Source organism: Pyrus communis, chromosome 12 (assembly GCF_963583255.1).
Source record: "Pyrus communis chromosome 12, drPyrComm1.1, whole genome shotgun sequence".
Lineage (NCBI taxonomy): Eukaryota > Viridiplantae > Streptophyta > Magnoliopsida > Rosales > Rosaceae > Pyrus > Pyrus communis.
In genome coordinates, this window is record NC_084814.1 from 8,538,391 (window position 1) to 8,610,479 (window position 72,089).

General features: G+C 36.8%; 1 protein-coding gene and 2 pseudogenes across 1 annotated transcript; 2 read left to right on the forward strand and 1 right to left on the reverse strand.

Moving 5' to 3' along the window:
• Positions 1 to 28,399: 28,399 nt before the first annotated feature.
• LOC137710790 (flavonoid 3'-monooxygenase CYP75B137-like) lies at positions 28,400 to 32,331 on the forward strand. The gene is made up of 2 exons (XM_068449917.1): positions 28,400 to 29,521; positions 31,538 to 32,331. Exons 1-2 carry the CDS (start codon positions 28,568 to 28,570, stop codon positions 32,156 to 32,158), a joined length of 1,575 nt encoding a protein of 524 aa, XP_068306018.1. The 5' UTR covers positions 28,400 to 28,567; the 3' UTR covers positions 32,159 to 32,331.
• A 3,340-nt stretch (positions 32,332 to 35,671) lies between these two features.
• Positions 35,672 to 45,843, reverse strand: LOC137709993 (amine oxidase [copper-containing] gamma 1-like; annotated as a pseudogene).
• Positions 45,844 to 46,458: 615 nt separating this feature from the next.
• On the forward strand, positions 46,459 to 51,672 carry LOC137709994 (UDP-glucuronate 4-epimerase 4-like; annotated as a pseudogene).
• The last annotated feature ends 20,417 nt before the right edge of the window (positions 51,673 to 72,089 follow it).

A 72,089-nucleotide genomic window follows, 5' to 3' on the forward strand; every position in this document is an offset into this window, starting at 1 on the left:
CATCGGAGCGGAAGCCATCGGAGCTAGAGCATTCCAGGCCTCAATACTTGGCCAAGCGCTGGATGACCCAGGAAAAAGGTGCCTCTAGAGATAAGACGCAAGCCTTTGATGGTCATTGTGAATTCGACCCTCAGATTCTTGCAGCTCATCAAGCTTCCTCTTCATGCCCGCCGAATAGTTATTTGCAAGCACATGCAAACTTCTATTCTCGTACTTAAGCTGTTTGATTTCCTGCTTAAGACTTTCCACCTCTGCCATCAACGATTCCACTTGGCGGGACCGAGCAAGCAGGCGTAGGCCCATGTTGGACACAGAGCTCGCACACTGAACACTAAGTGCGAGGGACTCTTGAACGGCCAACTCATCGGACCGTCCTGACAGCAGCCTACTATCTTTTGGAGTGAGGAGGTTCCTAGCTACTATTGTAGCTGTTGTGGCGTCCTGCATCACAGAGTCTTCACCTGAAAGAGGACCGTTAGAAGATAAAAAAGAAGGACGCCATACATTACCTTGACGGGGCGCAACCGGATCGCTGCTGAGACTCAAATCTAAGCTAAGGTTCGATGAGTTTGCCATTTTTTTTTCAAAAGTGTTCAAAGAGAATGGGTGGATGGAGTTAAATTTCAAAGGGCCGGAGTCGGTTTTCAAGAATGGGAAATCTTCAGAGTGTGTTTGTTGTGGTGATCGATAGCTCAATAAAAAAGCCAAGGCAACGCGTCGACCAATTCAAAAAGCCGGAACTTCCGGTGTAATTTAGGCGACGCTTTCTCGGCTTTTCAGAAGGCGCGTTCAACTTTGTCAAAAGATTTCTTCTTTTCAGACAACACGTGGAGGCCATCATCACAACTACACATCTTTAGCCGACAAGCGCAAAGTTCGGCGACGCTTTCTCTGCTTTTCAGAAGACGCGTGCAGCTTTGTCAAAAGGAGCCGCATCTGCACTACCACGTGTCGCTCAGAACTCGAAGGGGCGCCTGCTCAGAAATCGAAGAGGCGTATTCAAAGATCGAAGAGGCGCCACTATTTCAAAAAGCCGGAGTTGCGGGATCAAAACGTTTGTCGACAAAGGTAAAAAGTACCACCACTTGCTATTATCTCTATATATGTCGACCTTCGTATTTTATGGAGGGCAAACCTGAAGAAAATGCCCAACTCTCCCTCACCTCTGAGGGCGCACTCCCAGCAAAGCCTTTCGAAATACTCAATTCTTTCTTCTTCCCCAAAGATGATACCAGATGTCTGGAGTACAGATGACCCAGGAGGAAACAGCACAACAAATACATGTGCTGATTCATTCACCGCTTCTTCAAAAGCAAAGGTATCTCATATCATTAAGGTCAAAAGCAAAAGTATCTCATATCATGCTCTTTCCCTGTCTTTTTCTTTGTCCTTGTTCTTACTTGCATGGCAAAGTAAACGAAGCAATCAGCCGGCATTTGGAGTCAGTCTTCCGTTCTGGAGCCAACTGCCTGGAATCTATTCCTGATTGCTTACCTAGCGTTGCTCTCAAGTAGTCATCTTCAACGGTTGATACACTTCCGGTGAAGGGACCACTTCTGCAAAGGGGAGCGAGTAAGGCAAGTGAAAATGATACATTGAAGCATGTGGAGACAAACATAGGCTGAGTTATCCTCCAACCCTTTTCAATACGAATTGGAAAGATTGAACAAAGAAACAGACCAAAGGAGTAAGCTCAGACCTTCGGGGAAGACCAAAAGAACCATCCTGCTGCCCAGTTTAAGAAGTAGCACAAAGGAAAATCAACGATGGGCAGAAACCAGTTCAAGAGTAAGCCTGTGGAATCACAAAGATCAAAAGCCTCAATGCAATTACCAAGGAGAAGATGGAATTTACACTCTATAACCAGATTTGCGTCTCTAAACTCTTCTCTTTGTTAATTACATTCTGCCATGTTTAGTATGTTTAAATGTTTTTTGTGTGTTTACTTATGTTTTGTGTGAACCATATGCTTAAAACATTGAGGACAATGTTTGATTTAAGTGTGGGGGGGGGGGGGGGGGGGGTAACTAAGTTTATTTAATGCAAATTCGTGGGATTTTATCACCCATAACTTCAAATGTTGTTCCTTGCTTTTTTAAGGTGTTTTTAAGTTGTTTTAGAGTGTTTTAGTGTGTTTTGTTTTATAACTCCGAAAATCACATAAAAATTTGAAAACCTTGTTTTAAAAACCCTAAAAAGAGTGTTTTGAGTCGTTTTTGTGTGTTTGTGTCTTAGGGTACCTTCCAACACAATGATAAGGATTTGGTTTATAATTGCATGACGGTTAGAAAGAGTTATAAACATAGAGAAAAGTATGATTTACTCTTGGTATATGCTTGGTTATGGTTATAATGTATGACTTCACATGCAATCATAAAAGAAAAAAAAATTCGTTTTTGTAACATGCTTGAAGGAAGGAACTCAAACAAACGCTACAACCCTGAGAGACTTGAGCCTATAACGTTCTTTGGAGAGTTTAATCTGTGATTTCTTGTTTTCTAAAGTCGTTGCATGATCTCATTATTCTTTGCTTGGTTACTACTTAGAAGGCGTTTCATCATATAGTTCCAAATGCTAGAACTCATGCCCATTTCATTCAAAGCATGTTATTGATTTGCATAACACATATTCAAGAAGAAGTTGTGTAGTGACCACCACCATAGCCAAATAGCCTTACTTCCCATACTTCGTATATGTTGTAAGTTTTAACCCCGTTGAGCCTTGTTTAGCCTTTATTCTTTGTTTACCCACATTTTCCTCACCTAGCCTAGTTTAGGACAATCCCCACCCTTGTTCTTAAAAGATAGTGAGCATGACTTAATTGAATTCCTTTTGAGTTACATTATGAAAGAAAATAAGTGTGGGGGAGAGAATGTTTAAGTGTTGATGTTTTGAGATTCAAAAAAAAAAAAAAAAAAAAAAAAAAAAAAAAAAAAAAAAAAAAAGAGAAAAGAAAAAAATGAAAGAATAAGCGATTGAAGAAAGGTTCCAAAACACCAATTCTGGGTGTAAATTGTCTAAACTCTCCCTTTTTGTTCAAAAGTTGAGTTTTCATTCAAAAGTGAATTCTAAGTTGATTCAAATGCTTTGCTCACTATTTCTTTAAAAACCTTTGTTTTCCATATCCCTTCTTTGTTATCCACATACCCCAAGCCCCGTTACAACCCTTGACTTCTATCTTGAGTGTTGTGTATTTCAATTTGTGGAGTTTGAACTTGGTATGGGCTTATGGTGTCACTGGTTCTCGCGTCTAAGTAGTAGCATTCCATTCATGAGATCATATCTAAACATGCTTATTAACTCCAGAAAATGCTTTCCTTATTATAACATATGTGAGTGTTCGTCTACATGTTTACATCAATCTTCTCACATATACCTAGTGTAGGGTGTGTAGTCAGAAAATCTGTGTGAAAAACGAGAGTACATCTAGTAAGAAATTGAGGGAATTCTCTAAGGCATGTTACTACATTCAAAACATGGTTTTAAATGCTTAATTGTGAACTAGTATGTGGTGACTATGAGTAAGAATGTACTTAAGTGTAAAGATGGCTCAAATCTGTGAGAATAATGATTTTTAATTTGTCATGTGCATTGGAAGTCCCTGATACGATTGTTGGAAGGTGTAGGTTGTGTTTTGTTCTTTTTGTTTTGTTTTTCTATTTTGCTCGAGGACTAGCAAAAGCTAAGTGTGGGGGTATTTGATAGGAGCATATTTATGCGACTTAAATGGCTTGTTCTCGTACATTTACGTTATGTTTCTTTAGTTAATTTAGTTCTTTATGCTTCTTTTGTGTGTTTTCAGGTTCTAAGGGCAAAGTATGCAAAAGGATGCCTTTTGGAGCCTTTTGGAGCAAATTAGAGATTGGAATGGATATCATATGCTTGGAGCCAAAAGGATGGACGAAATTGAAGACTTGAAGTAGGAAAGTTAAATCCTAAAAAGACCTCATGTTTGAGCATCATTGAAAACTCCTACGCATTTTAGAACACAAAAACAACATTCCTAGCAACCTTAGGACATTGTCGTGTGTTTCCTTGTGTCTCCCTTCCTTGCCATGCAAGAAAGGGCTTTGTTCCCTATTTTAAATACTTAAACACTACCACTTATCATTCACCACATGTCATTCATCACTTATCATAATCATTCACTTATCACTTAACATATCATACACTTATCACTTATCACTCATAATCACCTACAACATCCACCTACTTCACCTACTACATCCACCTACTTCACCTACAACATCCACGTACTTCACCTACAACATCCACCTACTTCACCTACAAATGACATAGCCATATGTTCCCTCCACTACTCCTATAAATACCCTTGCATTCATTCATTCACTCCGCACTCCATCTCATCTCATTCACAACACAACACCCCTCAAACACTTCCATTATTCCCTAACCGTGAGTCCCCCTTCCACCATTCCTCATCCATTTCCATAATTCCCCAAACCTCACCTTAGACCTTGTGCTACAACAACGAGGAAGATAAGAGGGCCTAAACGTTCATACAATTCAAGTTTGAGTTGTTGGAATGTTTAGGTGTTTCTTTGATTTCAAAGTTTAAATTCAATTCTCTTTGTTTTGTACGTATGAGGAACGAGGAAGAGAAGAGTGCCTAAACGTTCATACAATTCAAGTTTGAGTTGTTGGAATGTTTAGGTGTTTCTTTGATTTCAAAGTTATGAGGAACTAAACCCCCTTTAGCTAGGGGGTGATTCGAAACTATGTTTATATTTGCAATTTGAATTGATTAACTTTCGTTGGAATTTCATAAGTTGTGGATTCAATTTGTTTAACCGTTTGATTGATAACTTATTTATGAATGTTTATTAAGAATGCGCGCTTAATTTTCATGCATAAATATGACGCTAGAATATAAGTGAATTTCACCTAATCGTTATGAACTTATATTCACAAGTAGTGGAGGTTGCTTATAAACAATCGCGTTAAATGAATTCTTGGCACGAGTTTCATGCTCATCATAGTAACGAATGCCTCGTCAACACTTATAGTTTTCATAATGCTTAATGATCTTTGATTATATCTTTATTGTGCTGTTCACGTAAAGGACTTTTGGAGAATGTGGTGAATTGCGTTGCGCTAACCCATCCAATTCATTAACTTAAGGAAAACTTGACGGTTAATTTAAGCGGACCTAATTAACCCGGGGCGTTGAGTTTCATAATTTATCGAAAGACCAACTGAGAATCAATCTTGTATGCAAGTGTAACATGTGTGGAGAAGAACCCCTTGGCTATTCCATCATCCATATTTTATTCACATTCATATTTACATTCTGTTTTAATTGCAATTTGTTCATTTAGTTTAATTTTGTCAAAACCTAAATCCCCCTTTACTTTAATGTCAAATTAGTTAGAAATCCATTTAGTTTGTGTTTTTAAGAGTTTTGAGTCTTTTGAACTTGTTAGAATCTGTTTAGTTTATGTTTTAAAGTATTTTTGAATTCTTTGAGTCTAGTTTAGTGTTTTATATTGTTTTTACGTTTTTAAGTCAGTTTCCAAGAGATTAACAATCCCTCCTAATCCCCGGTCCAGAACGATCCCTACTTGCACCTATACTACAATTTGACAAAAAGAGGGTTTAATTTGTGCGCGTATAAAACTCGCATCACATCTCCACACATGTTATACTTGCATATAAAACGATTTCCAATTGCTTTTCGATAAACCATGAATTCTCAATGCCCCAGATTAACCGTGAATTGCACTAATTAACCCTCAGATTTTCCTAACGTTATTGAATTGGATGATTGCATACGACAACCCAAAACATTCCCCACAAGTTCCCTATATGAATTGCATAATAGAGATACAAGCAAGAATCATTAAGTTCTTTGAAAACCATAAGCATTGACGAAGCACTCGTTACTATGAATTGCATGAAACTTATGACAAGAATTTACTTAACGCAATTGAGATCATCAACTTTTACTACTTGTGAATATAATTCCATAACGATTAGGTGAAATTTCCTTATATCCTAGCATCCAATTTATGCATGATAATTAAGCGTGCACTCTCAACCAACACACACAAATCAATGTAATTCACATAGATAAGTAAATTGAATTCACAACTTATGAAACGCAATTAGAAGTAATCAAATCATATCGCAAGCATAAACATGTATTTCGAATCCCCCCTAGCCAAGGGGGGGTTTAGTTCCTCATACGTACAAGACAAAGATAAGTAAATTTAACCATTGAAATCAAGGAAAAGGAAACACCTAAAAATTCCAACAACTCAAACTTGAATTGTATGAACGTTTAGGCCCTCTTCTCCTCCTCTTTGTTGCAGCACAAGGTGTGACATCCCACATCGCCTAGGGGAGTGATCCTTATATGTATATTCCCATCCCTACCTAGCACGAGGCCTTTTGGGAGCTCACTGGCTTCGGATTCCATCGGAACTCCGAAGTTAAGCAAGAAGAGGGCTAGAGCAATCCCATGATGGGTGACCCACTGGGAAGTTGCTCGTGAGTTCCCAAAAACAAAACCGTGAGGGAATGGTAAGCCCAAAGCGGACAATATCGTGCTACGGTAGTGGAGTCGGGCCCGGGAAGTAGTCCCGCCCGGGCCAGGATGTGACAATTTGGTATCAGAGCCTAACCCTGGTCGCGAATGTGCCGACGAGGACGTCGGGCCCCTAAGGGGGATGGATTGTGACATCCCACATCGCCTAGGGGAGTGATCCTTATATGTATATTCCCATCCCTACCTAGCACGAGGCCTTTTGGGAGCTCACTGGCTTCGGATTCCATCAGAACTCCGAAGTTAAGCGAGAAGAGGACTAGAGCAATCCCATGATGGGTGACCCACTGGGAAGTTGCTCGTGAGTTCCCAAAAACAAAACCGTGAGGGAATGGTAAGCCCAAAGCGGACAATATCGTGCTACGGTAGTGGAGTCGGGCCCGGGAAATAGTCCCGCCCGGGCCGGGATGTGACAATTTGGTATCAGAGCCTAACCCTGGTCGCGTGTGTGCCGACGAGGACGTCGGGCCCCTAAGGGGGTGGATTGTGACATCCCACATCGCCCAGGGGAATGATCCTTATATGTATATTCCCATATCTACTTAGCACGAGGCCTTTTGGGAGCTCACTAGCTTCGGGTTCCGTTGGAACTCCGAAGTTAAGCGAGAAGGGGGCTAAAGCAATCCCATGATGGGTGACCCACTGGGAAGTTGCTCGTGAGTTCCCAAAAACAAAACCGTGAGGGAATGGTAAGCCCAAAGCAGACAATATCGTGCTACGGTGGTGGAGCGGGCCCGGGAAGTGATCCGCCCCGGGCCGGGAAGTAATCCGCCCCGGGCCGGGATGTTACACAAGGTCTAAGGACAGGTTTAGGGCCTTAGGTGTATGGATGCATGGTTATGGAGGGATGTAGTAGTGTTTAGGGGAAGGGGATGGTGCGGCAAAGCTTAAAACTAAGGAGAAAGGTGTTTGGTGGCTGTGGCAAGGGTGTGGAGAGGTTTGGACGAATTTCTGGAATGAATGAATGTGTATGAGAGGTGGTGATCTGATCTAGGGGTTAATATGAGTATATATAGGCACTTAAAACCCTAGGGTAATCAGATATGGACTTGAATTAATTAATGGGAGAACATGGGAGTGACAGCTAGGGTGAATGATTAAAGGGTGCTGCTAGGTTGGAGAGGTGTGTGGATTGGCTGAAATGAAGGGAGTAATGCACGGCAAAGGGTGAATGGGTGATGGGATGCACGGTTTTGGGAGAGAATGGGAAATAAGTGTGAATGGCTTAAGGGCTGATATATGAATGTGGCTGAATTAAAGAATAGGAGTGCATGTGGCTGCAATAGATTAAAGGATGGGAGTGCATGTGGCTGCAATGGATTAAAGGATGGGAGTGCATGTGGCTGCAATGGATTAAAGGATGGGAGTGCATGTGGCTGTAATGGATTAAAGGATGGGAGTGCATGTGGCTGTAATGGATTAAAGGATGTGAGTGCATGTGGCTACAATGGATTAAAGAATGGGAGTGCATGTATGTAGGGTGCGGCTATGGTGGGAAATTTTGGGCAGAAAATATCCTAAGGTTTATTACATAATTTAGGAAAGGATTGGACCCCCAAATCCTTAAGGAAAAGGAGATATGAAATCAGAAATCAAAGGAAAAAGGGAAAGTAACTTGCGGCATTGAATTGTAAGAAAGGGAATGTGTTTTAAGGCTGAAATTAGGGAAGGATTTAGGATAGAAAAAGTATGTAAAGTGTGGCTGAGATTAAGGAATGTAGTTTAATGACATAGAATAGGCAACAAAGACCTCTCTTGCACGGCAAGGAAGGGAACCATTTATGGAAGGCCACGGCAAGGCAATTAGGTTGCAAGGAAAACTTGATTTGTGTTCTAAAATGCATAGGAGTCTTCAATGTTGCTCAAACATAAGATCTTTAGGTCTTCAATTTCGTCCATTCCTTTTGCTCCAAACATAAGCTATCCATTCCAAGTCCAATTTTGCTCCAAAATGCTCCAAAATGCATCTTTTTGCTTCCTTAGCCATATGAACCTAAAAACACACGAAAATGGCTTAAACGACTAAAACAACGATGAATTAACAATATAAATGCACAAAAACAAGCTAAGTAAGTCGCCTAAATATGCTCCTATCAGTCACGTTAGGTGACTCCGGTTGACAGATTATATGGCATGGATTGGCATTACCTGAGTACTTGCATCTTATTTAGAGGCATTTGACATGGCATATTTCTTAGCATGATTTATGTATATGTATATATTATATTTTTCTGGGAAGTATACAAGTTTTACGGCGTGGGGTTAGAACTTTGTTTATGAAATGATTTTTTGAAAAGCTTTGTTTTTGCCCACTCATGCTTTCTGTTTTGCGCCCCTCTAGGTTCTAGTTGGCTAGCACTTTTGGTGGCTCCCCAGAGGATTTTCTCGGCTTATCTGACAGATTATCACCAGTGTAGGACCACCTTTGGGTGTGTTTATTGAGTGTTGTTTCTCCCGGACTGCACTAGGTCTTCCGTGCTCTAAACTTGGTTTTTTTCACACTTACGCTTGCACATGTATGTTATTTACTTTGTGTATAGCTAGGTTTGTTTTTATTTGTACTTTTATTATTATTTCTTAGCTTCCGCACTGTGCACATGGTTACGTCACTTCCACGTGACGGCCAGCATGCCTTGATCTCGGTCGAGGTGTGTCAGTATCGACTAGTGTAAATATTTTAAATTGAAGATCGAATTCGTTCATTGTATTCTAATAGGGTCGAGGAGTGTAGCTATAAAAAATTATCAAAGTTGGAGTTAAATTAACCGTTGAATCAACCGTAAAAAATTAAAAAAATAAAAAAATTGCCATATTAACCAATCTTTGAATATTAAATTTTTGCGATTTTTTACGTATGCAACCTCAGAGTATATACAAACAAGTTTAACAGTTGAATCGTTGAAATTTATTTCGTAGAATGCATATCCCGTTAAAATGATAGATTCAAATAGAATCATACATTTTGACAAAACAAAAATTAGAATCATTCATAATTAAAAAAATTTGGAGGAGTCGAGAGACAAAATTTTTGGAGGATTGCTAATGTCACATCCCCGCCTGGGCCCCCACCACATCCTAGGCTCGACTCCATCGTAGCACGATATTGTTTGCTTTGGGCCCCGACCACGCCCTCACGATTTTGTTTTTGGGAACTCATGTGAGCAGAACTTCCCAGTAAGTCACCCATCCTAGGAATGCTCTCACCCCTTTCTTGCTTAACTTCGAAGTTCCGATGGAACCCGAAACCAATGAGCTCCCAAAAGGCCTCGTGCCAGGTAGAGATGGGAATATACATATAAGGCTTATAGGATCCACTCCCCTGGGCGATGTGGGATGTTACAATCCACCCCCTTCTCGTCAGCACACTTCCGGCCAAGGATTGGCTCTGATACCAAATTGTCACATCCCGGCCCAGGCCTTCACCACATCCCGAGCTCGACTCCACCGTAGCATGATATTGTCCGCTTTGGGCCCCAACCACGCCCTCACTGTTTTGTTTATGGGAACTCATGCGAGTAGAACTTCCCAATTGGTCACCCATCCTGGGAATGCCCTGGCCCCTTTCTCGCTTACGTTCGGAGTTTCGATGGAACCCGAAGCCAGTGAGCACCCAAAAGGTCTTGTGCTAGGTAAAGATGGGAATATACATATAAGGCTTACAGGATCCATTCCCCTGGGCAATGGCTCGACTCCACCGTAGCACGATACTGTCCGCTTTGGGCCTTTACCACACCCTCACAGTTTTGTTTCTGGGAACTCATGTGAGCAGAACTTCCCAGTAGGTCACCCATCCTGGGAATGCTTTGGCCCATTTCTCGCTTAACTTCGGAGTTCTGATGGAACCCTAAGCCAGTGAGCTCCCAAAAGGCCACGTGCTATGTAGAGATGGGAATATACATATAAGGCCTACATGATTCACTCTCCTAGGCGATGTGGGATGTTACAGCTAAAATTTTGGCATAGAGCCCAAAAACTTAAAGGAAAACTAATGAAAGAATGCTTCAAATCTTTGCATTTTAATAAAACATCATCCACTTACTATATTTTATGATAAGGGACAAAATTATTATTATTTTCCACTCTGGTTTCTCCCCATTGTCAAATATCATTAAGAAAATTTTGGCATGGAGCCCAAAAACTTAAAGGAAAACTAATGAAAAAATGCTTTAAATCTTTGCATTTTAATAAAAAAAAATCATCCAGTAACTATATTTTATGATAAGGGACAAAATTATTATTATTTTCCACTCTGGTTTCTCCCCATTGTCAGCTATCATTAAGAAAATTTTGGCATGGAGCCGAAAAACTTAAAGGAAAACTAATGAAAAAATGCTTCAAATCTTTGCATTTTAATAAAAATTCATCCAGTAACTATATTTTATGATAAGGGACAAAATTATTATTATTTTCCACTCTGGTTTCTCCCCATTGTCAGCTATCATTAAGAAAATTTTGGCATGGAGCCAAAAAACTTAAAGGAAAACTAATGAAAAAATGCTTCAAATCTTTGCATTTTAATAAAAAATCATCCAGTAACTATATTTTATGATAAGGGACAAAATTATTATTATTTTCCACTCTGGTTTCTCCCCATTGTCAGCTATCATTAAGACATTATTACTACTACTACTACTACTTCTCACACTTATAATTATTATTATTATTACTACTACTACTACTAGCATTTGCCTACACACTTTGTGTATATGAACATATTTTTTTAGAAAATGATATAGATTATTATTATTAGCATTATTACTACTACTACTACTACTACTACTACTAGCATTTGTCTCCACACTTCGTGTGTATGAACACATTTTTTTAGAAAATGATATAGAGAGAGGGAGAGAGAGAGAACGTGAGGGGAGTGGAATGTTTTTGTTTTTGGGTTTTTTTTTTTTTAAATATTGAAGGTATTATTATTATTATTATTATTATTATTATTATTATTATTATTATTACTACTACTAGCATTTGCCTACATACTTTTTGTGTATGAACACATTTTTTTAGAAAATGATAAGGAGACAGGGAGAGAGAGAACGTGGGGGGGGGGGAGTGGGAGGTTTTGTTTTTGGTCTTTTTTTTTAATATTGAAAGTATTTTAACATCACTTGTAGGTGATGACACACCCCAACCCAGAATGTCCACTAGGACCCTGAATCGAGTTATGCTGGCCGACACCAGGAAGGTGATGAAACCATAAGTGTGATTGTGTATTAAATGTGAATAAATTAAAACCTAAAAGTGCTTAAGTACACGAGTGCGCGAAGAGCGGGTCTAGACCCATTTCACGTGTGATACAGAGCATAGGTAAAGTACAGTAAGGTAAGATAATGTTTATACCAACATAAGAAGACATATGTACTGAAAAGTGCCACGAATCCTCATCGATACGGAACTTCTCAAATCAATTTCAATTACCAAAGGCGGTAACCCTCGCCGTAATACCTGTATAATTTACTAGAAAAATAACAGACGTGACTATAACTCAAAACCATAACCAAAATAATCGTCTCACTATTACGCCATGTCAAATATCTCAACAAGAATAAGTAAACCAAGTGATATAAATCAATATGAAAAGGTATATTAGTCGGATCCACCTATTGTGGTCTGTATGGCTAAACCAATAGCTCATCAACATGCTAGCCAGAGTCACCTCGCGTGACCTGTATGGCTTATCCATATCTCATCAATCAACGCTAGCATATAAGTCGGGAGTCACCTATAGTAACCTGTACGACTTAATCAATATCTTATCACATATTTCATCAATTAATGCTAGCATATCAGTTGGAGTCACCAATAGTGACTTGTATGACTTAATCAATATCTTATCACATATCTCATCAATCAATGCTAGCATATAAGTCGGAGCCACCTATAGTGACATGTACGACTTAATCAATATCTTATCACATATCTCATCAATTAATGCGAGCATATAAGTCAGAGTCACCTATAGTGACATGTACGACTTATCCATAGCTCATCAAACATGCCTGCACACAAGTCAGAACCACCTCTAGTGGTCTGTACGACAAGACTGGGTGTAAATAAATACGCTTAAGTGCTACGATCACGTGAAGACTGTACGAATAATCGCGAGTCACCTACGAGTTGGAACCACCTACAGTGGTCTATATGACAGGACTGTACACCTACCTTGGATCCAAGGTAAGCGTAAGGTGCGGGAAGTGAACATCATGTGAAGGACTATGCCCTGGCCACGGGCGGGAACACTAACACCATGGTGCAGGTTTATGAGCTCTCAATGCATCTCAATACAACATGTACAACTCGTGGGCAACCAATATGACAGTGTCAAAGTTGCCTAACACATAAATGTAGTCAAGCCATAACTCCATCGATCCGACTAATACTATAAACTCACCTAAAATTACCTGGGTGTCCTGCGTTCACCTTCGCACTTCAAAGCATTCACAATAATTATGTCCAGGTAACACACATGGACATACCAGAATGTAAATCTAAAATTCAACCGTATCATAATATTTCCAAATATAAAAACATATATACAAATGGCATAATATGCGTAAGCTGTAGCACCCCATTCCCGAACTATTTATTTTGGGTATAATTATCGGTAACAAGTCCAATTAAATATTAGTTTAATTAACCATCATTATTTACGATTCTTTACTTCACTCTCTCAATGCCTCACACATTGATTTATGACCAACATTTAACCACCAAAAACATAAGGTTAAATCTTACCTTTCCACCAACTTCCTTCACATTGCTCAAATTCCTAAATAAGGCATTTGTCTCAAATATATTATGGTTGCATCTAACGTCTTGTTAGACTGCCTACGTACCCTAAACAGGGATCAAGCCATTCGTAGTTCATATTAGTACTTCAAGCATTCACATTAATTATATGACGGTAATATATCTAAACCAATTTATAAGTGTCGATAGAACTCTCAATAATATGTACAATAAAAAGGAAAAGATCCACTCACCCGGAGTCCATGCTATGATTCTCTATCGCATGCATCGAGGCGTCCTGAATGATTGGCGCCTGTGACCAATTATCGAATCACATTTCAGAACTCTTATCAATAGAATACGTAATTCACATAAAACACAACCTCAAGGGCATTCTAAAATAGTTCGAGACCCATTGACCACAAGTCAACAGTCAATCAAAGATCGATGGTATGGTCTACAACCCTGTATAACTCGACCCGGAAAATTCGCATATCAAATTTCCAATCCGCAACTCCCAAAGATCCACAATATGTTTCTAGAATAACATATTAAAATTTCATTACGATCCAACGGTCGAATCTTCACCAATTGCCCAAAACCAAGTAGCAGTAACATTTATTTTACTAACTTACAAATCTAATTTGGGAAGATCCCTATATCGGATTCCTGATCCATAAATTCCTATGATCTTTAAATATTACGTATTACAATCTATCCAAGTTTGGTGACAATCCAACGGTCGGATCGTCGATTCACATTTTTATCAAGTAACGCATCGTAACGAATTTAGGTTCCAACGATCAACCTACGTCATTCAACTAAGAAAACTGAACTCAAGACATTCGACATAGCCTAAAAATAGCATTGGCAGCCCACTGGCCAAGCGCCGCTGCACGCACCGCCGTGGGTGCGGGTCGGCTGCCCTGACTCGTCGGAAAATCCAACTATTTCCAAAAATTCTCAAACTTCACAGAAATGAAGATCTCAGTGAGTGGAGAAACTTTCATACCTGCCACGAAGTCCAAAAGGGGACGCAAGATGGTCAATTTTGCCCATAAAGCCGGCGGGTGCCTAAAACTTCCCGACGTCGATTCGTCATCTACGGTGGTCCAACGGGATCAAGGTTGGTTGGGTTTTGCTCCTAGGATGATGGGCTACAAAGCCAAAGTGGTGGCATCGGCCATCGCTTTGCCGATTTTCCGGAAAATCAAAAAGGGTGCCCGGAGCACCGTGAGAACCGTCAACTTTCGTGGCCTCAAACCGCCACATACCGTGGTTAATCAAGGTGGTTCTTGGTTTTGTAGAGGGGAATGAGAGCTTCAAGATGATGGTGGTGGCATCGAAAAAATCCATCGGAGTTGGCCGAAATCGACCTTGGAAAATGGGTGGTCGCAAGGGAAAAAATGCACGAGAAAGCTGGGAGCTTTCTTTTTTTTTTTTTTTTTTTTTTCCTTCTTTCTTTCTGATTGGCTGAAGGCTTTCCTCCTCTCTTCTAATTGGTTCCTTGTCCCTTTAATTTAATTGGTCCACTATTCCCACATGGTGGGAGTTCAAAATTATTTAATTAACAAGTAACCAATTTCAATGTCTGTAACTAAATCTTTATAATCCGAACTCGCAAAAGGTTTCGCCTATGCGTTCGTACCAACGAGTACTACAAGGACATACTAAAAGAATAAGTTCCACATGTTTATAACCGATGGTCAACTAAGGTCAACACCCTCGCCTTTAAGGGCATTTTCGTAAAATCATGTTTTTAAAATTTATAAAATTGTAAAATTAGGGATGGGTGGTCACAATCTACCCCCCCTTAAGAAAATTTCGTCCCCGAAATTTAAAATGATCAGTAAAATTTGGACGTGTGAAATTACATTATTGGCCATCATTTTTTTTTTTTTTGTGATAGAAGATTAATTTATCTTTTCACCCCCCTTAAGAAAATTTCGTCCCCGAAATTTAAAATGATAAGTAAAATTTGGACTTGTGAAATTACATTATTGGCCATCATTTTTTTTTTTTTTTTGTGATAGAAGATTAATTTATCTTTTCACCCTCTTTTGGTTGACAAAGAGAGTTTCATTAATTAGTAGAGATTATTATTATTATTATTATTATTATTATTATTATTATTATTTTGCATAGAATAAGAGAAAGAATTACATTTTCCCAGTTTTATTTTTATGGTGTTGTTTCCCAATAGTAGTCAAAATGACGAGATATTAGAAGATTAATTTATCTTTTCACCCTCTTTTGGTTGACAAAGAGAGTTTCATTAATTAGTGGAGATTATTATTATTATTATTGTTATTATTATTATTATTATTATTATTATTATTATTATTTTGCATAGAATAAGAGAAAGAATTACATTTTCCCAGTTTTATTTTTATGGTGTTGTTTCCCAATAGTAGTCAAAATGACGAGATATTTTTCAATGTGCCTGGAACATGGAGTGATACACCACGTCTCTATACAAGTGGTGAGATTCTTGTGTTAAAAAAATAAAATTTCCCACCACTTACATAATAACATGTGGTGTAGAAAGTTAAGATTGTTGGTGGAGGAGAAGAGGAAGCCGTAGATGGGCGGACAATAGAAGAAAATTAAGTAATTGGTGTAAAAGGTTAAAAATTGAAGAGATACAAAGAAAATTTGATGAGTATCGAAGAAAATTAGAAGAAGAAAATGTGTTTGGAAGGTGAGAATGTGCCAAGAAAATTCAAGAAAAGGAGAGAGAAGAATGTAGTGTCGTTAAGTTTCATAAACAATGCAGTACTGTTAAGTTTTATAAACAGTGTAGCACCGTTAAATTTCATAAATAGTGTAGTATCGTTCAGTTTCATAAACAGTGCAGTAAGTTTCATAAACAGTGTCATAGGTTTTCATAAACAATGTAATAAGTTTCATAAATAGTGTCGTAAATTTTATTAACAATGTAGTACCGTTAAGTTTCATAAACTGTGTAGAAAGTTTCATAAACAGTTTATGTGAGGATGTGTGGAGCCGCTCGTCAGATTTTTTTAAAATTTTTTTAATATTAAAATTATATCTTTTTGATTAAAACTTAAGTTCTTTTGTCATTTTTATTAAAATTTAAGAATTTTTCATTAAAATTTAAGTTTTTTTAATTAAATAAAATTATAATATATATAATTTTTTTATTAAAATAAACTTAGCTTAAATCCTTTCCATGAAAGTTTCCCAAAACTTAACTCTCTATTTCCAAAGAGAGCCGTTTAGCGCTCTCTCCTCCTTTTCATCTCTTGCAACTTTGCCTTTCCTCTTCAGAAACAAAACCCTAACCTCCATCCTTCATTTCGTTCTCAAAATCTCAGAGTCGCATTCATCAAAATCTTCTCTATTTCTCTCTATCTATGCCTTCATCCAAAAATTTCCACACGCCTCCACCTCTGCAAACCCGAGCACAATTACACCTTTTCGAAATCAGAAGCAAACCCGGCGAGTTGTGAACACGTCCTCCCCTCCTTCTCTGCAACAACATGGGTTCCTCTGCTACACACCACAGCGGCGCCAAATTGTGCACCCAAGTCCGCGGCTTCTTCTGTAAGGTAAAAATCTGAAGACTACGTTCCAATATGCTCATGTATGTGTTTCGTCTTATATTGCATGTAACTTGTGCTGCGATTTCTCTTTTTCCTTTGATAGAAATTTGAATAGAATCGGTCTGACTTGGTGCTTCTCCTCTGGCAGCCGACGTCAAAACTTGAAGTCCTTCCCCACTTACAAGTGTTTCTCGTCTCCAGCTTCTCGTCCAAATCTAAGATCACAGAATCGGACGGCCAGAAACAAGTGTTGCCGGTGGTGAAGATGTATATTGTCTAATTTCAGAATCTGAGACTTACTTAAAATTTAAACATCTGAAGCTTAATTTTGAAATTGCTTAATTTTCAGGGTGAGATTGATCGATCGACGGAGGGGAAACTCCTGCCACATCTGGACCCATCAGTGAAGGTAATTGAAATGTGAGTTGTCATTTATTGATTTATTTATTTATTGTATCATTACTTTTGGGTTTTTGATATTTGCATAGGTTGTGGTGAGAACTAGACCTACTAAAGATGGTGCAAATTGGGGAGATGACTGTTAAGAAGGTCTTGTGGCGCAGTTTATCTGTTGGACCTTACATTTTCATTTGATTCAGTTTTTGGTTTGAAATCATGACATGTATGATTCTTTGATTGATCTACAGTTGTTTGTAGACTAAATTTTGAAAACTAAAAAACATGGAAGTTGATGATTGATTTATTAGTTAAGCGTTGATGGACTTGCTCATTTCTATTAGTGACACATCATTTAGTTTGCAATTTTAGTCTCCAAATTGAGTTTTCCTAACATTACTCTTTTTTCAACTCTGAGTTGGTGAAACCTGAACAATATGAGGAGTGAGGAATTGAATTTTTGTTAATCTTCTTAGCTTCGAAAACTAAATTCAGGCGGAATTAATAATGCATTGAAATTATATCATTAATGCGGTGTTTTTGCCACACAGTATATACCATGACACTAAAGCATGCATTAAATTTTATAACGTTAATTTTCATATATATATATATATATATATATATATATCACGTAATTAGGGGAATTTTAGGCATTCAGAACTTTTACAAAATGTGAAGTCAAACTTAATTAATTATTTTGCTTAGTGGAGTCTAGTCAGTGAGTTTTATTTAGAGAAAAATACTACGTTAGGTTTTAGGTAAACAAAATTCATTTTTAAGGGGTAAAGTTATACTTCCGTTAATTTATTAACTGAACTTTTGAATACTTATTTACAAGTTCGGTTGCTGTTTGGATTAACATAATGATCACTTGGAACCAATGATTTTATGTGGAGTCTGGTCGAGGAAGAGATGCGTGTTGGGGAACACTTTGTCCTGGTTGATGCAACAAAACAGAAGGTTTGGTGTAATTATTGTCAATGGGAGTTCAGTGGAGGCGTATACCGGATGAACTTTCACAATTAGCTCAAATTAAAAACAAGGATATAGCTCCCTGCACAGAAGTTCCGACTGATGTGCGAGATCAAATTTTAAGCATAATAAGCACTCCCAAGAAACAGAAAACTCCCATGAACCTAATGGTGGATAAGGCACTTGCGCAAGTGGCTCTTTACCACAATGGTGAAAAGGAGTTGAGCCCTTGCATGACGGTGTGAGTTTGAACCTCGTCGGTGGCTAATTTAACATCTAATCTAATAAAATATCGTTTGACAATAAAAGATAAGGCACTTGCAGTCAACATTTATATATCTAAAGGGAACTCTCTTTCTGAAGTCAATTGATGTATAAGGTCATGAAGACGATGCTTCTTAGGCCATCTCCAACCAAAGGGTCCAGAGGGCCGAAAATAACCCGAAAACCGTCTCCAACTGATGGCTAGGCCAGAGGGCTGTGGAATCTGAGATGGCCCCACGGAATCGAAGAGGGCTGGAGGGCTGGCTACATGCAGCAAGCCAGCCAGCCCGAGGCTAGCCAGAATTCAAATCAATCCTGTCGGTTATAACCGACAGTAATACATTTATACTAAATAATATGCATGTATTACTGTCGGTTTTAACCGACAAGATTGATTTGAATTTTTTTTTTTACAGTTTTTGACACACCCCGACCGAGATCAGGGAGTGCTGGCCGTCACACGAAGGTGACGTAACCATGTGCACGTGCGGAAGCTAATAGAATAATAATAAGAAAGTACGAATAATTAAAAACTAGCATACAAAGTACTAAAACAAGTGCTAGCGTAAGTGAAACACAAATTCAGAGCAAGTCTACAGCAGTCCAAAAGAAAGGAAGTGACAATAGTACACCCGAAGGTGACCCTACGCTGGTGAGTATCTGTTAGAAATGTCGGAAAAGCCCTCTGGGAAACCACCGAAACGGCTAATCAACTAGAACCTGGAGGGGCGCAAAACAAAAGCGTGAGTGGGCAAAAACAAAGCTTTTCGAAAACCATTAGTAAACATACATTCTAACCCCTCGCCGTAAAACCTGTATACTTCCCAGAAAATAACATATATACGTATGTATAGATATGCCAAACATGCTCAAGGGTATGCCAATCATGCTCAAGAATATGCCAAACATGTTCAAGAATATGCCATGTCGAAACCTCATAATGAAATGCAAGTGCTCAGGTGTATCTCATAACGATAACATATAATCTGGCAGCCGGAGTCACCTAACGTGACCTGTACGGCTGCATATAGAACTCAAATCTCAAACTCAATAACTGAACCTGCCCACGAGTCGGAACCACCTAAAGTGGTCTGTACGACAGGCCTAGGTGTAATACATATATACGCTCTAGTGCTACGATCACGTGAAGACTGTGCGAATAATCGCGGGTCACCTACGAGTCGGAACCACCTAATGTGGTCTGTACGACAGGACTGTGCACCTAACTTGGATCCAAGCTGAGCGTGTGGTGCGGGAGGTGAACATCACGTGAAGGACTGTGCCCTACTCTGGGCGGGAGCACTAACACTAGGGGTGCAGGTTATGAGTTCTCTAAGCATCTCAAACCACTACTGAATTATAAACATAAATAACACTTACCTGGCACTTACCTGTGCGTCCACAGCACCCAATATGCATATGTATGTGTATGCAACTAATAATGCGGCTAAGGGTGCATAATCAATAATAATAATATGCATGGCATAAGAAAAATAACCCTTTTTACTCAATTTCTGGGAAAATAATTGTATATAGGTATATACGGAAAACAAAAGCCCACTCACTGCTATGTGGAAGGGTCGTAGCCCCCCTGCCTCGAGTGACCACGCTCGTCCTCGGGATACGTATCACTTATATGCGAAACAACTATAAAAACGTTAATTTTAAAGCACATAACCAACTTCTCGTAATAACTTCTCATACATTGCTCAAATTGGACAAATGAATATACCAACGTGCTCTACACAACCTCAGGATCACACCAGAATTTTTAGAAAAAAATTTCTCCGCCGCACGCGCCGGCCACGCGCAAGCACGTGCCTGGCACGCTGACGGCGTCAACTGACGCCGTGAGGAATATTCCATTAGTTCTAATGGATTCCGTCAACGGCGTCAGGAATATTCTGTCAGATTTGACGGAATATTCCGTCACCTTCTCCGGCGACGTCGCCGGCGCCGGAAACTGGAAAAACCTGCAATTCGTGTTTTCTCACTCGATTTTCAACCAATTTTCACGATTCTTGAACCAAAATGAAGCCCTAGACTAGTAGAACACGTCCATACAACTTTTAAGGGCTAAAACCTACGAAAACTCACCTGTCACCAACCTCCAAAACCGGCCAAGTTCGAACAGGACGATCCCGACGTCCAAACTCCTCCAACGAAGCACTCCGAGGCTCCTTGGGACACCACCAAGCTATCTATGAACTTCAAAATCCCAAAAACGTGGTGAAATAAGTTTGCATGAATAGTACTCAAAACTGCCATTGTCGAAATGACGTGAAAACGTTAGAGTTCTTACCTGAAAATGGTACGATCGTGCTCCTCTCAACCTCACGAGCTCAAAGGTGTACTTGGTTTCCTCGATCTGTGATGATTTGAGTGAGTTGTGTGTATGTCCGTACGTTTATGGTGAATGGGAAGGGAGAGAGAGACACGGGACAGAGACAGAGAAAGGGATAGAGAGACAGAGAAAGTGACAGTGTATGTGTGTGTGGCCCAACACATGCCACACCACACAAAACCACCAAACAACAAAACAAAAACAAACTAGGGGTAGAAAGGTCATTTCACGTGTGCGTTTTCGATATTTCCGGGACGGGATGTCACAGTTTTATTATTATTTTTTATTTACGAAATTTTTCATATAACTTCTATTTTTCATTTTTTTTTTAAATTCTATTTTTTTCCTATAACTTTTATTTTACAAAATTTGTAGTTTTTAACAACATTTAACAAATTATTAAAAACATTTCTAGTTTTTCATATTTGTTAAAAAAACATTTAACAACATTTAAGTTGTACTTTTTAAATAATAAATTATGTTTGGCCCTATACCCCTCGGTTGGAGATGGTTTTTTGTGATAGGCCTAAAACGTGCCCTCTGGCCCTTTGGCCCTCGGTTGGAAATGGAAGCAAATATGGCCCTATATTGTTCATTAAAATATTAATATCTTGAAGAATCTTGGAGGGCCAGAGGGCTAAAACAAGCCCTCTGCCAGCCATCGGTTGGAGATGGCCTAAGGCCTTCTCCAACTGGGCTGGCCAAAAGGTCATAGACCGAAAAATAGCCCGTTTTGAAAATAATAATAATAATAATTTTTCGGATATAAGTTTAAAGCATGTGAAGAATTGAAATAAAACGAAGAATGTGAAGAATAATAACAATAATTTTTCGGATATGAGTTTAAATAATGTAAAGAATATGAAGAATGTGCCAAACGGGCTATGTTTTAGCCTACGGCCCTTTAGCCGACCCGGTTGGAGATGGCCTTTCTTGTTTGAGTTGAACTGATTGAGTCTTTTGTCTTGGAGGTTCGTGTTGAGAATATTGGGCAAGTTATAACGAATACTTCTGCAAGTTATGTTTATGCAGGAAGGCTTCTTATGACCAAGTATAACAAATTGTTTTGGTCTTCTTGTGCATCTTATTGTACTAATAAAATGCTGGAGGACACCGAAGAGAAGTGGGTGGCTACAGTTCTAGTAGAGGCAAAGACCATCGCAAGGTTCACATACAGTCACGCATGGACTTTGAGTATGATAAGAAAATTCACTGGCGGAACGGAATTGCTATTGCCGAAACTTGGTAGATTCGTGACTAATTTCCTCACCTTGAGGTCCATTGTGATTCAGGAGGATAATTTAAGGAACATGTTTTCTGTGAGAATGTGAGGATAACCTCCCATATCAATGAGGGACTAAACTATGTAAAGGCTTATACGAAGTTGGCCAACTTCTCATATTGTCAATTGATTTTATGGTGGAACCTAACTTTCTTCATTGTATCATAGCAGGTTGGCCCACGTGTGAAGCTCAATAGCCACATGTGTTTCACGTCACCCCATTTATATTGTCCACATATTAGGTTTGAAAATTCATCATACATAAAGAGTCATGAGAGTGAAGATAAAATCGAAATTCACCACACATAAGGAGTCATGAGAGTGAGAATTAAGTCCCACCTCTTGACGAGGAACCAAAGCTACCACACTGAATGTCAATGCATGTAAAAGGCGCTTTTGGGGCGGATTTTGCAATCATGGGAAGGACACTGAATGCCCCAGGTACGTAAACTTGCAATTACAATCAAACATGTTGAACAACAGTAATAATAAAACAAAACATTTTTGGAGCATGTCCTGGTTATATAATTATGGTTGCCAACTAATGCAATCTGACTACTTACAGCCTGCTCGACTACTATTTCATTTTTCGTTATTAGCTTTCATTTTGGTGTGAAGTGAAACAGGTCTGACATACTGATTTTGAGTATGGAAGACATGTACCTTCTCAGTTCCCCTTCATGGGCTTGTTTGTGATGCTTCTAGAATGGCGTTAAGCGTACAAAAAGTGTATTTTAATGCGTTTGGCATGAACACTTAAAAATTCTTTTGTTTTACAGAAGCGTTTATAAGTAGAAGTGTTCTTTATTGCATTTGACATGAACACTTCAACTAGTTCATAAGAAAATGACTTCTTATAAAAGCATTTATGAGTAAAAGTGTTGTCTATAACACTCCCGAACGAGGCCTAAGACTGGTTCATAGTGCAGTGGGAAGAGTGATATATGTTCTTTTTCTTCTCCAAACATCTAGGACAGCAGCTCTTGTTTGTTATTTTGGATTATATTTGTTTCAAAAATGGGTATTTATCTGACATTTCACCATACATTTACAGAGATTTGTGGCACCGGCACGTTATGGTTACGAAATCGTTTTATTTTTTAATAATCAGAAATAAACTATTATGTATAATGACAAAGCTTGCTAAGTGCCAAGTTCATCTTCTAAGAGTATGAGTATGATTCTTACAAATCTTGAGATAACTGACATTATAAAGAAGTCTAAATCATGTTGACAAGAGTTAATCCAATCATGTTGGTATATTGAGGACTCTTGTGTTTGCTCGTTTATAGGACTCATACTGATATAAGGAATGCAATCTTGTATTCCTTGTAGGATTGTAATAAGGCAACCTATGTTTAGTATAAAAACATAAGCCACTGCTCTCACAAAATATACGCTCAATATTGGACTAAGACCTATTTTTAGTTTGAGTACTTTTGGTTTTGCAAGAGAGGAGAAGGTGCACTGTTTGAAGTCTCATTTGGCTTCTTCTTTTACTGCTTTTTACTGGTTATTTTATCATTATGTTTATCGAATTGTGATTTTAATACTTGTACAAATTTGTGGTTCATGAGCTTAATCTCTTAACTTGTATTTTTGATAAGTTTAGTCTTACATGTGGTATCAGAGCAAATTGAACATTGTGCTTTTGTGGGCCGAATTATTCAATTGGTCAATATTGTCTCTTTGAAATCTTGATCATCCAATTTTAATTGAGATAAAGAAATAATAGAGAGGACGACTTTAAGCAAAAGATTAGGTAGTGTTGTTTTCAAAATTATTTTGACGATTGCAATTTTGAAAAGTGGGAAAATCGTGTTCTATCTAAACCATCATTCTGCAAAAGATCAAGGGGTTGTTGAGGTTTGTGAATATATGAACGCATACATGCACTTGTGATATTTATTTTGAGCTAGAATTATTATTGTACATATGTCAATATATATTGAATTGCATATGTCGATATTGGAGGCCATGGTTTTGTGTCTTGATGCATCTAATGGTTAGTCTAATAATTAACCTTTTTATTTGTTGTTGTCATTAAATTAATGGTTTGATATTAGACTAATGAAGCATTAATGGATGTGACACAATCAGTTTTTGAGGCAAGAAACTATTATTTGTAATTTTTATAAGGATTATCTTGAATGCAACTTGTGTATTTGTAATTATGAAATATTGGTTTTGAGGTTTCTTGGTTTGAAGACATTTATATGTTGTCTAACATATTCTAAGAGATACTAACGTTCATAATTTTTTACGGGAATTTGTGTTGACGAGATACCGGCCGATAACTTTTGACGATGATTTTGGTTCGGTGAACTTGTAACACTGGAGATTTACTTCGGTAATCTGCAATATTACGGGATTGATATGAATCTGGAGTGAAGGCAATCCTCATGGATGGTTCTCAAGCATTGATGGATAGTTTGTTTCGTTGATGTGGAGTCGAGGAATCTCAGTCGGGTTGATAAATATGAGTCCAGTGATGCAATCGGGTAACTCAATTCACTGTTTCATGCATGATTAATTGTTCTCTTATATGCATGATTATAGTGTGATGAGTTAGAGCATGATGAATTAGGGCTTTTGTTATTTCGAGTATGCTTGTTTTTTTATATATATTGTGAAAGCATGATTAAACTCGAAATCCCTATATAGATGCCAACTTGTGATTAATGTGAGATGTTTGAAATCATCTTTTGCTGCATTAAAAAAAAAAAAAAATAGTGTAGCATTTGGTCTATATATACTCTTCTATTTTTAATAAAGAGTCTAAGGTAGATGTTTATTGACTGCCTACAATGAGTATTGCGACAATAGCCATTTACAAAATGTATATTCTATTATGAATCGGAAAGCAAATAATAATTTTGTCATCTTATTGGAAAGTCATAAGATTAATGATATGTGGCTGTCATTATTTTCTCCAATGACTTGCTTACAAATCTGTATATAATTGATGATGGTGTTGACGATGAATTAAAGGTATGAAGATTTTTTATTTTGGATTATTGTCAACTTATGTTATCATGTATAAATCTTAGGATTAATAGACTTGTTATTGTCCATGGTCTGTTTATTCTATTGTGAAAATTATGGAGTTTAAGATGCATGCTTATTGTATATGGATATTTTTCATTTCATTTATGATGCATGCTTCCGCTATTATGTTTTGGTTGAAATCACAAATAGGGAGGAAGATGAACTTTGAGTTCTCCAGAAGAAATAGTGGTCTTGATTATCTCGTTTTAATCAAGACATGTTGTTGTGATATATATCCGAACATTATCAAAATTTGGTTGATCTTGCTTGATGGATATTGAACTAGATATTGAACTAGTTAGGATCAAATTGAATGCAAAAATATTGTGCTATTCTGATTGTGATCGTTGTTGAAACTGGTGATTTTGGGTTTATGTAAGATAAGTTTGTCCGAATGGATTGTGATTGTCTTTTGATACATAGACAGTTTGCATAATGGTTTAGGTGTTTATGACTAAACTAAGATTATGCGATTGGTGAGGAATCCGGAACCAATTGATTCATATCTCTAGTTTCTTTATTGGCTGTGCAGTATATTCTGCTTATGCTTAAGTGGGAGAATCATATGTTCAAATGTAAGCATAAGGCTAAAAGTTAGGCCGGCCATTATAATTCATTTCGTTAAATTATTTGTGTTACTTAATTTGTTTAAGTAACGAGAAGGATCCTATTATGTTGGTTAGCATTCAAAAGGAAACGAATTTGGTTTTCATATGGATTCTAATTAGTCATTCATTGTATTGGAATTATTTTTTAGTTAATATAGTTGCTATAGCACAAATTTTACTTAACTTTGTTGTGTTAAGTATGGTCTAGATAAGTGGGAGCAAATTGGTTTGGTTTTGCTAAATTGGTTCACATAATTACAAAGTGCCAATTAAGTATGTTGTGACTTTTGAGTTAATTATGCAATGTAGCAGAAAAGATTCTTAAGTTCAATACTTTAAAATGCATAGGTAAGTTGTATGTGAGGTTAAGCTTTTGTTATCCAAAAGATTTGATGATCACTTCTATGAACATGATAAAGCTGTTGACTGGATCATACGAGTGGGAGTAGACATCTTGGGCTATATGAGTGGGAGTAGACATCTTGGGCTATATGAGTGGGAGTAGACATCTTGGTTTACTTTTCAGCTTAGATACATTGCTATGAACATGAACTGGACATTGTGATTTGTAAGTTAAATCTGTATTTTGTGTTGCAGAGGCAATTATAAATTCATTGTTTTGGTTTATGTAAGTTGGTTGTGTCTATGTACTAGTCTGTTGATGAATGACTTATGCGATCACCTTTATAATAATTTGAAATGATTATCGGTTGTGATGAATCATACTCAAGTGGGAGAATATAAGAGTATGAGTATGATTCTTACAAGTTTTGGGATAATTGACATTATAAACAAGTGTAAATCATGTTGACAAGAGTTAATCCAATCATATTGGTATATTAAGGACTCTTGTGTTTGCTCGTTTATAAGACTCATACTGATATAAGGAATGCAATCTTGTATTCCTTGTAGGATTGTAATAAGGCAATCTATGTTTAGTATAAAAACATAAGTCACTGCTCTCACAAAATATACACTCAATATTGAACTAAGACCTATTTTTAGTTTGAGTACTTTTGGTTTTGCAAGAGAGGAGAAGGTGCACTGTTTGAAGTCTGACTTGGCTTCTTCTTTTACTGCTTTTTACCGGTTTGTTTATCATTATATTCATCGAATTCTGATTTTAATACTTGTATAAATTTGTGGTTCATGAGCTTAATCTCTTAACTTGTATTTTTTAGTGAAAATATGACTTTAGCCCTTCAAACTCAATTTTCTTCATATAAAACCCTACATAACTTTTTTACTCAAAGAAAACCCAATGACTAGGATCCACATAAGCAAATTCATTAACTTCATATTAATTCACACAATTTACATTTTTCACATGCCTAAAATACCCCTATTACATACTTGATGTAGACAATTAATTGTAAGGAAATAGTAAATGATTTTGCAACAAGAAAAAAAAAAGACATTAATGTTAAAAATTTATTGCATATTAATTTTTTAGAAAGGTTTTGAATTTTCATAAAACTATTCGATTTAGTTTTTTCACCCTACTCTTGAATACTTTTGAATTTATCCCTTTTTATTAATATATTAGAACATTGTATTTCATTATCTACATGCACATTAATTTACCTACAACAATTATACCATGGGTGTAATATAATATCTCTTTTTTACAATGATGCAAAATAATATAGCAACAACAAAACGTGCCTAACATATGTACTAATTACATGGAAAATAATTTACCTATATTAAGAAGGAATGTAGTTCGATGCACAGTATTAAAAATACTATGTTACACCCATGTTTATAAAACAATAAAATGTGCCTAACATATCTAACAATACATGGAAAATAATTTACCTACAAGTTAGAGAAATGTTATTTGGTTGGGTGTAGCATAATTTTTTTTAATAATTGGAAAAATTAAATATAACTAGGTGTCGTGTAATTTTTTTTATATAATTAGAACAAATTAATTTACCTACCTACTCTTTGAAATGTTCATTTCCAATGATGCAAAATGTTCATTACCTAACTACAAATTAATTTCCAATAATTTACCTACACCAATTATACCATGGGTGTAGGTACCAACAACTAAACTTGCCTAACATAAGTACTTGTACATGGAAAATAATTTACCTATAACAAAAGAAATGCAGTTTGATGTATAAAATCAACAATATTATGTTCAACTCATGTTTATACAACAACAAAACGTGTCTAACATATATAACAATACATAGAAAATAATTTACCTACAAGTTAGAGGAATGTTATTTGATTCAAAATATATAATATAGGTGTTGTATTTTTTTTTTAAATAATTGGAACAAACTAATTTACCTACCAATTAATATGGATAAAATTGCTACAAAATATATCACGAAAAAAAAAACAAAAAAAACTACTTTTCTAGTTTAACATAGATACGGTTAATGCAAACACTTTTTTCATTTTATTTCACTTTTTCTACTACTTTTAATTTGGCATAAATTTAAGAATTTGAAAAAGGGACCATAAAGTATGAGTGGCATGAGTGTAAATAAATTGCATTAATAGGTCAATAGTGTTCTTATATGTTTGCAAATTTTAAATTAGGGCTTAAATTGGATCTTTAAAGAATTTTTATTTAGAAATAATGAATTGTAAGGGTTAAAATCTAAAGCAAATATAAGTTTAGTCTTACGCATCTAATTAGAAAGATACCATGTAGAGCCGGCAAGCCAACAAAATATTCCTTCACTTGATTATTATATTAATCCAGTCCTCCTGCATTCCCAATCAATTGCCGTTCCCAAACACTGCACCCAGTGTACAACAATGGCTTCCGGTTCCCATTCTAGCTACCTGTACTCCCTCTGGTCTCAATCCCGCCCATCAAGTACTGACCAAACTTTGCTGACCTTCATCTCCGCCATTTTCCTCGTCTTTCTGTACCACTGGCTGGTCAAAAAATCTAACAACCCGAACCCGCCGCTGCCACCCGGCCCACGGGCCCTGCCCTTGCTCGGGAACCTCCTCTCCCTCGACCCAGAACTCCACTCCTACTTCGCGGGCCTGGCCCAATCATACGGCCCCATCTTCAAGCTCCGCCTCGGCAACACCATCGGCGTTGTAGTCACCACCCCTTCCTTAGCTCGCGAGATTCTCAAGGACCATGATATCACCTTCGCCAACCGCGACGTCCCCTCCGCGGGTCGGGCCGCGTCGTACGGGGGATCCGACATCGTGTGGACCCCATACGGACCGGAGTGGCGGATGCTGAGGAAAGTTTGCGTGCAAAAAATGCTCAGCAACACCACTCTTGACTCTGTGTACGCGCTCCGGCGGAAACAGCTCCGACGGACCGTCGGGTACTTCTACGATCGGATCGGATCGCCGGTCAACGTGGGGGAGCAGATGTTCCTGAACGTGATGAATGTTATTACAAACATGCTGTGGGGCGGGACCGTGCAGGGAGACGAGAAGGCGGGGCTCGCGGCGGAGTATCGGGAAGTGGTGTCGGAGATGACGGTGCTTTTGGGGAAGCCGAATGTTTCGGACTTTTATCCGGGTTTGGCCAGGTTTGATTTGCAAGGGGTGGTGAAGAAGATGGGCTGGTTGGCCCGGAGGTTTGATGGGATATTTGAGAAGATAATAGATCAACGGCTGAGGATTGACAAGGAAGGGGAGGAGGGGAATAAGGATTTTTTGACGTTTTTGTTGAAGTTGAAGGAGGAAGGAGGAGATTCCAAGACGCCCTTCACCATGACTCATCTCAAAGCCTTGCTCATGGTAAGTAAATGTTTGACTTACTTTGAATTTGTGGCAAGCTTTTAGTTTTACTTTTCACATTTTTTTTTTTTTTTCACTAAAACTTGTTTAGTAACGCATTATCGAATTATTGTTGGAAAAATTACAAAAAAAATGTGATATTTTTCTAAGAAGCGGGTATACATTAGATTGAAGCACGAGTATCTCACTCTCTATAAGAAGATTTAAGCTCACTGCAGTTTGACAATAATTCACGAATCGGTTCAGCAAAACGCTACATGATAAATGCACTGACACCATAGAAAAATGCTAGTGGGATGATAAATAAAAATATGATGTAGAAAATGCTACTAATTATAAGTTTATTATCGCACCTTAGTGAATAGGGTAATAAACCTATAATTAACAATAAATAGAGTTACAAGAGTTACAATAGGTGAAGGGTTAAACGATTCCACTTAATTCCCTACTAATAACAAATAATGGAAAAGGATCCGGCGAGGATCCTTTTCCTAGGGATCCCATAATCATGTTCATTTATCGTACATCGTGCGGTCAGTTTTCATTAAATACTATTTATATTTGAATTAAGAGGAAACATTAAAAAAAAGGGAGAATTTAAATTTACAGGGAAAAAAAAAAAAAAAAAAAAAAAAGGGGAGGAAATGGAAAGATGATGAAGAGGATGAGGTAAAGGAAAGAATAAAAAAGACTAGAAGTTTCCTATTTTCAAGGCGTCAAAATGGTTGGAGTGTCTGACTGTCTTGGCTGGTGTGAGGCATGGGGACTAGAGTTGGAGGGAAGGGATCACATCACAATGGGCTAACAATAGTGTCGTTCAAATTCGCCTTTGGCGATAATCGAACTCAAGACCTCTCACTTATAAGTGAAGAAGAATATCATTAAACCGTAATATTAAGTAGCTTTTTAATTTTTTTAGACAAACTATATCATCTATACTCAATGGGAGGGGATGAGCTTACTCCCATTGGGTTAGCAATAATATGGTTCAAATTCGCATTTGACGAGAATCAAACCTAAAACAATGGAAAAGCCATAATTTTTGTTAAGGAGGGTCAATTTTCTTCTTTAGTTCAGGAAAATTTTAGGAGATGGAGAATGTGATCACAAGAATTCGTCTGTAGGATCAAAAGTTCATCATGATTATATTACTTGATACCTACACCATTAATTTGTTTGATATATTCAGATGACTAAACAATCGCTAATTCAAATGATTTTTTCATAGAATGAAATTAAGAGGTTGAATGGTTTCGATTGTGAAATTTCTGTTTTGAAGATACATTATTTGCAAGTGCATAGATGAATTCATCTCTAAAAGGGAATGCAAGTATTATCCTTTGAATTATATTTTACATTTTAATTTATGGTTCTGAGTTTGGAATGATATAAACATACCATATGATGTCCATGATCCATATATCTTGACAAATCAGGTTTGATTTAGTTAGAGGAATATGGATAATGTACTGAAGAAATTTATTTGTGAGAAGGGTCAGGTTTTATATGAAACCAAATAAGTCTAAAGACAATAAATGATTACAAACTTGGCAAACGGTGAGGAGGGTCAGCTGACCATGCTAGGCATTAATTGGCTCTGCCTATGACCTATGATCCCTGACTTACAAGTATAGAGGAATACCCTTATAGCGTAGTAATAAGTGGCAAAACCGTCCAATAGTTTGATCACCAAATTCGTGAGTTTTCATTCAATGTTTTTGTGTGCATGAGGTTATGTCTTTCCTTGAAACATGATGCGTTGAGACAACCTTAATCTCAAATTCAATCTCACTTATTGACATGGTTGATTGTTTTACAGGGTACGTTAAGTTTTAGCCTTACATTGGCGGCTAATTGCTTAGATTTTAGGTTTCAAGTTTCAGTTTTAGCTAATGGAAACTCTTGTACAAAGTACCTAACCTCCTACCTGTATGAAAGTTACTTTCCACATGAGGATTTGTTTTCCCTGGTTTCCAGAGAGCCAATTAGTACAATAACACAACTTTCTATGGACAGGATATGGTGGTGGGTGGGACTGACACTTCCTCCAACACAATTGAGTTTGCAATGGCTGAAATCATGAACAAACTAGAGGTGATGGAAAAAGTCCAGCAAGAGTTAGAAGACGTAGTTGGCAAGCACAACATTGTAGAAGAATTCCACATCGGCAAATTGCCATACTTACAAGCTGTGATGAAAGAAACTCTGCGCTTGCACCCAGCCTTGCCTCTGTTAGTCCCTCATTGCCCAAGTGAAACATGCATTGTGGGAGAGTATACCATTCCAAAACGATCTCGGATTTTCATCAATGTTTGGGCCATACACAGAGACCCTTCGATTTGGGAAAACCCATTGGAGTTCAATCCAGAGCGGTTCTTGGATAGCAAATGGGACTATAGTGGGAAAGACTTCAACTATTTTCCATTTGGATCAGGCAGAAGAATATGTGCTGGAATTGCAATGGCTGAGAGGATGGTGATGCATTCACTTGCTACACTTTTGCATTCTTTTGATTGGAAATTGCCAGAGGGAGAGAAGTTGGATCTTTCGGAGAAGTTTGGGATTGTGTTGAAGAAGAAGATACCTTTGATTGCCATCCCAACTCCAAGGTTATCAGATCCAACACTTTATGAGTAGAACAATGCTACTATCAAATTCCTTAGAATACTTCACTTGTAATAATTAATACCAACTTAAGCCCAAAAATATTTCTCGAAAACTACATGTTTACGATAATGTTCTATTGTGAGATATCGATATATATATATACACACACACACACACACACACAGATATATATATATATATATATATATATATGTAGATTATGAATTTATACCAAACTTATGTTCCTAGAAATTTCTAGGTATAAGAGCATTTGTTATTGAAAACTTCAAGCTGTTGTCCCCTTTCTACGGTTTTATTTTCTCAAGCATTTCCGGATTTGACTTGTTTTATTCTTCTCTGGTCAAATGATGAAAAGTGATATTTCAAATTGCTCAAGTCCGAAGGATAGGACTAATTCCCAGTGAAATCCGAAAAATTACAATAAAATTGTGATATTGAATCGCCTAGACATTAGGTTGAGACGTTGGTATCTCACTCTCTTTAAAGAGATTCACACCCACTATGGTTTGACAAAAGTTCTCAAACTGGTGCAGCAATATATATCCTAACTTGCCCCCTCCAGAATATAACATGACTAAAACCTAGCTGCACAAAAATGAAGAGTCCACAAAAACACCCTTCAGTGCCCAGTAAGTAAAAGATGGAAAAGATGGAGGCATGAAGAACAATAGATGTAGAGGAAAATGCTAGTGGGATGATAAATAAAAATATGATGAAGAAAATGCTACTAATTATTGTTTATTCTCACCCTTAAGTGAATAGGTAATAAACCTATAATTAACAATAATAAGAGCTACAAGAGTTACAACAAGTGAAAGGTTAAAAGACTCCACTTAATTTCGTATTAATAACAAATAACGACAAACAAACTTAACTCCCCACTAGCAGTCAAATAATTATAATTATAATTTATTTATTTAATATTAAAAAGGATTTTTATAACAAATGGCCATTAGAATTGGCCCATCCCATCAACATCAAGATGATCTTTGAAATTGAAAATCGATCCATGTCGTCCTTAAATATGGGTGCTACAAATCAATGTAGTTATTCCGTTAGTATTATGTCAAATAATCTGTTAGTGTGTTGATGTGACACATTTATAGACCCATGTACCCTATTAAATAGCAACATGTGGATTATATCAAGCTATTATTTTTAAGAATGATCAAAATTCTGAAAACAATAAACCTGAGTAAATAGAAAGAAATAAACAAAAGTTTAGTCGTTCTTGCTTTTAGGATCTCTCGACTCTCTAGTTCCTTCCACTGTTTTTGATCTTTTGGATCGTAATCGAAGAACCGATTCTCCCTCAGACTTGGTCTCATCTTCTCCCGGTTTTGACCATGGTCAATGGAACAAGAGGGGTGATGTCAGCATGTGATTAAAATTTTAATCTCATTTTGTTATGAATCTTATTGATTTTGGTCTTTGTGACTTATCAGACCAGATTATGCATAGATAACGAAGATTACAGAAAATTGTGGTATCTCTATAGCTATGGGATTACTGGCGATGTCTAAACAAAAAAAAAAAAAAAAAATCTTGAAAATCAAAACTGGAAATTGCGAGTGGGGGGAGAAAGATGGGTGTGCGCAGATGGGAGGTTCGATCGGAGAGGGGGGAGAAAGAAAGAAAGGGGTAGGCGTGAAAGAGGGAGAGAGAAGCCATCACGTTGTGGGGGACTTTGGCAGCTTTGAGTGGGTTGGGGAGGGATGGGAACGGCAGCTTTAAGTAGTTGGGGTGGCTGTGGCTTGCTGTTCCTTTTTTTTTTTTTTTTTTTTTCAAAGCTTTGGAAAAAAAAAAAAACTCATTTTTATTTAAAAAATAAAACATAATCCACATTAGAACTGATAATTTTTTATACGATCCGTTAACACGACACGTAAACGACACAAAAATAACGAGTTTCGGGTCAACACTATAACTATTCGGGTCATTATCGGGTCACACAATAATAACCCATTAATAATGGGACTTTAACAGATTTACACGGAAGTAACACGCGGGTAACCCATTTCGACATGATAAGAAAAAAGTTATTTTGATGATTTTAATTTTTTAAACTACTAAAAAAAACTTACTATAAAATACAATAGATATAATGAATATGTATATATTGTTTATTAATTATTATTCTATATAAAATTTAAAATTTAAGTTTTATTTATTTATTTTTATAGTATAATATAGGCAAAGATTGAGATTAAAAATCATAAAACACATTAAAAATAAAATATCAAGTAATTTAAAAATACCCACTACATTAAAAAAATTATAATAATTAATTAACATGTGCGAAAAATATGAAAAAATATGCAAACGCTCATAGTCGTAGTTGCATCCTCTACCCTTTAAGGATGGGTATATGATCGTTTGAATTTTTAAAACCATACAAATTCTCATGAATAGTATTTTTAAGGGAGTTCAAAATAAACAAAATTCATAATCATTAATGTATCAGTTTTAAAGATGTGAAAGCATAATAAACGTTCATAATTGCATCCTCAACGCTTAGACGATGGTTACATAGTCGTTTAGATTTTTAAAACCCTCCAAATCTCATGAACATTATTTTTTATTTGAGTGCAAAATTAATAAAATTAATAATAATTATTGTAGAAGTGTGAAAAATGTGATCACTCATAATGAAAAGTTTTACAACTTTCATGAAGGGGTCAACTCTGAAATTTAGTATGTATATACTAATTTAGTATTATGTTTTACATTTTTTTGGGTCAAATTATGTTTTTAATTTTAATTTTTATTGATTTAAAAGATATTTTTCTTAACGAGTAATAGGTCTGGTCATATTACCTAATAATATTAACGGGTTGATTTTGGGTCGGGTCATATTACCCGTTTACTTTAACGGGTATTACACAACACGACACGACCCGTTAAGCTATCGAGTATGACATGAAAACGAGACGAACATGAGAAACACGACATGAATGCCAATTCTAATCCACATGGTTCATTTTAATTGGATATATGAATTCATATGTGTGCCACATCAACACACTAACAGATTATTTGACAGAATTCTAACAGAAGGACTATATTGATTTGCAACACCTATATTCAGGGACAATATTGATTGATTTTCAATTTCAAGGACCATGTTGATGAGATGGATCAATTTCAGGCACCATTTATGATAAAAACCCTATTAAAAATGCACCAACAAGCTATTTAGTACTACGGTCTAGTGATATTCCTTCTTATTTGTAAGTGAGAAGTTTTAAGTTTAATTCTCGCCAAAAGCGAAATTGAACTACATTAGCACATTGTAAATATTAGCTTACTCCCCCACCCCTTCACTGTAGATACTATCATTTGTTGAAAAAAAAAAAAAAAGACAAAAAATGCACCAACAATACTTAATTAAAAATTGAAAGGTAAAGTTTGAAAATTCAAAAAATATAACTTTTAGTTTTTGGTTTTTAGCTATGAAACAAATATGCAAACAAAGAGAAAACCAATTCGGTAATCATTTTCTAATTGGAAGTTTATGCCTACCCAACACTATCATTCTTTTCTAAATGGACGTTTGTGGCTACCCAATTAAGTGCATGTGGTCCATGAGAGTCTCCATGGTTTTGTTGTCTGCACTATTTTCATGTTTGGATTTACAATGTCGCTGTCCCTTCTAAACTCATCTTTCATCTCATCCGTTCATTTTGTCCTACATCATGATTTCTTCTTTTCAAAAAGGTTTGTACATGACAAGTTTGTGGATAAATTCGAGTTCCGTATACCCGAGTTCAAAAAGAAAAAGGGAATTTTAAGACCTTCCAATAGTTTTTTTTTTTTTGTTTTTTTTAACAAACTATATTATCTATATTAAAAGGGAAATGAGTGCGCTTAGTCTCACAATAGGCTAGCAATAATGTGGTTCAAATTCGCTTTTGGCGAGAATCGAACTTAAGACCTGTCACTTACAAGTGAAGATGAATACCACTAGACTGTAGTACTAAGTGGCAAGACTGTCCAATAGTTTAACCACCAAATTCGTAAGTTTTCATTCAATGTTTCTGTGTGCATGTGGTTATGTCTTCCCTCGAAATATTATGCATTAAGACAACCTAAATCTCAAATTTAATCTCACCTATTGACATGGTTGATTGCTTTACAGTCTACGTTAAGTTTTTAGCCTAACATTGGTAGCTAATCGCTTAGATTTTAGGTTTCCAGTTTCAAGTTTTTAGCCCTACATGTATGGAAGTTACTTTCCACACGAGCATTTGTTTTCCCTTGTTTCCTGAGAGCCAATTTAGTACAGTAACACAACTTTTTGTGGACAGGATATGGTGGTGGAGGGGGGGGGGACTGACACTTCCTCCAACACAACTGAGTTTGCATTGGCTGAAATCTTGAACAACTGAGTTTGCATCATCTGAGCCGTCCACGTCCATATCAAGATGAATTGTGACGTAATGATCGTGAATAACGCCAATAACGTTCTCCGACAAGAGGGTGCCATAGAGATTCTCTTGGCGAGATGAGACTTGGTTCATGTTCTCATAGGAGGTGCCTTTCACCATCAAAATGCCACTAAGTCCAACCTATATGTTTGTTGCAGACACGTATTATATGTAGTATTAACAATCTTAAAATACAAAATATTATGGTGAATTTCCATAAAAATACAATAAATGACAGGATTAGTCCATCTGCCAATTCTAGTTATTCAAGCTTGTAAGACTCATAAATAAACGACCACAATCAGAGATATTCATACTTGTGAGACTCATAAAGTAGAAACAACCACAATCAATCAGATGATACGCCATGCACTATTAATCCTAATTACACTCTAAGAGAAAATATATATATATATATATATATATATCAGGATTTTAATCAAACTCAAAAGGAAACATAAAATGCAAAAATGATTGTAATTATAGGAGAAGTAATCACCACTAACCTTACCCAGTCGACGATATAATCATAGTTAGCAACTGATGCTGCCATTCTAACTACCAATGTCACCTTTGGCCTCACTTCCCTAACCTGTCACAACGCATTATTTTTGTACTAATTATATATTATCATCGCCAATGCTATTTACTTGCATAAAACTGATACACTTGCTAAAAACATCATAATATACTAAATATTTTGTTTAATAGAAATGAAAGTGCATGTATAGATGAGTCTTACTTCTATTCAAAATATTAATAATGTAACATAAAACTAATAAATACGATACATGTAACATTAAGTTCTTTACCTCCATGCCCATTATCGGACACTCTGTGTGCCGCCACCCGATATCGCTCATATAGCTCTCGAATATGCAAACCATGTTTGATTGGACGTATGGTTTTCCATCAGCTACCGCAAACACACCATCCATATAGTAGGCGTTATGCGGACAATCGTTAAGCGGCTCCAGAGGCATTGCCTGTAACCCGAACCCGTATTAGGTCTTAAAGTACCACTCATCGGTGGGGTCCATGTAAAGCACAAACAGCTCTGACGTAAACCCTTTGTACATCACATCCCTCAACTCCCTGGTGTCCGGGTCCCAGACTTTGGCCCGAGATACGATGATGCCCGCCCTGGCGTCAGGCTTCAAGTGAAATTCCCAATTTGCCCATTTGACAAAATGATCATTTTCTACCGTAAAACTCAGCCCATACGGCTGTTCTATAGATATGGGCTTGATCAGCTTTTTCACTTCATTGGGCCTTTGGGCTGAGTACCTATAATCTGTATTGGTGGCCTTTGGTATGGGGATGCTCCTGCCCTTATCCAAAATCTCCACCACTTGTTTGGTGTCCAAGTCAACGAGAACAATTAACCCTTCGATTGGACGCATGTAGAAGTTCACAGTATCCTTGGTGGAGTAGCACTGCACCTTAATTAACCTCATGTTCTCGTCGGCCGCGCCGTACCACCCCGTGGAAAGCGGGAGACACCCCAGGTCTGCCAAATCGACCCTGCGCTTGACGATCCTATGGTTGAAATCAGCGTTCTTGAACGGGCTGAACGTGGCAGCGATCAGCTCCTTCAGCGTCATCATCGGGTAACCGTAGTGGGAGCCAATCTCGTGAATGGTCACCTCGAACGTGGTTAGGTCGACGGTTAGCACAAACGACTTACTGTCGACACGTGCGACGATAGAGGCCTTTCTGGGGAAGAAAGGGTCGCCGTGCTTCCATCCGAGGACAAGGGACTTGTCGGGCTCTTGGAGATCCATAGAGTGGAGCGCATAAGAGGAGGTGCAGGTGAAGAGCGCGTGGGAGTTGAGGATGGTGCGGATGGCGTTGAGTTCTTGGATGGTGAGGGGGTCGAAAGGCTAGTGGGGGTGTCGGAGCTATAGTCTTTGAGGCGGCGTGTTGGGATAGAAGGTTTGGATTAGATGCGGTTTTTGGAGGAGCACCAGGCGGAGTTTGTTGTGCAATTGAGGAGGTCGAAGACGTACAAAGGGCGCGTAAGGGAGGTGGGACCAAGTGAAGAGAAGGACTAGGCCTATGCAGAGGGAAAGGGAGAAAAAACACAGGAATCTCCGACCTTCCATGGATTCTGTGTTTTAGAGTTTGAGTGAGAGTGAGAGAGAGATCGTAAATAATGACAAACTAGTTGACAGCTGGGTTGAAATAGAGGGCATGGCTGGGTACAGGATAAGTGCTGATGACACGAGGAAGATTCCAAACAAAAAGATGATAAATATTAGAGAATCAGAATGTGCAAAAGTCGATTGTTGTGCATACTAATCACCCATGCACTTGTTCATATACTGCACGGTGACGTAATGTAACTTTCTTGGCTATCACAACTTTATGAATTTTCAAGGGCTGAAATCATTAAAACTAAACATTGATAATTCATATTTATTATAAATTGGTTATGTTATCAGTCAAAAATTACATATCAATCAAATCTCAAAAAGTTAAGGTTATGCGTGTCCCTCTGTAGGGGACTTATTTATCTCTACTTATTATTAACGAACTTTTACCATTTGACTGTCATAATTGGAACGGTTTCAAGGAAGAAGGAATGTGAACCAGACCATAAGGGTCTCCTGATGAAGTTGTAAACACGAAAATTCTATAGCGAATGAAATAAGAACACGTGTACAAAGTAGATTTGTATTGATTTGCATTTGTAGGTTACAATCTTTGTTTACAATTTTCCTCTGACTCAGCCTTCAAATTTGTTGTAGATGCGTGATTGTTGATCCAAGGGTCGTGATGACTTAATCTCGAACGAACAATTGAACGATTGCTTCAAGTTTTGAGCTTGAAAATAACACGTGGATGGTCTTCACCTCAAGGGTGTGGCCAAGGGTAGTGTTTGATGCTTGATTTCGTTGCTTCAAGGGTCTAGCTGACTTGATCTTGAAACGAACGTTGATACAAGTTTATAAGCTAGAACTAGGTGGATTAAGTTCTGGCTCCTTCCTCTTCCTTCTCAAAGTCCGCTCAAAATCGTCATCAAAGTCCAAGATATTTGCACGAACAGGTTGAGAGCTTCGAGTCATAAACTAGTACCTAAAAACAAGAAAAGAAAACAAGGTCAGTAACTAAAACAAAACACACGAAAAAGAAACAAAAAGAAACAATGGGGGATTAGCAACCGGCAACGGTGCCAAAAATTTGATGTGATAAAAGATAGCATTCAAATTAAACCCTCTTGTTGACAATTGTAGTAAAGATGTAAGTAGGGATCGTTCTAGGTCAGGGATTAGGAGGGATTGCTAATCTACTAAAAACTGAGTCAAAGATACAAAACTAGGCTTAAAAACACTTAAATAAACTCAAAGACTCTTAACTAGACTTATATGACTCAAAACAAACTAAAAAGACTCAAAACAGCACAAAACAATCAAATAGATTCAAAACAAACTCTAAGACTTACTTTGGACGAAAATTGAATTGGTTTTGACTCAAAACACTTAAAAACACACAATAGGACAGATTCTAACTAATTTGACACAACAAAGTAAATGGGGCTGGGTTTTTGATGAATTTAAAGTAAAAACAAGTAACTTAAAGACTTAAACAAAGTTTGACACAAAATTGGGTGAATGGATGGGTGATAAGCTAGCTAGAGGGTCTTTCTCCACACATGACACACTTGCATACAAATTGATTTCCAATTGCTTTTACAATAAACCATGAACCTCTACACCCCAGATTAACCGTGACACCACTAATTAACCCTCATATTTTCCTTAAGTCATTGAATTGGATGGACAACGCATCGGCAACCAAATTATTCTTCCCAAGTTCCCTACATGAACTGCATAGTAGAGACACAAGCAAAGATCATTAAGCTTTGTGAAAATCATAAGCATTGACAAGGCATTCGTAACTATAACATCATGATACTCATGCCAGGAATTCAACTTAACATGATTGTGACAAGCAACCTTTACTACTTGTGAATATAAATTTGCAACGATTATGTGAAACTCCCTTATATTTTAGCATCAAATTCAAGCATGCAAACTGAGTAGACCTCCTTAATTAACATACAAGAATAAGTTCTCAATCAAACAATTAAGTAAATTGAATTCACAATTTATGAAATCACAACTGGAATTAATCAATTCATATCGCAAATATAATCGTGGTTTCAAAGTCTCATCTAGCTAAAACAAGTTTAGCCTCTCATGTTCACAACAAAACAAAGAGAATTTAAATTAAACATTGAAAACAAAAGATAGATTACACCTAAAAACGTTCCAACAATCCAACTTGAATAGCCAAAAATGTCCAAGGCTGCCTCTCATTTCCTTCTTCCTTACTAGGCTGCGGCACAAGGTTGTAAGGGTGTGAAATTGGGTTTTGGTGTGTTATGGTGAAGGATTGATGAATGGCAAGGATATATGATGGATGAAGAGGTGCGGAATTGTGTATGGATTATGGTTGAATGGAAGGTTGCGGCTATGGGTGGTGAGTAAGTATGAATGATGGCTGAATTGTGTATATGAATGAATGAATGTGTGTATGGGTGCGGCAAAGGGTATATATTTTAGGGAAAGGATCCTAGCTTTAATTAATTGTTTTAGGAAAGAATTGGACCCTAAATCCACAAGAAAAAGGAGAATTAAAGTCAGAATCCCAAGAGAAAAAGGATAAGAAACTTGCGGCAAGGCAAATAGGAAAGGGAATGGTGTTTCCCTTGCATGGCAAGGAAGGGAGAAAGGGTAAGGTGGTGCGGCATCCTTCTTTTTTTGTGATTAAGGCTTCTAGAACTTATATTTAAGTGTCCTAAATTAATTAGGGACCTTCTTTGGTAGCTGGAACTTATGTAGGAAAAGATTAGGGAAGCAAAGTCAAAATAAGGAAGTTTGACTCATGTTTCCTTCTTTGTGGCTGATTTCTTTACTTCCAAATCTTGAATTAATTTCTTTCATCTCTTTAGTAGATTCCTAGCCTCCTTTGGTCTTCAATTCCATCCATCCACCTTGCTCCAAGCATGTGCTAGTCATTCCAACCCCAAAACTGCTCCAAAATGCTCCAAATTGCACTTTCTTGCCACTTTAGCCATTTGGACCTACAAACACACGAAAATAGCTCAAAATACTAAAATAACTATGAACTAACAACATAAATGTAAGAAAACAAGCTAACTAAGTTGCCTAAATATGCTCCTATCAAATTTCCCCACACTTCGCTTTTGCTAGTCCTCGAGCAAAACAAAACAAACAAAACACAATCTAAACCTTCCAACATTTACCTCAGGGACTTCCAATTAACATGACATATTAAAGAACACTACTCCCATAGATTTTAACCATCTCTACTCTAGAGCAAACACTTGACCATAGTTACCACTTACTAGCTCACATTTAATCAATTAAAGCAACATTTTGAATGTAGTAACATGCCTTAGAGAATTCCCTCAATTCCTTACTAGATATACTCTCTATTTTCATACAGATTTTCTGACTACACTCCCTACACTAGGTATATGTGAAAAGATTGATGTAAACATGTAGACTAGCACTCACATATGTTAAAAGAAAGCATTTTCTGGAATTATTACAATGACATGTATATGATCTCATGAATGGAATGCTACTACTTAAAACAAGAACCAGGGATTCCATATGCTCATACCAATTTCAAACTCCACATATTGAACACATAACATCAAGATAGAACTCTAAGGGTGTAATGAGGCTAAGGTATTAGCTAACAAAGAAAGGTAAAGGATAAACAAAGGTTCTTAAGGCAATAGGAAGCAAAGTAATGAAATTGACACCTAGAATTCATTTTTGATGCAGAAATCAACTTTTAAACACAAAGGGAAGATTCACACAAAACTTAGGGTCAAATTCAAACTTTTGGACCCTTTCTTCAATAGCCAATACTTGTGAGTTTATTCTCACTTATTTCTCAATTCTTTTTCTTTCTTTTCACGACCTTTCTTCTTCTATTTTTCTTTTTACTTTGCCGTGCCCTTTTACACTCCCCCACACTTGTTTTCTGCAATATGTTGATCAAAAGGAATTCCTTTTAAGTCATGTTTCACTATCCTTTAAGAACAAGGGTATGGATAGTCCTAATCTAGGCTAGGTGAAGATAATGTGGTTAACAAAGAAAATAAGCTAATTAAGGCTCAAAAGGGTTAAACCTACAATACATATGCAAAGGGATAAGGCTTTTTGGCTATGGTTTAACTAAACAACTTCATCTTATTGTGTGTTATGCAATCAATATCATGCTTTGAATGAAATTGGCATGAGTTCTAGTATTTGGAACTATAATGATGAAAACGCATTCTAAGTAACAACCAAGCAAAGAAACAATGAGATCATGCAACAACTTTAGAAAACAATAATCCACAGATTTTTAACTCTCCAAACAAAGTTTAGGCTCAAATCTCTCAGGGTTGTAGCGTTAGTTTGAGTTCCTTCCTTCAAGCATGTTACAAAAACTGATTTTTTTTTCTTTGTGATTACATGTAAATTCGTAAACAACAACTATAACTAAGCATAAACAAAGAGCAAATCAAACTTCCATCCATGTTTGTAACTTTCTTTAATAGTCATGCATTTAAAAACCAAATCCTCACCATTGTGTTGGAAGGTACCCTAAGACACAAACAAACACTCAAAAACAACTCTAAAACACTCTTTTTGGGTTTTTCAAAACTGTTTTTCAAAATTTCGTATTTTTGGAATAAGAGACATAAAGACACATCAAAACACACTAAAAACACTTAAAAACAGTGAGTAACAACATTAGAAGTGATAGGTGAATAAATCCCACGAAAATCATGTAAAAACAACTTGTTTACAACCCCCCCTCCCCCCCCCCCCCCCCCCCCCCAAAAAAAAAAAAACTTAAATCAAACATTGTCCTCAATGTTTCAAACAAAGACTCACACACAAACAAGCAAACAACACAACTAACAAACACAACTAACATGGCAAAGTAAAAGCAATAAAGAGAAAGGTTTAGGAATGCAAATCTGGTTGTGGATTGTTGGATTGCCTAAGTCTTCTTTATTTGAATGCAGGGGTTGCCTCCCAAGAAGCGCTTGCTTTAACGTGTTCCAGCCGGATGATACCTCTTCTTAAACTCTATTAGGGCTCACGGCATGAAGGGGTACATCCTCCACAATCTGCCCTTCAACATTCTCATAATATGGCTTCAAACGATGCCCATTGACCTTGAATTCTTGGCTATTCCTTAAGCTTTGGATTTTGACTGCACCATAAGGAAAAACATTAATAATAACAAAAGGACCAATCCACTTAGAACATAACTTACTAGGAAACAAACGAAGGCGAGAGTTGAAAAGTAACACTTTCTGCCCCATTGAGAATGTCTTGCTACGAATCATCTCTTCAAGTTCATTCAATTGAAGCTTCCTATGAATTCCAGCCACATCTATGTCCATGTTGAATGTTTTGACAACCCAATGCGCCTTGTGTTCTAATTCCACGTGAAGATGACATGGTTTGCCATAGATAAGCCCGAAATGGGGACATGCCAATGGGTGTTTTGTAGGCTGTACAATATGCCCACAATGTATCCTCTAAACGCAAGCTCCAATCCTTTCTTGTTGGCCCAACGGTCTTTTCCAAAATCTGCTTGATTTCTCTATTTGAAACCTCGGCTTGGTCATTTGTTTGAAGGTGATAAGGTGTTGAAACCTTATGTGTGACATTATATTTCTTGAGCAGCGCCTCAATGGTGAGATTACAAAAATGAGACCCTCCATCACTTATGAGCACTCTAGGCATCCCAAATCTAGAGAAGATGTTAGTTTTGATGAAATCTGCAACCACTCTAGAATCATTAGTACGGGTGGCTTTTGCTTCCATCCATTTCGAGACATAATCAACCACAAGCAAAATATAAGTGAAACCATATGAAGAAGGAAAATGACCTATGAAATCAATGCCCCAAACATCAAAAATTTCAACATTGAACATAGCAGTCTGTGGCATTTGATCCCTTGCACCTATATTGCCCATTCTTTGACAACGATCACAAGTTATACAAAAAGTTCTAGCATCCTTAAAGATTGTAGGCCAATAAAATCCACATTCTAACACCTTAAGGGCTGTGCGTTGTGTGCCAAAATGACCTCCACATGCATAAGTGTGAAAAAAACTTAAAATTGAATTAAACTCACAATCATGCATACACCTACGAAGAATCTGATCAGAGCAATATTTCCACAAATATGGGTCATCCCACACGTAAAACCGTGCATCCTTCTTGAGTTTATCACGTTGGTGTTTGTTTAGGGTGTTTGGAACTTGTTTAGACACCAAATAATTCACCAAATCAGCATACCATGGCTCACTTACCTCAATGGACAACAATTGCTCATCTGGGAACATCTCTTGGATGGGTAAGAACTCCTCATTGTGCACCAAACGACTCAAGTGGTCAGCAACCACGTTTTCACTTCCTTTCTTGTCTCTAATTTCAATATTGAACTCTTGGAGGAGAAGCATCCAGCAAATTAGCCTTGGTTTAGCCTCCTTCTTGGTGAATAAATACTTCAAAGCTGCATGGTCAGAATAAACAACAACTTTAGTGCCAAGTAAATATGAACAAAACTTATCTAAAGCAAACACAACAAGAAGTTCTTTTTCAGTGGTAGAGTAGTTCAATTGAGCATCATTCAAGGTCCGGGATGCATAATAAATGACATGTGGCTGCTTGTTCTTCCTTTGGCCTAAAACAGCCCCTATTGCATAATCTAATGCATCACACATTAGCTCAAAAGGTATGCTCCAATCTGGTGGAACTATGATTGGTGCCGAGGTAAGCAATCCTTTGAGGTGTTTGAATGCCATCTAACACTCCTCATTGAACTCGAAGGACACTTCCTTTTGAAGGAGACGGCAAAGGGGTTGTGCAATCTTTGAAAAGTCCTTGATAAATCGCCTATAAAATCCTGCATGTCCAAGAAAAGAACGAACCTCTCTCACCGAAGTGGGAGAGGGTAAGTGGCGTACAAGATCTATTTTTGACTTATCAACCTCAATTCCTTTTTCAGAGAATATGTGACCCAAAACTATACCTTGTTTTACCATAAAATGACATTTTTCCCAATTTAAAACAAGGTTAGTTTCAACGCATCATTTCAAGATTAAAGTGAGATTATGTAAACAATCATCAAATGAATCACCAAAAACACTAAAATCATCCATGAATACCTCAATGATCTTCTCAATATAATCAGAAAATATACTTACCATGCATCTTTGAAATGTGGTTGGTGCATTGTACAAACCAAATGGCATTCGACGATAAGCAAAAGTACCAAATGGACAAGTAAAAGTGGTCTTTTCTTGATCATCTAGATCTATAACAATTTGATTATATCCCGAATAACCATCAAGAAAACAATAAAAAGAATGACCGGCTAACCTTTCAAGCATTTGATTAATGAATGGCAAAGGGAAGTGATCTTTCCTTGTGGTGGCGTTGAGCTTCCTATAATTGATACAAACTCTCCAACCTGTTTGGATACATGTGGGCACAAGCTCATTCTCTTCGTTCCTCACCACAGTGACTCCGGATTTCTTTGGCACAACTTAGACCAGCGAAACCCAACAACTATCAAAGATTGGATAGATCACTCCATAATCAAGTAGCTTGATAATCTCTTTTTTCACAACTTCCATCATTGGAGGGTTGAGTCGGCGTTGACCTTCTCGAGATGGTTTAGCCCATTCCTCCAAGAGTATACGGTGCATGCATGCAGTAGGGCTTATTTCCTTGATATCGGCCAAGGTCCATCCAATTGCTATTTTGTACTCCTTTAGCACCCTCACCAACTTGTCTTCTTCTTGTGCCGTGAGTGAGGAAGCCACAATGATGGGCAAAGTTTCTTCTTCTCCCAAGAAAACATACTTCAAGTGGTTTGGTAATGGTTTAAGCTCAAGGGAAGGTGGCTGCATCACTGAAGGAAGTAACTTATTAGTAGAAACGGAATCTGAAATTGGGATTGGAGACTTACCATATTGTTGTGGCAATGACTCTAGTATGAAAAACAACCGAAAATTACACAATTCTATTCATATATCACTGGTGTGAAAAACAATAGTATAAATGTACCCTATAAACAATATATACGGATTCTTTAACAAGAGGGATCCCCATTTTTCAAAAGAATGAGGACATCCTCTTGATCGTTAGATTGGCTTTAATGAAATTGTGTGATTGAGATTAAATCACAAGCCACACAATCTCAATCACGCAATTTCATTAAATCCAATATAATAGTCAAGAGGGTATCCCCATTTTTTTTGAAAAATAGGGATCCCTCTTGTTAAATGATCTGTGTGTGTATATATATATATATATATATATATTAAAAGTTAGAGAGATAACTTTTGCTAGGGACATGAGCGAAGTAGGTGCAAAATATCATACTGTTTAGTTTCGTAACTATAACACAAAAGGATTGCAGGTAAAAAGAGGAATGGAGGGATACTGATATTATTGCTTTCACTTCTTTTCTTTGCTATGTATTGTGATTACATACGGAGTGCTATTTATATAGAGCCACATCGGTGAAGGTTTACAAAATATGAAATGATTGTCTTTTGAAAAACCTAACATATCAACAACAAGACAACTATTCTCAAGCCTTCCTCACTATTAGCTAAAGCATGTAGGCATATATTTCTCCAATTTTTACGACAATATATGAAATTCCAAAACCCACCAAACTGACCAAACAAAAAATAAAAATAAAACTAAAAAATAAAAATGAAAAAGACATTTTATCTAAAGTTTCACTACAGTACAAGTAATGATATGTATTGTTACTTATTTAAATTTAATGGATTGCTTGCTCAAATCATTTGTACTCGTATCATATATATCACACACAAGTCTTGTGATAAGAAAAAATAGAACACCTTTTAGGAGTATTAATATCGTCACATGAATTGTAAATGCATGAATGTGATGCACCAAATAATCTGTGGTTCCTAATGGAATAGGTAACAAAGCAACTTTGCCGCCCATTGCCACTAAACCACCACCCAAGATGATGGCGGCTATAAAGGTCTAAATCAGGGCTTAGAAGCTCAAAAAGTAAAACACTAAACCAATCCACAAGGGGTATAATCTCCACACACCCCATTTTACTTCTCACACATCTTTTTAATTTTCGGCCATCGGATCGGATGAATTGAAGAAGATAAATGGACAAAAATTATCAAGGGTGTGTGAGAAGTAAAATGGGGTGTGTGGATAGCATATCCCATCCACAAAACACCCGGCATGCCCTTCTCCCCCTCTTCTTCTTTATTTGGCAAAATCTCTTTTCAAATTTTCCCTCCACCACCGCAACCCCAACCACCAACCCTTGTTATATTAAAAGGAAAACTAATGAAAATAGCTTGAAAACTTTGAGTTTTAATGATAAGGACAAAATAAAGGGTAAAGTGAATAGTACAGGATTGACTTTTTAGTGTAAAAATGTGGTTTTTCATTAAAGTGAATAGTACCGTAGGCTTTTCGTTAAAACTCCCTATATTAAAACCCCTCCACCCCCAAAATCCCCAATTTTTTTTTCCCAAAACCTTTGATTTTCTCACCAACCAAACTAACAAACAAAAACAAAACCATCGCAACAATCTCCCCTACATGTCTCCCATTCCTTTCCCACAATCCAATCCCCCACCCACAAACCTTAACCCTAATTTTCCCTCCTGAAAAGCAAAAGAGTGGAAATTAGGGTTTTTGGAGAATTGGGCAATTGATGTGAAAATTAACTTGACACACAAATTAAACCCTATTTGTGACAATTGCAGTATATATGCAAGTAGGGATCGTTCTAGACCGGGAATTAACTAGGGATGCTAATCAACACAAATAAGACTCAAAAACACTAAACTAAACTCTATAGACTCAAAACTAACTTAAAACACTCAAAATAGCAACAAATAATAAAAAAAAAGACTCAATTCTAGACCTAACAAGTGATTTTGACGAAAATAAAACTTAACTTGACTCAAAAGACTAAAAGAAAACAGATTTTGACTCAAATAACAAGACTAAATGAAAGGGGGATTGTTTTTGACGAATTTAAAACTTAAAATAGAAACTTTGTATAAAACACTTTGCAAAAACGAGTTTAGGTGAATTAAATGGGTGAAAGGCTAGTTAGAGGGTCCTTCTCCACACATGACATATGCATATAAACCAATTTCCAGTTACTATTCCTTTAGACTATGAATGACAACGCTCCAAGTTAATTGCATCGCACAAGCAACCATCAAATTTTCCTTATTTCATTGAATTCGATGGAATACGCATTGCAACCAAATTATTCTCAAGTTCCGTATATGAAACGCATGATAGAGATACATATCAAAAGTCATTAAGTTCTCTAAAAATCATAAGTATTGACAAGGCATTCATCACTATGAAACGCATGAGACTCATACCAAGGATTTACTTAACACGATTGTAACTAGCAACCTCCACTACTTGTGAATATAAGTGAATAACTATTACGTGAAACTCCCTTATACTCTAGCATCAAATTCATGCATGCAAATTAAGTGTCCACCCTCAACCAACATACATAAACAAGTTTTGATAACTTAGATAAGCAAATCACATTCAAGACTCAAGAAACAATAACTGGATATAATCAATTCATATAAAACATATAATCATGGCTTCGAATTCACCTCTAACTAAAAAGAAATTAGTTCCACATGTTCATCATAATTGAAAACCAAATTAACATAAACATTGAACTAAAACTAAGGACAGAATACACTTAGAAACACTCCACACTCCAATGGCAGATTTCGAACCCTCCTTGGATGGCAGATTGCACAAGTCTTGTTCTCCTTCCTTCCTTGCTTGCGGCACTAGGGTGATGTGGTGTGAATTGTGGTGTTTGATGGCTGAATGTATGAATGAATGAATGGGTGAATGGATGGATTGAATGGTGCGGCATAGGGTTGTTTTTATAGGCTAATTTATGCACAATTTCTGAAGGAAAAAGATTGCACAATCCAATGGGAAAAGGGTTAAGTCTTTGCAGAAACCAAAAGGGAATGGGATAGGGGATACACGACAAGGTTTTAGAGACTTCTAGAAGGATAAGTGCGGCATATTTGTAGGAGGAAGATAGGGTGTTCTAGAAAGAGTATTTAGGGCAGATTCCTAAACCTAAAGGGACAAGAGGTCACGGCATAGGTATAGAGGAAGGATTACAACTCCTAAACCTACAAGGAATGGCCTACATGCGACATACAAAGGGATTAGGTTTCTAGAATCTGAATTAGGTGTTTAAATGTATAATTAATCCCTTCTAAATAGCTAGATTTAAGGCACAACCTGATTTGGATAGGATAAGATAGGATAATGTTAGATTTAGGAAAGGATAAGGTTGGTTAGGATAAGATAAGATAAGGTTGGATAATGTTTCTTATTTCTTGCTCTTTCCTTATCTTCTTTGTATTTGAACTTCTTTCTCTAGATTTGTAGCCTTTCCTAGCCTCTCTTGACTTCAATTTCGTCCATTCACTTTGCTCCATAGTTAAGCTATCAAATCCATGCCCAAAACTGCTCAAATGGCTCCAAAATGCACTTTCTTGCTCCTTTTGCCATTAGGACCTAAAAGCATATGAAAATAGCTTAAAAGACTATAATAAGTAGTAGTTAACTAACTAAATGCAAGGAAACATCATAACTAAGTAGCATAAATATGCTCTTATCAGCAATGTTACATCTGAAGCCAATCTCACATTTGGATAACATCCCTTCCACTCTTGGAAAGTTCAAGCTCGAGAAATCTCAGCCAGACATTCATTGCCTCAGGCTCCATTTCTCTATCTCCAAGCTCACTCTCTAGTCTTTCTTCTTTCTCGTCTTCATTCTCTTCTACTTCGTCTTCTCATCGTCGTCGCCTTCTCTGCTTTCGCGTCAATGCTTAATGACTCCTGGAGGGGACCCAATTAGGAAAAACAGGTCACCCACTTGGCCCAGAAGCGCTCCGCCCATGGATCACCGTCCTCATCACCGGTGCCGCAATCTTCATCAAAACTCACGTTTCGATGGCTCTGAAGCGCCGCAGCAATGGGGTTTTGGGTCTAGATAACTTCAACCACTATTACAACCCTCGACTCAAGTGCGATCGCCAGAGGCTTTTGGAAAGCAAGGGGGTTCATCGTAGAAGGGGATATCAATAATGCAAAGCTGCTCAAGAAGCTGTTTGACTTGGTGGCTTTTACCCACGTAATGCACCTTGCTGCTTAAGGTGGGGTTTGATACGCAATGCAGAATCTAGGGTCTTATGTTCACAGCAACATTGTTGGGTGGGTAAACATTCTAAAGGTTTGCAAATCAATGAATCCGCAACCATTGATTGTTTGGGGTTCTTCCAGTTCGGTTTATGGGCTCAATTTAAAGATGCCCTTTTCCGAGAAGGATAAGACTGACCAGCCGACAAGTTTGTATGATGCTACTAAAAATGTTGGAGATGAGATTGCACACACTTATAACCATATTCACGAGCTTTCAATTACTGGGTTGCAATTTTTCACTGTGCATGGACCTTGGGAAAGGCCTGACATGGCTTACTTCTTCTTTACTAAGGATATTTTGAAAGGGAAGCCGAATACTATCTCTTAAGCACCTGATCATGGCTCTGTAGCCAAATATTTTACCTACATTAATGATGTTGTAAAGGGTTATGTGGAGGCATTAGACATAACAAAGAAAAGTACAGGAAGTGGTGGGAAGAAGAAGGGTCCAGCGCAATTGAGGGTATTGAATTTGGGGAATACATCGCCAGTACCAGTGAGTGTGTTGGTTAGTATTTTGGAAAAGTATTTGAAGGTTACGGCTAACAGAAAGGTGTTGCCAATGTGAAGTTTACACATGCCAATGTAAGCTTGGCACACAAGGAGCTCAGGTACAACTTACAAGCCAGGGACCGATTTGGAGATAGGGTTAAATAAGTTTGTGCGGTGGTATCTTGACTATTACCACATTACGTCAGAGAAGAGTCCTGGTGAATTTCCTACCTCATATTGTGCTTTTAAGTCATTGTAATTGTTCTTAGCATTCATTGACATTGTCCATTTTGCATCTTAGCACCATCGCTATCACGCTCGTGGTACTGTTTTAAGATGGATTTTATTCATTGATGGTTTTATTTGTTCGTCCATGGCTTTCAATTGCAAGGTATAGCTGAGTCATACTAAGAAAAAAAAATTGGAGGCATCTCATTTTTTTTTCCACATGTTGGTTCTTTTGTTTTTTTAGATGTTCATTTTTTGTTTTCTTTGTTTTTGTTTTGTTTTGTTTTTTTTTTTGTACAGCCCTTGACTCATAGATCAAAGCAATTTGCTGATTGGTGGACTTAGTTTTTATATTTAAATGATTTCAATTAAAAACACATTTGCACGTTGGGCTATGAAATTATTCTTATTAGATGCTTAACCATCAAATCTTCCGTCCAGTATTTGATTCAAAGTGAGCTATGTGGCCATTGTTTATGGTCATGATTTTGGAAGTATTGGATACGGAGTCCTTATTGTGTGTGTTCTTGATCTTATACTTGCATTTTATGCTATGCACTAAACTTAATTAACTGCTGTAATTGGAGATCATGGACTTTTATTATAGTGTTGTTCGATGATCTTTCGCAATGTCATGGATGATAATGGATTTGATTCTTTTGTTGGGCATCATGCCATTGTGGCATGTGTCGTATGACCTTAGAGAGAGGGGCTCAATCGTGTATACTGTCAATCCTAGTCTTTAGAACAATGGTGGTGGGGTACTATCTGCCATAGCTTGTACTCTACTACTTCATGCTGTATTGTTCTTCTGTCCATCTAGCATTTTCAATACAATTTCATGGTTCTTCATTCTTGCAGGAAGGATTTCATTGCATCCTAGGATTTTCTTTCCATTCCTTGATTATGGTTTGATTGGTTTTATGTTCTATCGAGCCATTTGGTCAGATGAAACCCCTTGTTTGTAACTAACTATGAATGGTATTTGTTATAAGAACTAATAAGTAGAAAGAGTATAATAATGGAGTATATACCATATAGGGCTTACTCCTGAACAAGAATAAAAACGTACAATGAAATTTATGAGAAGTACGTTGCAGAAGAAATCTTGTTTGCGCTAGTTTAGGAGGTATTATTGTAGAAGTTGTGTACTGCTCTGGTCAATTGCCAAACAGATGACGATGTCCTGAGAAATAGTTGGATGAATTCTGATAGGAGCATATTTATGAGACTTTGTTATTTTATTTCTTTGCATTTACTTCGTTAATTTCCACTTATTTTGGTAATTTATGTTATTTTCGAATTATTGTAGGTCCAGTTGGTAAAGATGACAATAAATAGCTAAATGGAGCAATTTGGAGCAGTTTTGGACTTGGATTGGACAACATCCGTGGATAGTATATGGGCTGAGCGTTTTTGGTGTTTAAATGGTGTTAGACATGTGCTAAAATCTGAAGAAATTAAAGTTGAGGCTTGGAAGGTAAGGAATTACACAAGAAAGAGGAATCCTAATTGGAAAGGAACATTACCTTATCTTATCTTATCTTATACTATCTTATCCAACATTATCTTATCTTATCTCTAGCTGCAAGGAGGAATCCTAATCACATTCCAACACTTTCTACCTGATTTTTACAGTCTTAAAATAACTCAAAAACGCCAAAACCCTATCCTCCTTGGATTCAGCCATTTTCCCCTATATATATGAAATTCCTGTAGAGATTTAAGAGTGTGCCATGATTACCATTCATCCATTGCAATTGCTGGTATTTTCAGAGTTCTTTCTATCTTTGTTTTAAGTTTCAATGTTTTTTTTAGATTGCTTTTCAGTTATGTTGAACATGTGTAACTAAGTTTCTTTTTAACTAGAGGTGAATTCGAAACCATGATCATATGTTTTATATAAATTGATTACATCCAGTTATTGTTTCATAAAACATGAATGCAATTTACTTATCGGCTTTATAGAGAACTTATTCTTGTTTGTGTTATTAAGGGTGCACACTTCGTTTACATGTAGGGATTTAATGCTAGAATATAAAGGAATTTCACCTAATTTATGAACTTATATTTGTAAGTAGTAAAAGTCACTAGTCATGATTGAGTTAAGTAAATTCTTGGCAGGAGTATCATGCTTTTCACAGTTACGAATGCTTTGTCAATGCTTATGATTTTCACAGAACTTAATGACCTTTGAGATGTATCTCTATCATGCTTTTCATAGTTAAGGAAATTGAGAAGAATAGTTTGGTTGTGTCGCTAAGTCCAATTCAATGAACTTAGGAAAATCTGAGAGTTAATTAGTGCTGTTCACAGTTAATTTGGGGCATTGTCATTCATGGTTTATAGGAAGAAAAACTGGAAATCATTTGTATGCATATGATTCATGTGTGGAGAAAAATCCTTTATCTATCCTTTCACTATCCTTTCATCCATATTTCATTCACAACTTAATTTACTTGCTGCATTTTACTTTTGTTTTAATTAAATTCGTCCAAAATCCCCCCTCATTGTTTTGTTGTTACTTTAACTTAGTTTTCAGTTTTATAAATTTAATTTGTGTTCATTAGCATCTCTTCTAATCCTCAGAATAGAACGATCCCTACTTACTTGTATTATAATTGCATAATTTATAGGGTTTAATTTGTGTGTGAGTTTCTATCACATCAACTTCTCTCAACAATTAGTTAATCCTCAGAGATTTCTTTTTTCCCCTGTTTATTTTCAACCATCTATTCTCAGTCATTTACGGCAAGGAGATATTTAATCCTTAGAGATTTCTTTTTTCCCCTGTTTATTTTCAACCATCTATTCTCAGTCATTTACAATATATGGGAAGGAGATATTTGTCCGGGTAGACATTGTACATCAAAGGTGTGACTAGCGATTGAGCTACTTCTTCTCGTCAGAGTTGCATGAGAGTTGGAAGGTCTTTAAGGATTAGGATATGTTTGGATGTTGACAATTAGAGTATTGATTACTAGGCATATATTTTTCTATTGTGAAATCTTGTTGTGTATTTTTCGAAGGCAATGGATCCTTGTTCATGCCTCGGATCATAGGATGTTTCGTTCGACATCTGTTATTCTTTTTGTAAATTGCTCAGCACATTGATTGAGCCTGTTCCATTGATGATACTCACTTTTTCTTGGACCATACCATGTTATTGTTAGAGTTCCAAAAGTGCTTGTTTATGTTCTCACAAGTGAAATCAGAAGATGAATGAAAATTATGAGTTAAATGCTCTGCATATATTTGTAGGAGACTAAGTGATATTGTCTTTAGAATCCAATTAGTTGGCATTTGGTTTTAGGATTAAGGATGTGAATGGGAGATTTGCGTTCCTCCCCTCTTTGAAAACTACAATTGTATTTAGACACGAATCTTTGAAAACTACAGTTGTATTTAGACACGAATCTAATACATTGTGATAATTCCTAATCCTAATAAAAGGCGGGTAGATGTAAGACTCAGCTATATGTCAATCACTTTACTCATTTGAAAAAGTTAGACAACGGATACTTGGATATTCCATCATCTCTCATTCTCATATTTTATATTTTACTTGCATAGTATTAGCCTAGGAACCACAATTTGTCTTAGTCTTCTAAATAGCACCTTGCATTAAATTGCTACGTTAAATTTACATGCACATGAGAAATAGATTGATCATGCAACGCTAAACACTCTTGAGGTTATGTGTTTCAATGGCCCTTTTTCAATATTGCTTCTATCAACCAAAAGAATTATTGATTTGACGGCATGATATTGAAGGAAAAGTTTGTATAAACTAAGTTCATTTGAGCAACATACATATAGCATTGAACAATTAAATGGCAGAAGTTACAACATATGCACTCAAAAACAAAACTGTACCCATGAAATTCAAAGTCTATTAGATGTAAATCAAGACTTAACTCAAATTCCAAGAGAGAGTTGAGATTTCTTTATACCTTTGAAGTTTCTCTTTGCATAAGCAAAGGCTAATCACCCATGAGGGGGCTTTCATTCCTTGCACTTTGCTCCTTGGATTCTAGGATTTGGAAGCTTGAATGGGTTCTCCAAATGTCCGCAAGGTAGGAGACCTCTAACTTTCCTTGATACCTTTCAAGGAAAATCTTCTAAAGTGTGCATTTTCCCTTGATTGAATCTAAGGAGATTAATATTTTAGATGTCTTACTCATCAACTTACATTCTTGAAACTTTTGCAAAGTATTCAAACATTTGTTTATTCGAAATAACAATAGTCCAAATGAGAGTAATCTTGGGTGCATGTCATACAACATGAGTAGTGTTATGTAGTGGACATATTCCACTACCATCTAGTGAATTAACCTCAACAACTTTGAGACTCCTTTTTCTTTCCAAAGAATAAAGATTCGAACATTTCGCCCTTATACAATTTTAACAAGAAGGCATTGGATCCGAATCTAAGGATCCAAAGCATCCATCTAAGACCAACTTGTAATTTATCTTTTTCGTGGTTCCACAACTTAGTAGCGTCAGTCACTCCTTTGTAACCTTTTGAGTTTTAGGCATCATTATGTCGTAAGCAGTTAACATTACCACATCATCTCTATGATATAGAGACAATCAATAAGATTGTAATAATCTAATTATTCATAATAAAGAACAATGTTTTGTCAAACAAAACAATCCATCAATCTCTTATAATTACAGTGATGGAATTTAGTTCCTTATTCAAATTGAAATGTAAAGACAATCTTTGTATTTCCAATTTCTTCCGTAGTTCATATGAGGAAGTAAGTGTCACATGTTTTCACATATATCTTTATCTTTGTTCACGTTTCAAATGTGAAGCATTTTTTCTCTTCACTCATTAATCATCTACTTCTTACTAATCACTCTTTGACAATGATTGGAAACATAGTTGCTTGTACAAAATCAAACTTGCAAGTAGAAGAACCAACTGTTTTGAACTATTTGAAGAACAATTGACAACAACTCCAAAATGTGTGTTCTTGACACTTTTAGGACAATGCATACAAACTCTGTCCAATGTCCATCATTTCATAAAGAAAGTTTGTTCCCACGGAGTTATTTTGCCTTCTTCATTTGACTTCTCCTATGACTACAATGGTCACGGTCCCTAAATTACTGTCTCTCTTGAAACTTATTTCAATTGTGTTACACACATCAACCAATTTGGAGAGCGTGGTGCCGTGTGGTAATTTTCATTCCATAGTTTCCAATAAACTTAGTGAACCATTGAATAGGGACACAAAGGTGAAGTCCTAGCCTAGTTTCTATCTAGTGAAGTGGTTTAACACTTCAATACTCAATGATTCAAAATCATCATTAGTCCATATGATTCAAAATCATCATTCTCCATATTGATGGACTATTGTCCCTTAACAACTATCTTGTTTCTAACAAGATTACAAACATTCAAGAGTTGTTCAAGGCAACTCCAACTCTCATTTCTTCATGCAACATCATGGCACATAAAGTGTCTATCTCTTTGCGCTAACTTCTTAAGTTCCTTTATTCATTCATCAAAGGAATAAGCACATGTATACGTAGTTGTGTTATCCTCTATATGTTAGATATTTTTAACATGTTCTTCCAATGATACATTATCAATAGGAAGACGGTGAGAATGAGACTAGTAAGGTACATATCCAATCCATTTAGACAATCTATGAGATTCTAGTACCAAGTATGGAAACTAAAGCCTTTGTCAAGTTTTGGATAACATGTTTCAAATATATCGGTAAATAATACATAAAGAATATAAATTGATTAATTTTAAACTATTTGATTTGTGTTTATAATTCAAATAGCACCAGCCAATACTTTGGAAAATTCCATATCCCTTAAAAGGAATTTGAGAGTTTTGGAAGAAACTCTTAGTAGGGTATGGGAGGCTCATTGTTACCAAGTCCACCTCACAAGGATATGATATTGACTAGAGTTAATAATAATGAGAAAGTACACTTGCTCATTTACATGTCTTGTAAGTACCCATCTTATTTGGCCTCTCAATAATGTTGCCTCATAATGATATGATATTGATGTCATTACACTTAGTTAAGTCATTCCCACCATGCAAGTTCATGTAGGAGTTCAAGAACAACCTAACAATGATACGATGTTGGCCATTCTCGTTGCTTACCCTTTACAATAGCATGTATGCCTATAAAACTCCTCTGAGTGTAAGTACATATTGTGTACTCCCCCATGATAGGGTTAAGTTGGTGTATGAGTCACAAATGATTGAAGCCTACCACGGTGGAAGGCCATGAATGAGTGTTCAGAGCACTCATATTTTTGTTAACTTAATATTGGTTTGGTCGAGGATTTCATGAGTCATCACATGCCAACATTCATTTTAGACTATTTGGTTCTACCACAACTACTGGTCCATGTGATTGATTAAGTAGTATATGATACTTCCATGTTTATGTAAAACAGTGTTTGAAGCTAGAGTATATGGTACTACCAACGATAGTTTTGCACTTTGATGGGCTGATATAGTTGCCTTAAGGCCTTAGGATGATTATGAACCTTCGATTTGATCCAATACAAGCCTTGTGTTGGATCTCGATCTAAGGAGGGTGATTAATTTTAGTTACGCGTTTAATCACATAAAGGCATGTTTCCCTGTTGGGAGTTGGACCCAACTACTCTAATTTGCATGCATATAAGAAAATATAAAAGGAGTACTTTAAAGAAATAAAGAGTATAAGATCTTTTATAACATATTTGTTCAAATCAAATTACGACCAAAATCTAATCTACACATTCTCATGGTTCAAACATATTTTATAGATGGCTAATCACATAGCTCAATTATCGTGACTTAGGTTAAGAATCACCCTTTCATTAATTAACTAATCACATTAATCAATTAGACTAGAATGAAACAAATTAATTGGTTTTTGGACTCATGGATTTAATCTTAAATGGAACTAAGTATGAGAATCAAATTCTCATCAAAGGAGAAACAATCTGTCATTTTAAAGAGTCGAGGTCAAAATGCAATTTTCACCAACGTTTAGGTCATAAAGCAAATAGACAAACTTTCAGATTCATATGTAAATACATAAGAGTTCATATCCTCACATACTCACAACATGTTCCATAAGGGTCATGGATATTTTAAGTCTCATGAAAAGAACAAAACAATTTCATCCTTTAGTGAATGATGACCTAAATGCAAATTCATAAACTTTCGAGGTAAAACTGCAAATAATCAAAAGTTCAAAACTTTTAAGTTATTACAACAAGGATCCAAAATATTCAGGACCATGTAAAATTTCATTAAAAAAGAACTAAACTATTTGCCCTTTAGCGAATGAGGACCTAAATGTGAAAACATAAACTTTTGGACCAAAACGCAAATACACAAAAGTACACAACTTTATGTAATTGCAAGAAATACCGAAAAGACAAAAGACCCTTTCTTTAAAGGGTGGCTGGTTTTGGAGGGGTGAGCATGAGTGAAAATTTTGATGAAATTTCAAGATTCAAACTTCAAAATTTCAAAGTTTTCAAAAATTTCAAAATTCATACTTTAAAATTGAAAAATTGCAAATTTTCAAAGTTCAAAAGTGCGAGGATATGGTGGTAGTGTGAACACAAAGCACATAAACATATACCATCAAGTTGACCACAACATTTGTGTATCAAATCCAAACACTTTCTTGAACTCATGAAGAACAATGAAGTACATTCAAAGAAAACCCATGAAAGTTCCATGCAAATTTTCATTCACACAACTCATTTTAAAACCATTGTAACATGGTTAACAAAGCTATCAACTATGTAGCTACCTTAGGGGTCCTTATTTCAACTTAATTCTCAAGTAACGAGACAATAGGAGACCAAAAATCCACACTTCCCATTTTAGCTGAAAATCCCCAACTAAAATTTTCCAAAATTTTAGTTACAAAATACATGCTCATTTCTACCCATATCTACTACTATTGAGATACATGGCTTTCCAAATCAAATTACAAACAAAGTAGGCAAACAACATTAATACATTTTTAATATGGAAGCAAAATCAAACCCATGAATATCGATAACCCAAAATGGTTCACGAACTACTAGACCTAGGCTCTTGATACCACTTGAAGGAAAATTTTGTATAAACTAAGTTCATTTGAGCAATGTACATATAGCATTTATGACATGCCCGACTTTGATATCCTCCAAACATCAGGGTAGGCACATGCTGGCCCATAGCCGAAGCTGACGAAGCCATACTAACATGCATGAGAAAAATGAAGAATACAAATATAAATAAAACTTATAGATTTAAATACAATTCTTATGCAATTATGGAACGTGTTCAAAGCATACAACTAATCTGAGACACTACAAAGGAAATATTATAAAATTGAAAGAACAAAGGGATGGGTCCTACACCGAGAGGACTTGAAGGTGTCGATGCGGGAGTGCCCTGATGCTGTGATTGTATGCCTTGATTCTAAGTCCTGAGGGGGCTCAAAACAAAACATAAGTGGACCAAGTTTATATATAATTAATATTAAAACAGTTATTCAACAACGTACTATCCTCCAAAGTTTATGAAAACTTAATAGCGTAGTATGTAATAGGTTTTCTGAAAACCCTAGCATGCCATAAAACTTCATAAAACATATATTAGATAGAGTGTGCTAAGTAGTAGTAGCACAAAGGTATACATATATATATATATATATATATATATATGTATAGACACACACACATTCATATATCTTCATTCGCCTGAAGGTACTACATCTCCCACCCATAGGCCAATATAAATATCTTCCGCCTGTAGGCACTACATCTCTTGGCCAAAGCCAATATACAAATCTTCATTCGCCCGTAGGCCCCTACATCACCCAACCGAAGCCATATATAGATATCATTCACCCATAGGCCCTTACATCACCCTACTAAAGCCATATATAGATATCATTCGCGCCGTAGGCAGTATCATTCACTTGTAGACAGTTCGTATGAATAACCACTAAATAAGTACATAAACATAAACATAATATTTCTAATATATATATATATATATATATGTATGTATGTATATGTATGTTATTGGCACTCCAAAAATGTCATTCTACACTCCAAACTTTCTATATTTGGAAAGAAAAATATACTTGTGAGGAGTGTAGAATGAGACTTTTGGAGTGCCAATAACATTTCCCTATATATATATCTCAATCGGAACCCAGTAGCTAAAAAGTCATATCGTAAAACCACGTTCATAGGTAGGTATATAGTCATCAATCATATATACCACAAATAACGTAAAGTCGATAAAGCATAATATATCATAAAGTGTAAATCCAATTTACTCATAAATGTTTCATAAAACGTAACCAACAAATCATGTTTTTCATGTATGCATTTGGGAAGGGGTCCACTCATAGATACTTTGTCGTCGAAGAGCCATGTAAACAAGAGAGGATGGAAATGCCATACACAATTGCACCTAAGCACATAAAGGTACCAATTAATAAAACTATACTAAAACGGTTGAATTTCGGTAAACGGAAGTCATAGCTGTGGTCGGAAGAGTTTCGAAGAGCCATGCAAACGAGAGAGGACAGAAACGCCATACACAATTGCACCAAAGCACATAAAGGTATGATGCGGGATTTATACGCACACAAATTAAACCCTCTTTTCATCAAATTGTAGTATATGTATAAGTAGGGATCGTTCTGGACCGGGGATTAGGAGGGATTGTTAACCACTTGGATTTGACTCAAAAACGTAAAATAACAATATGAAACACTATACTAGACTCAAAGAATGCAAAATTAAACTTTAAAACACTAAGACAAACCAAAAGACTCAAAACAACACAAACACACTCAAATCTGCCTAAAAACCACTTTCTGGGCAGATTTGAGCACAAACACAAATTTGGACGAAATTAAGTAATAACTTGACTCAAGAACGTAAAAACACAATATAAAACACTAAACTAACTCAAAGAATGTAAAACTAAACACTTAAAACATTAAAACAAACCAAAAGACTCAAACATCACCCAAAACACTCAAAACTGCCTTAAAATCACTTTCTGGGCAGTTTTGAGCACTTTGGTGAATTTGGACGAAATTGGGAAATAAAATGAATCAAAACACTTTAAAACATAAACTAAACAAATTCTAAACACTAAAGAACAAGAAAGTAAAGGGGGGTTTTAAATTGACGAGAATTGAAATAACAAAACAAGTTAATAAACTAAACAGATTGTAAAACGAATTTGATGGAATGGAATGAATGGATGATAGAATGGCTAAGGGGTTCATCTCCATACATGTTATACTTGCATAATAAAATGATTTCCAATTGCATTTCAATAAACCATGAAACTCAACACCTCGGGTTAACCGTGATGCACTAATTAACCTTCAAATCTTCCTAACGTTATTGAATTGGATGGGTTAGCGCATACAACAATTCAAAACATTCCCCACAAGTCCTCAACATGAATGCATAGAAGAGATACAAGCAAGAATCATTACGCTCTATGAAAATTATAAGTGTTGACGAGGCATTCGTTACTATGGATTGCATGAAACTTATGCCAAGAATTTGTTTAACGCGATTGTTTATAAGCAACCTCCACTACTTGTGAATATAAGTTCGTAACTATTAGGTGAAACTTACTTATATTCTAGCGTCATATTCATGCATGAAAATTAAGCGCGCATTCTCAATAAACATACATAAATAAGTTATCAATCAAACGGTTAAACAAATTGAATCCACAACTTATGAAACGCAATTAGAAGTATTCAAATCAAAATGCAAGCATAAACATATATTCGAATCACCCCCTAACCAAGGGGGGTTTAGTTCCTCATGGTACAAAACAAAGAGAATCAAAGAAACACCTAAACATTCCAACAACTCAAACTTGAATTGTATGAACGTTTAGGCCCTCTTATCTTCCATTCCTCATTCGTACAAAACAAAGAGTATTGAAATTAAACATAGAAATCAAAGAAACACCTAAACATTCCAACAACTCAAACTTGAATTGTATGAACGTTTAGGCACTCTTATCTTCCTCTTCGTTGTAGCACAAGGTCTAAGGATAGTTTGATGGTGTGAATGGTTTGGGTAGTGGTGGAGGAATGGAAGGATGGTGTTTGGATTTGTAGGGGAAGACTCACGGCACAAAGGTGGTTTATGGTCTACATTTCTGCAATGGATGAAGTGTATGAATAGAATGGATGGACTTTGTGAAGGGCACGGCCCCAAGGGACCAATTTCTGTTGTGAAATGAATTGTGAATGAATGAGAATGAATGAATGAGTATTTATAGGTGAAATGGGGGGAACATGACAGCTAGGTTGCATGTGCTAATGCTTGTGTGTGCATGTGAAATCTGCCAAGATGCATGTGAAAGTGTTTGAATGTGCACGGCATGGGATGTTTGTGGAGTGGATTGTGCATGTGGGTTGCTGGAACAAAGATGGAATGCATGTGATTAAAGGGTGGAATGAATGGAATGCAATCTGAAATGCATGTGAATTAAAACTAGAGTGATGATGATGAATGCATGTGCAAAGGAAGTGGTGAGTGAAAATGCAATCTGAAATGGGAGAGCATGTGGATTAAAGGGGGAATGGTGGCTGCAAAGTGAATGAATAATGAAATGGGAAAGCATGTGCAAGGTTTTGGTGTGAATGATTGAATGTGCATGTGGCTGCAATGGATTAGGAATCCTTCAATTTCGTCCATCCTCTTGGCTCCAAGCATATGATATCCATTCCAATCTCTAATTTGCTCCAAAAGGCTCCAAAAAGGCATCCTTTTGCATACTTTGCCCTTAGAACCTACAAACACACGAAAATAGCTTAAAGTACTAAAATAACTAAAGAAACATAACGTAAATGCACGAGAACAAGCCATTTAAGTCGCATGAATATGCTCCTATCAAGGTACCTATGATGCAATATACCAAAATGAAGCCCTAGGAACAAGGAAGAGATTCGTACCAATTTCAAGACGCGTTGCTGTCGGAGTTGGCCAGAAAATGGCCTGGAAGCTTCAGGTTTTGCCGGAAAGCTGGGGAGTGCTTTTTATCAAGGGTTCTTTGTCCAAAAACTACTCAAAGACGTCTCAAACTCACTCCAAGACACAATCTATGGGGTTCTAGGAGCTTACCATTGTCGGAGATACCACGAACTACGTTGAAGCTCACTGGGAAAGTTAGTGAACAGTGACTCTGTCACTGTGGGGTTCCATGGCATGTGGCTCACAAGGTCCAACGTCAAGGGGTGGTGATTTGGGGGTGTGGTTTAAGGGCTCGCCAGAGATGGTGGGGTGGTGTGGTGGTGGTGCCATGTGTATGTTTTATTTTATTACCAATATTATATACATAATGGTTTTATTTTATTATCATTATTCTATGCATAATAGCCAATTGATTTTGTCTTTTCAATGAGATAAGGAGTTATAGCTTTTTAAGTTTGAAACATGCCATTGACTTTTCAATTAGATAAGGAGTTATCTCCTTTTAAGTTTGAAAAGATGGGATTCCTTCTCTGAATAGAGAAGAAGATCAAGTCTATTTACATAAATTTTTTTTATTCCGTTTTGATTTTGTCCATTTCGTTTTCTTCTGTATTTGATTCCCTACGGTTTTGCATTTGATTGTAGATAGTTATGCACCCCATAAATCCCCATTAACTCCCTTGATTTCTCATGTTCGTACACCCCACAACGTCTACTTATATATATATATATATATATATATATAGTTTGAAAATATTGCATCAAAACAGATTTTTGCACGCTGGCAAGCCATATTAAGTATTTTTGATTTTGATATTGAATACATTAAAGGCAGCCAGAATTGCATCCCAGATTTTCTAACCAGAGAATTTTTGCAGGGGAAGAATGGGTACTAATCCTAACCAGCAAAGAAGGCTTCCAGCCACCCTTACCCAAACCCCAGCACCAGTAAAACAAGAGTCAATTCCCGACTCTTCATCGGCCCTCGCCATTACAAACAGATTTACTCCCTTAGGATCAACAGTAGGAAATATCCGACCAAATTACCAAACGGCCTTAGCCACCCCTTATGATCCTTACTCTTCAGTACGTTCTCCAAAACCTTCACAACCCAAAACACCTAGCTACGCTAAAACATCTCCATATGTCCAAAATCCCAATTCAGAAAAGCTTTTTAGCATCCCTCTTCACATTGACAAAAACCAACCCCCAGAACGCATTGCCAAATTACTCCTTCCACCAAATTTTCATTTCTTACCAACTGAATCCTATAAAAGCCTAAAATATTACCAGGCTATCCTTTCAGAAACAGAAAGCATTGCTATTAAGCCAATTTTCAGTACCACTCATCAAAACAAAATATTGTATCATTCACTCCATATTGGAAAATTCCTTACCGAACTCGAATGGGGAATTCCCCTTTATCACACAAAACCCCTTCATACTCAGCATGTTCTCATCCCAAACAATCATTACAATTACTATGATTATATCCAGGCATGGACCAACATTTTTCTCCACCAGACAGAAGACTTTAGTCATTCATGGTTCATAACCTTTGATAAGAATTTCAGATTGCGGTTTCCTGCATGGTTTCCAGATTGGTGGGCTTCCCATGGCCCAAGCTCTTCTATCATTCCAGATGACCTTCGTCATGTACTCACAAACAATTTCCAGCCCAGTTTTGACAGAAGTCGTTTCGACAACAGAGTTACTATTTTTTCACTGCTCATGGCCAAGTATAAGATCCCATGGATTCTCAAATGGAACTTTGAAGTAGACACTGGTGGTATTTACAGAACCCGATGGGTAAAATGGTGGGATAAATTCAATCACCAAAAAATTATTGATCTTGTAAAAATGGAATTTCCCCAGGCATCTTCTCAGGCACTGCCAATCAAAGTTTCAACTTCGTCCTCACAAGCTTTGCCAGTTCATCAGCAATTTCCTGAGTTGCTAAAAACCCAGGAGCCAATTCAATCCCTAGCAGACATTAGTCCGTCATCTTCCCTTAAAGGAAAACCTTCTAAGTCCTCCAGCTCAAAGAAAAAGGAGAAATCTGATAAGTCATCCCAGCTTCTGGACTTGGCTCAACAGCTCATGGCTGAAGCGGCAATGCTACAAAAAAGAAAAGGTTCAGGTTCGGACTCTGATGCTTCTGATGCAGAGTCTCAGCCTCCTGCCAATTGGGCTGATCAAGTGGACCTTCAAGACGCACAAGATCCGTTCGACTATTGAACTGCATTATTTGCCCATGTGATTGTGTCAGCCTGATAGGAGCATATTCATGCGACTTAAATGGCTTGTTCTCGTGCGTTTACGTTATGTTTCTCTAGTTATTTTAGTCCTTTATGCTTCTTTTGTGTGTTTTCAGGTTCTAAGGGCTTAGGGAGCAAGAAAGTGCATTTTGAGGCTATTTGGAGCATTTTTGGGCATGGATTGGATAGCTTATCCATGGAGCCAAGAGGATGGACGAAATTGAAGGCCATTTATGCACTTTAGGACATACAACAAAGGGCCTAGCCATTCTCTCTTATTCTCTCCCTTATAGCCATGCAAATAACCATCCATTCCATAAAAAACAATCCATCAATTCACATGCAAAACCACCATTAACACACATGCACCCAAACAAAGCCAACCTAGCTAACCCTACATGCATTTTTTTATTCACTCTTCGTCATTGCATTCATCACCAAACACTTCCTTGTTGCCGTGCCTTTCCCTTCCACTTTCCAACCTTTCCAAATGCAATTTCATCAAACACATGCATTCCCTTCACTTTCACCCACATGCACATTTAATCATTCATTTCCCAACATCATTGCCGTGCACATTCCCTAACATTTCTAGCCATTTCACTTCATCATTACACCACCATTCATTCATTAATGCACATGCACATTCAATCATTCACTCAAGCACCCTTGTGCCTTGTTTCCCCCTTTGTTCCCACCAATCACATGCATCATCATCATTCAACCAAGCCTAACCCGTGCATTCCCCCTAATTCCAGCACCAAAACATGCACTCACATGCATTTTCACCATCATTCATCAAACACATGCATCCTGAAATTCTTGCCGTGCATTTCATACCCTTTCTAGCCATTTCATTTCATCATTACACCACCATTCACACCCCTTTAATCCACATGCAGCCACATATTCATTCACTTAATCATTAAGCCACACATTCACACACACACACCCAAAACACATCCATGCCGTGCCTTCCCTTCAAACTCCCTTTGCATTTCCCTTTTCATTTCAGCTGCACCTTTGTCCTAGCACTAGAGCACTAATCATTCACTTTTCATTATATAATTCATGCTCCAACATGCATATGTTCCCCCCCTAGCTGTCTATCCCATGGATTAATCATCCAAGCCATATTCTATCCTTGAACACATGAAATCACATGCAAATCCAACATCAAAAACTGTCTTTGCCGTGGGATCCTTGTGCTTTCCAGCTTTCCTAGCTATTTTCCACCACATTCCAACACATGCATGCTTAAACAAACAGCCATATGTTCCATCCACTACTCCTATAAATACCCTTGCATTCATTCATTCAATCACATCTCATTTCATACACAACACACCACAAACACTTCCATTCCTTCTCTTTGCCGTGAGTTCCCTTGTAATCCAAACACCATTTTTCCATTTCCCTATTAATCCAAACACCACTCCCCAAACCATTCACACCATCAAACTATCCTTAGACCTTGTGCTACAACAACGAGGAAGAGAAGAGTGCCTAAACGTTCATACAATTCAAGTTTGAGTTGTTGGAATGTTTAGGTGTTTCTTTGATTTCAATGTTTAAATTCAATTCTCTTTGTTTGTACGTATGAGGAATGGAAGAGAAGAGTGCCTAAACGTTCATACAATTCAAGTTTGAGTTGTTGGAATGTTTAGGTATTTCTTTGATTTCAAAGTTATAATAAACTAAACCCCCTTTAGCTAGGGGGTGATTCGAAATATATGTTTATGCTTGCATTTTGATTTGATTAATTCTAATTGCGTTTCGTAAGTTGTGGTTCAATTTGTTTAACCGTTTGATTGATAACTTATTTATGAATGTTTATTAAGAATGCGCGCTTAATTTTCATGCATCAATATGACGCTAGAATATAAGTGAGTTTCACCTAATAGTTACGAACTTATATTCACAAGTAGTGGAGGTTGCTTATAAACAATCGCGTTAAATAAATTCTTGGCATAAGTTTCATGCGTATTCCATAGTAACGAATGCCTCGTCAACACTTAAAGTTTTCATGATGCTTAATGATCTTTGATTGTATCTTTATTGTGCTTTTCACGTAAAGGACTTTTGGAGAATGTTGTGAATTGCGTTGCGCTAACCCATCCAATTCATTAACTTAAGGAAAACTTGACGGTTAATTTAAGCGGACCTAATTGACCCGGGGCGTTGAGAATTAATGATTTGTTGAAATGCAATTGGAAATCGTTTTATTATGCAAGTATAACATATGTGGAGATGAACCCCATAGCTAACTTTCCATCCATTTGTTCTTTCTTTTCTTGTTTCTGTTTTCATGTTTAATTTAACTTGTTATTCAATTATGTTAAACAAGTGAAACTAATTTCTTTTTAGTTAGAGGCGAATTTGAAGCCATGGACATATGTTGGTTATGATTTGATTTACTCCAGTTATGAATTCATGAACTTTAGATGTGGGTTACTTTTCTGTTTTGATTAAGAACTTGTTTATGTATGTGGGTTGAGGGTCGACACTTAATTTGCATGCCTAAGACTTGATGCTAGGATATAAGGGAATTTCACCTAATCGTTATGAACTTATATTCATGAGTAGTAAAAATCGCTAGTCACGATTGTGTTTAGTAAACCCTAGGCTGGATTAACATGCGTATTCCATAGTTATGAATGCCTAGTCAATGTTTATGATTTCCGTTGAACTTAATGATCTTTGTTGAATGTCTCTATCATGCGTATTCCATGTGAGAGACTTTGATTAGGAATAATTTGGTTGTAATGCATATCCCATTCAATCCAATGAATCTAGGGAAATCTGAAGGTTAATTTAAGCGGACCTAATTAACTTGGAGCATTGTCATTCATCGTTTGTTGAAGTCATAACTGGGAGTCAAATTATATGCTTATGTTCATGTGTGGATAAGGAACCCTCTAACTAGTTTTTCTTCATTCTATTCCATCAATTTCGTTTGTACAATCTGTTTTGTTTCCAAGTTTCTATTTTAGTTTAATTTCGTCCAAAACCAATCCCCCATTTATTTTAAAGTGTTAGATTAGTTAGAAATACATTTATTTTGTGTTTTTACGTTTTTTGAGTCAAATCCAAGTGATTAACAATCCCTCCTAATCCCCGGTCCAGAACGATCCCTACTTATACGTATACTACAATTTGACGAAAAGAGGGTTTAATTTGTGTGCGTATAAATCTCGCATCACAGCCAAACAGCATCATCAGCAGTAGCTGTTCTCGTTTCTTCCGTAAGACAAGGTCATTATTCATCAATAGTGAAAAACAAAAAAGTCACTATTCATTTAACTTTTGTAAAAGAATCAAAGCATCTTCACTATTCATTCAACTTTTGAAGAAAAAACAACGTGATTACACAGCTTTGCCAGCCTTCTTCAGAGGACAGCGGGATTCCCGGGTCTAATTTGCAAGCTTCAATCATTCTCCTCCCTCTATAAAAGAAGAACTCAACTTCAGAAGAAGGATACAGTTTTTTAAACACTCTCTGCATATTCAATAGAATAGAGAATATTTCCAAACACTTGTAATACATATATTATTCAGGATGCCTGCGAGCTCCACCTTGTTTACTTGTTTCATCTGCCATTAGGCAACATCTGTTTGTAATCTGCATTGCAGTAAGTTTTCAATAAAACTTATTTTCAAAATATATTTGCATTATTTGCATCATTACATTTAATTCATTATTTTGATATGCTACTCTGTTTTTATATGTTTTACTTCCGCACTTTAAATTCTATGGACGGCTTTGCCGCCTGCACTATAAATTCTATGGACAGCTTTGCCACCTGCTGTTGTTAGTTCCACCCCATTTGGTATCAGAGCCAAGTGGTTGGTAATTGCATTAGCATCTATCTAATTTGTTCATTGTTATTCACATACTTGTATCTTATCTGCATTTCTTAATCGTCAGTCCTCAGTTCTTCTTTCTTCCAGCCAAACAGTAAGACGTGGTCCAAACATTAAGTCCCAGGAGAGGCATGAGCGGAGCGCATGAGCGGGGGAAGAGTCTAGACATACGAGGAAGGTGAATCTTTTAAGTCTTGCATATAGTATACTTGTTTTGTGCATATCATGAGTAGATTATTTAGATCTAATTCAATAGCCAGCACTAGCTCTAGATCCAACTTAGGAACTATACCTGACATTGCCAATGAAGAACAAAAACTGGATTTTCAAACAGACGAAAGTATTGATTTTTCCGACTGGAACATTCCAAAAGTTTCAACCCAAAATATTTACAAGAAAAAATGGTCTTTGACCTCTTTTAAATCTGAACATCACGTCAAAACAGTTGAGAAGGCTTATGCTCTTAGCAAAGAACATGAGACTTGTCAATTATTTTCTCCAGAACAAATCAAAGCGCATCGCAAAAATGGTCATAACTATCTTCATATTGGTTTAGTTCAAATCGCAGTTAAACCATTAACGCGAAAAGGTCTTAACACTTCTATCCTTTTATGTCTACGCGACGCTAGATTTACTGATTTCAACGATAGTATCCTCGGAATGATCGAATCTAGTCTTTACAACGGACCTATCCATTTTGATTGCTTTCCTGATCTCACAATAAGTCTTTCAGATCCACATGTTTTAAAAGATCTTACTCTTAATATCAAAACCTCCGAGTACCAAGTCCTGGAAGGAACACAACCTTTGGCACTTATTTTTAGAATTTATTACAAAGTCACTGGCACAAACAAGAATTTTCAAGCTTTGAACAAAAGTCCTCGCGACCACACTCTTTTGATCCAAACAACCCAAGAAAGCGCAAATATAAGAATACCAAGAACCATTAGGTGGTCAGACATCAGTCTCCCTTCAGATTGGTGTTTAATTAATGAAAGTAAGCCGGTTTTCGTCCAAAACAGTCTTGTTAATCTTGACAACATTGAACAATATTTTGACGGCACTGTAAAAATCAATTTTGATAGACCAGGAAGAAAATCTTGTGAATCAGTACATTCACACAAATCTTTTGCTCCTAGCAGACAGTCTTTTTCTGGATGCACGTCAACCGATAGACTGGGTCGAGATCAAGATTTGATCAAATCTTTAGTAAACAAAAAACTAAAAGAGCAAGAAACTGCACAACAAGATTTAATCAATGATTTGCTCAAATTAAAGTCTGTTGACACTTCTTTACAAGTTGCACATCCCGTTTATCATCCTCCAAACCAAGAAGAACCCACTTCTCCAACTGCTTCTGATTTTGAAACAACATCGGTGAATCACCAATTACTTGTTTTAAAGAAACCACATAAAATCCGATGGAGGAAGCTTAAAGCAGACATCGCTTCTGAGGAAAATATTCCCAGAAGAAATATTTTTAGAAAAAAGTATTGTGATGAAGAAAAGCTAGCCATATATGCCGAATGGAAAGCTTTTGTAGAACAATACCAATTTGAATTATATGGTTTACCCCCGATGAAGAAAAGCTAGCCATAAAGATAAATCTATTGCTAAATATGAACTTGGAACGTTTTGTGAACAATATGGTTTACCCCTGATAGCTCCTTCAAGCAAAAAGAAAAAATCTCAGCAAACAAACAAGTTTTCTAAATATCAATCCAGATTTTATAAAAACAAAAGATCTTCCAACAAACCTTTTCAAAAAAATAAATTTTATGAAAAACCATCTTCCAACAAAAAACCTTTTCGAAAGACTAAAAAGGATTTTCAAAATAAAAAGGGAAAATGCTACAAATGTGGCAAATTTGGTCATTATGCAAATGAGTGTAGAGTTAAAAAGGTTATTAACCAACTAAAAATCTTTGATTTAATAAATCATCTTGGAATTTGCTAATGCATAATACAATTGATAAAATCTCTTTTTTAATAGTACTATAGTTCTTTGAGCCGGATTCCAAATTCCTGAATGGAAACGAACAATTTGTTCAGGAGATTCGGAAGAAGTTTTCTGTTTGAGGATACCTCCATAACCGATATCGGATGCGTCGGTTTCGACTATTTTGAGAGAGTCGGGAGTAGACTCTTGTTTTACTGGTGCTGGGGTTTGGGTAAGGGTGTCTGGAAGCCTTCGTTGCTGAGTAGGATTAGTACCCATTCTTCCCCTGCAAAAATTCTCTGGTTAGAAAATCTGGTATGCAATTTTGGCTGCCTTTAATGTATTCAATTTCAAAATCAAAAATACTTAATATGGCTTGCC

What these genes read in the sequence shown, in the direction of transcription:
- LOC137710790 (XM_068449917.1), top strand. Translation starts at nt 28,568, where the DNA reads ATGGCTTCCGGTTCCCATTCTAGCTACCTGTACTCCCTCTGGTCTCAA. An exon ending in ATCTCAAAGCCTTGCTCATG is followed by an intron (nt 29,522 to 31,537) that starts GTAAGTAAATGT and finishes TTCTATGGACAG; the next exon opens with GATATGGTGGTGGGTGGGAC.